The sequence below is a fragment of the Rhamphochromis longiceps genome, linkage group LG5, assembly GCF_057381845.1.
Source record: "Rhamphochromis longiceps isolate RC_006_pf linkage group LG5, R_longiceps_female_GT1.1, whole genome shotgun sequence".
NCBI lineage: Eukaryota > Metazoa > Chordata > Actinopteri > Cichliformes > Cichlidae > Rhamphochromis > Rhamphochromis longiceps.
Window position 1 is genome coordinate 5502032 of NC_140561.1, and position 60948 is coordinate 5562979.

At 41.3% G+C, this 60948-nt stretch overlaps 5 protein-coding genes across 5 annotated transcripts; 3 read left to right on the forward strand and 2 right to left on the reverse strand.

The window, feature by feature from the left end:
• Positions 1-15133: 15133 nt before the first annotated feature.
• Positions 15134-44601, forward strand: aldh1l1 (aldehyde dehydrogenase 1 family, member L1). Its single transcript, XM_085405518.1, has 23 exons — positions 15134-15295; positions 16618-16763; positions 18628-18862; positions 18949-19114; positions 20518-20619; positions 21625-21714; positions 21887-22024; positions 31777-31902; positions 31994-32085; positions 32758-32905; positions 32991-33110; positions 33534-33661; positions 33900-34050; positions 34163-34233; positions 34611-34716; positions 34793-34880; positions 34966-35059; positions 36506-36605; positions 36696-36794; positions 37309-37474; positions 37565-37670; positions 37794-37993; positions 43744-44601. The coding sequence occupies exons 2-23, from the start codon at positions 16637-16639 to the stop codon at positions 43797-43799; spliced, it is 2709 nt and encodes a 902-aa protein (XP_085261644.1). The 5' UTR covers positions 15134-15295; positions 16618-16636; the 3' UTR covers positions 43800-44601.
• Positions 24216-30236, reverse strand: LOC146669086 (uncharacterized). Its single transcript, XM_085405521.1, has 2 exons — positions 30023-30236; positions 24216-25001 (listed from the first exon to the last, which is right to left on the reverse strand). The coding sequence occupies exons 1-2, from the start codon at positions 30219-30221 to the stop codon at positions 24238-24240; spliced, it is 963 nt and encodes a 320-aa protein (XP_085261647.1). The 5' UTR covers positions 30222-30236; the 3' UTR covers positions 24216-24237.
• A 3-nt stretch (positions 44602-44604) lies between the features above and the next one.
• On the reverse strand, positions 44605-50052 carry LOC146669087 (uncharacterized). Its single transcript, XM_085405520.1, has 2 exons — positions 49709-50052; positions 44605-48408 (listed from the first exon to the last, which is right to left on the reverse strand). Exons 1-2 carry the CDS (start codon positions 49911-49913, stop codon positions 47474-47476), a joined length of 1140 nt encoding a protein of 379 aa, XP_085261646.1. The 5' UTR covers positions 49914-50052; the 3' UTR covers positions 44605-47473.
• A 1317-nt stretch (positions 50053-51369) lies between these two features.
• On the forward strand, positions 51370-54093 carry fam217bb (family with sequence similarity 217 member Bb). Its single transcript, XM_085407839.1, has 4 exons — positions 51370-51621; positions 51879-51963; positions 52316-52383; positions 52458-54093. Exons 1-4 carry the CDS (start codon positions 51509-51511, stop codon positions 53776-53778), a joined length of 1587 nt encoding a protein of 528 aa, XP_085263965.1. The 5' UTR covers positions 51370-51508; the 3' UTR covers positions 53779-54093.
• A 2034-nt stretch (positions 54094-56127) lies between these two features.
• Positions 56128-59211, forward strand: pdrg1 (p53 and DNA-damage regulated 1). Its single transcript, XM_085407840.1, has 5 exons — positions 56128-56260; positions 56712-56787; positions 56944-57018; positions 57111-57191; positions 58587-59211. The coding sequence occupies exons 1-5, from the start codon at positions 56177-56179 to the stop codon at positions 58667-58669; spliced, it is 399 nt and encodes a 132-aa protein (XP_085263966.1). The 5' UTR covers positions 56128-56176; the 3' UTR covers positions 58670-59211.
• Positions 59212-60948: the final 1737 nt, after the last annotated feature.

Here is a 60948-nt window from a genome sequence, read left to right on the forward strand (position 1 = left end):
TTCTCCCAGTGACAGTCGTCTTCCTTGTGTGCAGGTTGTTGTTCCCCTTCGCTGTGTCCTGGAGCACGGTAACAGAGAGAGTTCTCCTCTTAAAGCTGAATGAGTGTGTGTGGATCCTGTGGGTTAACCTGCTGTTTGGACCCGCTGACTCCCTGGATCTTCCTCCAGGATTAACCCCTGTCCATATGAGTGTTTTCTGTGTGAATAAACGTTTCTAACATCTATTGAAAAGTCATGTTATTAACATGAAGTTTTACTGTAACGTCCTGAGGCAGTTTAAGGAGGCTGGTGTGAACCAGCATCCCAACCTACACTGAAACATATGCTGAAAACATGTTTCAAAGTTCATCACCTTCCATCTTATGAGGTTTACTCAACCTCACAACCTCTTCCTCGAAATCAAATTGAAGTTGGATCTGAATTTTAACATCCTGGAGAAAATCCAGCAAGCATCACAAATGCAATAGTGCTAGTGTTCAGAATAGGAACATGTAAATATAGTGGTCCAAAGATGCACAATCTACAACAGGATAACTAATTACATGCACTCACTAGCCACTTTGTACATCTGTTCAACTGCTTGTTTATTGAAATATCTTGTCAGCCAATCATGTGGCAGCAACCTAATGCATTTAGGTCTGTAGAAATCATGAAGACATCCTGCTGAAGTTCAAACTGAGCATCACAATCGGGCAGAAGGATGACTGAACTGAATTTGAACATGGCATGATTATTGGTGCAAGACAGACTGAGTATTTCAGAAACTGATTAACTGCTGGAATTGTGCATCCTGCATGTGACCTGGCAAATCTGCAACAACTCTATGATGCCGTTATTTCGATATGGCCCAGAATCTCTGGGGAATGTGCGCCATGAAGGACTAAGGCAGTACTGCGGGCTTAGTTTTACACCAAAAAATCAAGTTTTTTGGCCAGCTAGTGAGGGAAAAAGCCAAGAACACTTTGTCCAGACCGCTACACTACACTCCAGCACAGCCACACAGAAAAGGTCAGCGGCTTGTCAGAGGTCATGTGTGAGCTGCTGGTGCCACACTGTGTAAACTGGCTTCTGCTTCTGTTGGTGTTTTGTTTTGGAACAGAGAGCCTGGCATATACACAATTAGTTACTGAAATCAAAACTCTTCACTTGTCCTTTTTTCCTTGCAGAGGCGTCTGTGTTGCAAACCAAAAAACTAAAAAACAAACAAAAAAAAGAACAGTTGTCACATGTCGTTCTAAAATAATAAGTTTATTAATAAAAATGTATCAAAAATGAATAGATACTCTACTAAAGTTAGAATTTGCTCACATTAAACACTCTTGCCCTCTCTTTTTTCCTACATTCCTGTGGTGGTTGGGGAAAAACTACAAAACTTTTGAGAAGGAGAGATATAAACACACTTTCATTTTGACTGTGCAAAAAAGAAGGACTGTGACTATATAATAGACTTTTTAAAAAGTTATCCCCTGCTGATAGCATACACCTCATTCTAATACAGAGCTAGAAACAAACTGGAAGACCTTCAGTCTCCCTTACATACTGGGTCCGAAACTCTGCCTGCGACACACAGTGTAATGTGACAGGAAGTAGAGAAAAATATCTCAAAAGCAGAGTGAGGTTTTTTGGGAGACGATGCTGCTGAAGTGAAAATTAAAACGTGCAAAGGACTGCAGTGGGACACCGTTAAGGAAGCCACGATTCATATAATCCTGCAGATCCATGTTTGCTATTAGCCGCTGTCAAAAGAGATTGCAAAGAAAAGCGTCTGGACTTCTTTAAGTTGCTTGAGGATGCCAATGTTCACATTTTGGACAGAGAGGACAGATGGTTTGAAAGAGGAGTGAAAGAAGCATCTATGTCCACTGTGCGCGACCATCTTTGAACAGAGGCGGGGGTTTACGACACCAACTCTCTGCCATCTATAATCCAGTTTTGAGATCCCTCCCCAGACGCCTTAATGCCCACTCACATCCTGGGCCATCTGACCTCAGGAATTCGCATGATAAGGTGGGGCCAGGTTTCACAATGAACTCACCCAAAACTCTGGCTGATTGGGACCCACACCCGCTTTCACACCTTGGCTCAGGCGATTAGAGGATCATCAGGGGGTCCTTTTGTCCCTCTGTGGGGGGAAACTCCCACTAGGTTTATATCTGGGACTCCCCACCATTTGACCTTAGAACTGAAGAAGCTTCTCGGATGAGAGGTGAAGCGTCTTCAAGCAACTTAAAGAAGTCCAGACGCTTTTCTTTGCAAGCTCCTTTGACTACGATGACCTGGATGACTGAGAACCTTCACAGACCTATCAGCCGTTGTCACTTCCACAGCTGTTCCGTCACATTATTGTCGTTCCAAAAACATTTCGTTTTGTTTTGTGAGGATTCTTTGTGAACTTTTGTGTGACTAAGCTTTATTTTTTTTAATCCCTGGATGTGTTTGGAGGAGTGATGGGGCAACTCACTCCAATTTATCCAGGAAATCCCCAACAGCAAAGACTCTTGGTTTTTGCTTTTTTTTTGTAAAGAAGTCTTCCTTGGTTCAGGATCATATTTGTAAACTGTGTCTAGGATATGCAGAAGTTTTTAACTGTTATATTTGGAGTTTTCTATAAATCTGATTTAGTACCAGAGATGGGCAGTAACGCGTTACTGTAATCCGATTACTTTTTCAAGTAACGAGTAAAGTAAGGGATTACTATTGCAAAAACGGTAATTATATTACCTTTACTTTCCCGTAGGAACGCTGCGTTACTGCGTTACTAAAACCGTGATTTTTTTTGCGAGAATGTCTCATGACAGTGACGTAAGCGAGTGCTACATCGTGACAACAGCTGTGTGCAGATCAACAATGGATCATATATCAAGTGCGGAAGAGAGTATGAGCGTGCAGCGAGAGTATGAACCCTAACCCTAACCTTAAAGCGTGGAAGTACTGACCTTACTTTGAGTTTGATTCCATAAAAAGTGACAAAAACATTCGCGTCCATCGTGCGTGGGAAGAAAACTTCTTCTTACAGCGAAAAAACCCCCTAAACTTCCGAGCAAGCACCGAGTGTATGGAATTTGAGTTAATAAATCGAAATTTCGAGAAAATAACTCGGAATTTTGAGTTATGGATCCTCTTTTTTTTTTTTTTGTGGCGGAAACGGGCTTCCATACCGAGTGCGCTACGATGTAATGGGAAATTCACAGAGAAACTGCCGTATCCTTCCACTGACTGCTGCGGCACACCTGCACCAGGGTAAACCTCCGCCTACCCAACTCCTGCTTTACAGGTGAAAATAGAGCAACAGGACTGCTAGTCTTTGACTTTATTTATGTTCTGCTGTGTTTTACTTGCATCTATTTGAAAGAGTGAGTGTAAACACAAAAAATATTTTATTTTATGAGCTGGAATGTGCAGAAAATAGGTTTAAATGTTAAACTAATTTCTTCCAGTCAGAGAATGTTGCAGATAATTAAATTTTTGCTTGATGCATGAAGTTAAAAGATTAAAACTGATAAAACAAGTTTTAAAAAAGAGACTTTTCCATTTGATTACATTTTGTATGATGATTATGCAGAAAAAGTAGAATTGGGCTGAAAGATCTATCGCTTTATCACCTATTCAAGTTGTAAATCGTGTTTTTAAAAAGTAACTAAGTAACTAAGTAATTAATTACTTTTGAAAATAAGTAATCAGTAAAGTAACAGGATTACTTTTTGGGGGAAGTAATCAGTAATTAGTTACTGATTACTTTTTTCAAGTAACTTGACCAACACTGTTTAGTACTATCACCATGACTGTCTTTCCCCCCCAAAAAACTCAATAGTCCAATGGAATTTTTGCACAGTTTGACTAACCTTATTCCTGCCTGCCATAGTAGTGTAGGGGAGACCGGGGATAGTTGTAACATTTTTGACATTTCTGTCTGTAAATTGGAGCTCTTTTAAGGTAGTGGATTCAAAATGTAATGCAAAGTATTTACATGTCTCTGCTATTAAATAGTACAGCTATTTTCTCTGCAGCACAATTACCCATTGCATGGTATGGTCTCAAACACAAAGAGTGAAATGTTACAATTAACCCCATAGTCTGGGTTAGTTGTAACATATCCTGGGGTGAAATGTAACACAATGAAATAAGGGTACTAACAAAATATTAACATGTAATCTTTGTTTATTCAACACATGAATGCACTTACATCCATTTATGTAGCTGTGTGTGTGTGTGACAGAATGCAGAAATCTAGCTTTTGAACATATTCCAACCCCCCAAAAAAGACAAATTATGGAATTTTCTGCAACTGAATATTTCATTAATTTTGGTTGGTCTTCCTTGAGTTTGGCCTCATTGGCTCAGTGGGCATTATAACCTACAACTCTTGCACCAATTTTGAACATAACAATGAAGCTGAAAAAATGTAGTTGTTCACCAGCATCGCAATTCCATTACTTTTTATCATACCTTGGTGTGGTTTGCAAAGTGCTTCAGAAAGATGAGGAAATCTGTTTCTTGCACTCATCCTGATTTATTTCCACTACCAGTACTTCCTACTGGTCCATCTCTGACACAGAGGTCTGCATAATGTATGTGTGGGAACACAAACAGTGGAGGAATTGTGTTGCCAATGGCATTAACCACATATACAAAAGCGACCAGTGAACCTCTCTCTGCTGATGTCGTTGCCCCAACTTGTTTAATATAAGTTAAAGTAATAGTGTGGTAAGTTGTAACATCTGCATTATTGTTACAACTAACCCAGACTGTTGCTGTTACAACTGACCCAGACTCCTATAGCCATGAACTAGCTAACATTACAGCCAACGGCTAAAACATTAGCACTAAAGACCTACACAGAATATATCCCCACAGACATACAAATAACATAATTTAAGTTTGATGACTTTAACTGCAAAGCAGATAATGCTATTAAACATTGAAATAAAGTAGAAAAACTTACTTTTTGGCATACAAATTACTTTTTTTGGTGTTAAATTGTCTGTTTTTGACAAAATGTGCTGATTTTTCACATGTGATAGCAGAACTGAGTTGGGCATGCACAGGATGAGTCACATCATTTGAAACTTAGCCCTGATTGGAGAAATTTGAAGTGTTACAACTGACCCACGTTACAACTATCCCCGGTCTCCCCTACTTATATAACTGTGTTCAGGACATATAGAAACAACTCAATACATTTTGTTCAATTAACTGACTCAGTTGTTTGAGCAAATCTTTCCTGAACCAAAATATAATGATGAGAGTGAGAGCTGCTCTTTCATGTGAGAGTGAGCTTTATTGGTGCACAAATGAGGAAGGAGGCTGCAATGATGGGATAGGAAGTATTTTTATCGTTGTCCCTAAGCAGCACAAAGGCCAAACATTTCATGAGCAAGGATCATGCAAGTCGGGAATGCTTGGCTGCTGTTTCTTCAGCAAGCCTCTGGAGAGCCAGACTGAGGCAGACGGCCCCTCCAGCAGAGAGGGGGTTACAGAGAAGATACAGTAAGGAGACATGATTCAGACTGAAAATGTTTTTATAAGACAACCTATCCTGTTCTTGGGGGAAAAAAGTATCTTCTACAGAAAAGTGAACCTTATAGGAATTCATCAACACAAAGTCTGGCTTTGTGTGCAAAAACAATCTGATCACCAGACCTGGTGAGGGGAAAGTCATAAAACGTGCATACAACCTTATATTAATCAGGAAAATTCAACATTTCCATGTGAAGCAACCGCTTGCAACAAAAGAGAAAAAAAAAAACAGGAAGAAACTTTAAATCAGTTAAATCAGACTCAGGGAAGGTGGCCACATGTGGTTCTCATTTAGCAGGAGGGGAGAATGGAAAGAAAAGAAACAACCTTACATTGTAGATGAAGCAATAGATGCTCCCTGTGCATTATCTGTAGCCTTTAAACTTAGAACATGAAAGCAATGGGACACTCAGTGGCAATGGTAGGTGCAAGATGTTGTAGATGTTTATAGTTGCAAAATTTTCCAGACTGAATGGCCTCAAAAAATTAAAGCCACCTCTACTGATGCTGCACTCTGTCTGTCTGCCTGCTCATCCTGAAACTATTCTGAATGTAGGAGATGTTCCTTCAATACATTTTATCTACAAGGTATTTCTTGGCTTGGTCCTCAGGCGATAAGTAAATTGTGTCTAGTCCTTCCCCACAACACACATACAAACAAAATAACAATCAAAACAAAAGATGCAAGATGAATCTGATTTATACTGCTCTCTGATGTAAGTAGTGCTGCTCCAGAGATGTCAGATAACCTTGCATTCTCTGAACGTCTCTGGACAGTCTCTCCCTAACTTATGCAAGACGTGTTTTTCCCCAGGTAAGGTTGCCCAGTGCACCTGTGCAATGTGTGGGTGCACTGTTAGGAAGGGAAACACCTGCACAGTAATAGAGAAGAGACTTTGGATTGGTCACTTAAATTCAGGCTGCCAAAAAGGTGAGTGATGCATGCACATACATTATTTACTGGGAACTTCCAGTGTAAAAGTTCACACTTGGAAGAACAGTGCAGTTGATATTAGCTCATGAATCTTCAAAATCTCCCATCAGTAAAAATCCCAGTTTTCCTGATTTAAACACAGATTTAAACACAGATTTAAACTTTTGTGCATATGGTGGAGTAATGTGTAATACCTGGTTCCTATTCCCCCAATGCTTTCCAAGCCTACTTTAGAAATTGAGAAACAACTAAAACTATCTTGCATTTGGATGTTGCCCAGGTGAACAAGGTTGTTGGGAAGCAGGACGGGGACTGAGAACGTGGAATTGATAGAATACATAACACCTGTGAGAACTATGAATAAGCAGAAGACCAACATCCATGCTAACCAGGAACCTAGCAGCTCAATGCTAAAACATCAATAGAAAAATAAAAACCTTGATAACCAAAGGTTACAGCTGGAAGGATGTCAGCCAACAGAGGTACAGAAGGGCTCCATAAGAGACAGGTCCTAAATAAGATGCCTGAATAAGAGCCACAATAATATGTCCACAAGTGAGGCTCTAGGCTGAAGAGATACACCAGAGAAGCAAAGGCTAAGAAAATAAATGGCCTGTTGTCTAAAGATCCTTCCAAGCTGTACTCCCAGCTCCAAGTAAGAGGACAAATGTGCCCAGAGCTTAAACTGGATAATACTGGCAGAACATCTGGGTAAAAAGAACACGACACCAGTGCCAAATGTCAGTGCCAACACTGTGAACACCTGGCAGCAGTTATTTATGCAGGCAGTCATTGAGTGAAGAACTGCTCGGTGCGTCATAGATTGTTGTAGCACAGTTATGGATGGCTCACATTCACCTGATCCAGCCCTAACTATAAGCTTTATCAAAAGTTTATCAAAAGTAGAGAGAGTGTCTGCCCTGAATCCAAACTGGGAGCTGGTTCCACAAAAAGCTGAAGACCGTGCCTCCCATTCTACTTTTGAAAACTACAGGAACTACAAGTAAGGCTGCACACGCATGCATGCACACACCATCCAGAGGGGTGAGAGGGAGATTTATTTTTTTATACAATTTTTTTTAACTCCACCTATCACCCACTCATGTGAACCCTGTCTACATTTTCTTCGACTTACCAGATTAATGGCATTATGCAAGTCACTGGTCTGAAACCCTGGCAGCATCCTGGGGTTTTTATTAGCTGGGCTGTATTTTATTTTTATACCTTGTGATGGTGCCAGTACTACAATACCAGCAGTCTGATGGATGAGGCTTTAGGCAGAGAGCCACAGGACACACACACATTTAAGTTTACTTTAGTGTGTCTTCCCATTATCACCAGTTTTAGCACTTTAGCAGTTAAATTTGTGATTCTCAAAGCTATCAGTGCTTCATTCTGCTGCTGAGGAAGATGAAGGCAGTAGTTAAACTAGTTGAACTAGTTAAAACTGAAGAGTAAATTAAAGAGAACCTTTAAAATATATGTTGGTTTATTTCCGCTCAAAGCTGTATCTCCTATTATTCTTCATTAAGCTTGTGTGTGTTTGTGGGCTGGAAAGCAGGTGTTTCATCTTGTTCCAGGAAAGCTAATGGAGGACACAGAGTGTATTTATAGCCAGTGACTCTCAAGAAGTGTGGAGCCAGAGTGTGGTCTGAAAATACACTGTGCATACACAACAGTGACCCCACTAGAGAGCTCGCTGCCAATCAGGACACATGCATACATACACACAGGCTATAATTATAATCCCCATGATTGATATGTGCGGCTCCTATCCACAATGGAGAGTACGGAGCATCTTTCTCACTCTGTATACACAGTAAACACTGAATATATGTACTCAGCTATAAAGAGACAGAAGAGAAACACAACCAATAACACGGATCAGATGATTGCTCTGTTTGAGTTTAAAAAAAGGGACATATTTCACCAATATCCTCTGAATATTTACACACCTCTAATGTAGTTACTGAGAAACACATCTGGGGTCATATTAAAATAAGTAATAACATAACTAGTTCAATTCAATTCAGTTCAGTTAAATTGAGAGCTTCGCTTTTACACTCAGCTCTCTCTTCACCATGATGAACCAGTGCAGCGTCCGCGTCACTACAGCCGCAGCACCAATTCGTCTGTCGATCTCCCGCCCCCTTTTCCCGTCACTCGTGAACAAGACCCTGAGATACTTAAACTCCTCCACTTGGGGCAGGAACTCGAATCTGACCTGGAGTGTGCACTACACCTCCAGGACTGATTCCTGGCTACCAAGACTGACAGGAAGGAGCCTGAGTTAGTGGGTGAGGTTGAGAGGTACTGCTAGATATAGTGTGGCTCACCTCAGTGCATGGCTTGAGTTCTTGAACCAGTCTTCTGAAAAGGGATTGGACTCTGTCTCACTCTGAAGAGTGTATTCTAGGAAGGACACAGTTGGCATGCAAAACTCACTTTTCTCATTTCATACAGAACCCACTCAACCTGATGTTTTTGAGAACAGACAAACACAAAAATGTGAAGAAAATCTCAATGCATCACTTACTAATGGTTGGAAAACTGCTAGAGCATAAGCTATGCCAAAGGACATAACAGTCCCCTCAAAGTGCCCCAAAGGAACACTGAAAGCAGTTTTCCACTCAAGTCACACAATCTTCTATTATGCATACACAATGGTAAGCATTTTGTAAATCAAGCTTACTGAAGATGGAAACTCCATGTGAAGCCTCAAAAGCAGGTAATGGTGGGTTATTTGCTCTTTACAGCGATCTAATTTAATCCTCAGTAATCGATACATCGTTACAACATCTTGTCCTTTTCAACAAAAAAGAAGAAGCCTGCATCAAGACGGTTGGATTATCCCAGCAGTACGTAAATCCTTGTAGGTTTCCATGGCTTCTCTCTCTGGGCAGCAGAGATTGTAAAGGTGGCTTAATGGCATTATTCAGGTGGCACCAGTAATAAATCAGGTTGAGGGTATATTGCTGGATAAGTGGTTGGATTGGTTGGAGGTACAGCGGATTTTAAACAGTTAGACAGGCAAAACAAACTCCTCTGGCTCTCCCACCATAAATATAGTCTGAGGAGCAGAAAAGACAAAAAACTCCAGGTACTTACTGATTTCTTAGTGATTACTTAGAAATGACTAAGTGATTTCCAGAAAGCCAAAGATAAATTGCCTCAATCCGAAGTATACTCCTGGTGTATAGTTGACCATTTCGTGCAGTTATTGATACGCCAAGGAGAGTGTGTTAATTGAGATTTGAAATTGGAGAGCCGACTGGTCACGCAGGAGATTTTGATCTACTCCTCAGTCGATCAAAGCTTGCATGACAAACTGTCATTGCCGAAGCGTACTGTTGCAGGAAGCTGCGTGTGAGGAACATCATTACTTGACCCATCTACCAGTATCCCCACATTTACTGGCGGGCTCCTTCTTCAGGGTGCACGGGACAAAATGCTCCAAAATGAAATGAAACCTCCAGGCTTGTAATGCCTACCACTTGATTACCAAATGCATAGCAGGAGTAGGAAGGACTGCACCAATGGAGAAACTCCACCCAGGGCTGGAGAAAATAAGAGAAGTCGGCGCAACAAGAATTAATTAGAATTAATTTTATATTCAGCTCAAGCACTTTCTGTCTCACCTGACAAGATGTGTTGCTTTCTATAGAATATCTGATGAAGTATCAGCTCAGAGACTGATTAATCTTTTATTGTGTTTTTATTTTCATTATTGATGTAGCACTGCCACACTTTTGTTTTTGTTCTCAGGATATTCTGTGACCAAGAAAGTATAACAGCCCAAAATTTCTTTGGTGCTCCAAACACTCTGTAGTACACAATCATATGCTCAGTCAAATATCTCAGAACCCTTTGACCCTTTACTATAGTTAGTTTTCTCTAACCTGTTCTGTGATAGAGTGCTGCCCCCTTGTGTTTGAAAAAGAACACAAGAGGTCTGTTGATTTGGAGTTTTTATGTTTAAAATATCCATAGAGCAAACTTTAAGGCCAAAGCAATCAAAACCAAATCAGTTAAATACATTAATAAATTAATGAAATGGTTTAGGTACGTTTCTAGAATTTCTGTGGCATTTTCTCCCTTTTCCCAACACAAAAGAAATTTATGTATAGAACTCATCTTTGTGCAAAAAAAACCATTAATGTTGGGGATCATCAGAAGGAAAGGTGATGGAGATCCATGCTTTAAGAGAAAATGTAACACTGGTGTTGCAAATACTACAAGAAAGCAATGCTGGTAAAAACGGTTAACCTCACGGCTTCATAAATGGTCTGGTCTGGTTCTTGATTACTTTACTTGAGAACTCAAAGCACTGTATACAACATGCGTCATTCACCCACTGACAAAGTACTTTTATCTACGTTAAGTGTTTACTACCTGCTGTCACTAGTGTGCACTCTATAAGCACAAAAGTACCAGAACACTTACACGAGCCGCTTCATGCCATCAGTCTCACACTGTCCCATAACCTCAAAATGGAGACCACAGTAGTTTGAATCTACTTTGTGTTATGGGAATAAATAGGAAAAATAGACCAATCAGATTCCTATTGTGTGGCCACTTAGCTCTAATTCCTTTTTTTAATATAGCTTGAGAATAAGGAAAATCTTTTTTTTTCTGCATAACCAAATTCAGCTGACAAACGGCATTTTTTGGCTATTGTAACATTACTAGATTACTTCCTTTTTTTGGAAACATGTGGCCCAACAGGCCACGTTATGTTTTCATTTTAGGAACTCTTTAAAATTACAGTCAGCTGGCGAGAAAGCTGAGTGACAGCTTGCTTGAGAAATCTATCGAGAGAATGATAGCTTTCAATAAGAAATCGAGGAATAAAGTTAGTTTGGTAGCACAATGTATGTATATGAGAAACTATATCAAGGAGATCTGTCGTGGAAATCAGATAAAATTCAGAAAAAAGAAGTGGATGAGACACTTGAGAGGAAACAGCTTGAACTGTGACCTGACACCGAGGCATTTTTCACATTCAGCAGATGACTTGACAGGAAAAACAAACTGAGCAGGATGAAGCGGTGGTGCTAAGCAGGATACTTGGATGGTGCTTATTACTGCTGATCAGTCCAGAAAAGTAGGATGTTATTTAATCTTTTATGAGAAAGTTTAATAACTTCTCCATTCAGCTTTCCCGCACGCTCATTTGTGGCCGTGCATATGATCATTGATTCAATGAAAAGGATTGACAGGTGGAGCATATCTGCATTTCACAGGCGCTACATTATTGAGTGCTAAAGTACAGACTATTAAACCTATTGAGTGAATTACTGATGTTTCCCAAATCTGGGTGCTGAGATGCACATTTAGGAGAAGAGAGCTGAAAGCCTGGGAGCTAAATTCTCAATAAAGATTTAGGACTGTTCAGTTCTCCTCTTGAAAGGCTATAAAGCCATATAGAGAATGATACTCGGGCAGTGAATCAGACATGCAGAGAGAGCTTAAAGATAGGCCACAGAAGCAGAGTTTTAATGAAGTCACAGTTCAAGGTGTTGGCCACATCCCCAGCCCACAGACACGGACAGCAGAGATAGAACATGAGGGGATGACGACACTACCCACATTTGCCATTTCACAAGCCTTCATTACAATAAGAATGTGTTTTCGACGGCTTGCCTGGTTAACTGATGGTGCGGTCATTCGCCCATCAAAGCTCAGCTTCTGCAGTAATCTCTTCAACACAACAGACAGATCTTTTGTACATAAAGTCACAGCTAGAAAGCTTCACTAAATTTACTACATTTTTGAAGAGAGGACATTACAAGTAGCTTTAAGCTATTATGGCTGCCTAAGCAGGGAGAAGAGAGCCTCCTTCATGAAGCTGAAAACTTGACATCCAACACGCCTCACTACCCGATCGATCCCTCTTCACATTACACACCTCTGCTACGTTTTACTGAATTCATGCACCCAGACGTTTTAGTTTGGGATGGTAAACCTGCTAAACCTGACCTCACAGTAACTTTAACCAACTTTATCTGGAAATGTAATTATTAACTTCATGGGCAATTGCTTCTCTGTGTCCACAGAGCGTGACTGTGTAAACAGATTCATGTCCCCACAACATGAGTACACACACACACACACACACACACACACACACACACACACACACACACAAAGCACACAGAAAAATAGTGAAAAAGCCATCCAACCACTGAGTCTGTAGAGCTGGTGTGATGGTCAGGTTACTGTATACAAAGTAGATCATTAACTTCAGTGACTCCTGAGGACCAGAACCAACAAGTTCACGTTAGACTGAAGCAGACACACACACAGAGCTAGCAGTCAGAGTTTTAAAAAAGTCATGTGGCGGGCAGTCAATAATTAAATGGTATTTTATACTCGGCCATGGATCAGTGCAGATTATGCCCGGAGTTGTTTAGATGAATAATAAATGTAGAGTATTTTTGCAGAGCAAAGGAAAGGTCCAGCTCTCACTGCAGTCTCGTTCCCAGAATTTGACTTTGTTTGAAATGTATTAGTCAACATCCGAGCAGTTATCAAGGCCTAACTGTCTTTGATCCGGTTACTGACCTTTGACCCTTCACATTCAGAAAAACTCATCAGAATGAATATAGGAAACTGTTATGAAGCTTTTCAGATAAGATGCAAAAACACAACATATCCCTCGTTGAAAAAATATCTCCAAACAACATCAATAAAAATGTACTGAACTGAGCTCAAATTAGCAGAAATGAGCTGAAGCAGACAGCAGGTGTCTTCAGCTGCCTGCGCTGGCACCAGCACTCTACACAGAGGCTCAATCTGTTTGTTTGTTGTCCCACAATCTAAACATTCTGGTTAATCCTGTAAAGTTGAGCATTTTCAGTCTGATGTTGCTGCTTTACATAAGATACAGAAGGAAGTGCAATGAGTGCGTCAGCAATGCTTGAAAGTAATGTGAGTAATGCTCTAAATGATGTAGGGGTGGGTGCAGAAGGTATGTACAGAATATTGTTTTAATGACTCACACATTTTGACCTTGCTGCCCTTTGACCTTTCAACAAAGAGCTTATCAGCTCCCACATTTGTTAGTGTGCTCTTCTTTCTCTGAATCCCTGATGGACAGGAATTAGAAACCAGTTTCAAACAACAATCAGCATCAGCGTGAAGATTTCAAAACCAAGTGAAGGACTGACGAATAGAGGAGTTTTTACTAATATATACTTTGTTACAAATTATTTTAGATCCTCCAATTTGATAAACATGTGAAGAAGATTTCAAGACTGATCCAAGTTAATTAGATTACACCCACTTCAGCAGCTCAGTTATTCGTTGATTCCACAATATTTCCTCATTTTTTATTTTGTACAACAGTTTGGTCACGAGCATCACCGTATATAACTAAGAATCTGACATCTTTATAAAATCAAGCCAAAGCCAGTTCTGCAGAGTTCTTATCATATTTTAAAGAAAATAATTTACTTAGTTTTAATTTATTTCTGTTTTCTTAATTTATTTTTCAAATGTATAAATATTCTTGCCCCAGATTATCTTTCTAGACATATTCAAGGGCAGGACAGTAATCTCATTACAAAGAGTGTAGTGAATGGCAGCTGTGAAATCTAAATAAATTAAATCTAAAGTCTGTCAACCAGCACAATGGCTTATCATCCATGGAACGCACTTCCAACTGAAACCCAGCTGATAACATATATTAAATGTACATATAAACATCGAAGGCTGGTTAAAAATAACTCAGAGCTGCAGTCATTTTAATTCATTATGCTGTACTTTTCTAATTATTCATACTTTTGGAAATAATTATTTATTACACTTATTTCTATTACGGAGCCTTTGTTGTATAACTGAGAGGGTCTGAGATCCCTCCATCTTTCTTACACTACATTTATACTGTGTGTATATATTATATTTATTGTATATTATGTATATAATGTAAATAAATGCTATGAATTTAGTTTTTTTATTGTGAATGTAAAACCACAACATTGGACAAGGGTCAGAAATTAGAAATAGCCAAAAGCTCTATGTGCAGCACTTCTTCACACTGGAACTATGTTAAACTGTCGCTTTTATATAATAAATGGAATGATCAGCATCATCATGAAAGTTTCAAAATCAACTAAACAAATGAAGAAAGAAATATATGGGCTTCTTCTAATGCTTGTACTCCAAGGCCTCAAATGACAAAATGCAGCATTAGAAGAGTGCAGCTCAGTGCTTTTCTTCTTCCTCCCCTTTAATAAGTACAGCATTTCATAATAATGTAATATACTTTAGTACTTGTATGATATACTTCCTGGACAACTGAAAACGACTATTACTCCCGTACAACAACGCAGCAGATCAGTTAAAGTTAGTTATGTTTTGTGACATTTTGTACCCTCTATATACAGTCAGGTTGGTGGTTATGCTGCATGTATTCATAGTTGCTGGGCTGATTGGCTGATGTGTTGATTTAAATACACAGAAATGTTTTGGGAGACTAGAGGTTTCTAAACAACCAAAGCAAGCTAAACGAGTTTAAGGCATTTCTCCTGTGGACACTTGGAGCTTTACAAAAGTGAAGTTACCTCAGTGCTCAGCTGCAGGCCGAACACTTGCGTTATAATTGAAGCGTGTGCTGGTCTGTCATAGTTGACGTTTCTCAGTTTGTGAATAGGGCCCGTCACAGAAAGCGGCAGCTGATTGGCTGCCCCGCAACCTCATTATCAGCCCCTGTCCAATCACTCTGCTGTGTGTGCATGTTATGTAAATGAGTCGCTGGAGTGTGAAGGGAGGAAATTAAAAGCGACGCTTTGCCTTCGGTCGCTCTTTCAAGCAAGCAGAGAAGCGCTGGGTCTGCAGGCAGCGGTAAGTGAAGCAGGATTTACTCTTAGTTTTTCAGACTCTTCAGACTCAGAGTGCACTCAGCTGATTGGCCTCTCGCCACTCACACGCATGTTAAAAACTGTGTAATAATAAAGTAGTACAGACGCTGCTGAGAGCTGCAGTTTGATTGCACGTACTGTAACAGTCTGCACAGCACTCTGTTTATTCTGATGAACGCATGTGTGCTCTTCACTTCAGCTGTCTGAAGTTGTCTCGCAAGTGTTCAACTCTTCTGCGCATTTGATTGGTCAACACCCGAGGCAATCCTCCATGCCCCGCCCTTTCAGCTCAAAGTCAATAAACTGTCAGAGTAGTGATTACTGAGTTGTACAATACTGTGCAGCGTAATGATCGAGTTGCACTGACACAAGTCTATATATGAACACAAACACGGACAAACTAGGCTGCTAATAGTTACTGATAGGAATCCAATTATAAAGTTACTACAACTTTGGATTCATTGACATTTCTTGTGTGTGCAATACTCTTTAGATGTCACAGAAAATAAGTAACGATACTAATGTGTAACATGCACTCAGCTGACAGTACAACAAGTGCAGACAGTACAACAACAGCTAAGACTAAAGCAGTGAAGTCATTTTTATTTATAGAGCATATTAAAAGCCATCAGGGTGTTCTTCATAGTACTTTTAGTCACTTAATATAGCAAACTAAACAACACAGTTACGATATCTAGAAATTGCATAAGACTATGTGAGAAATGCAAAAACATTATGAAAATCACAAATTGCTGCGCTGGACTTTATGTGGGATAGACTGTTTTAGAGCCTTTGGTTTATAACTGAGAGGGACTGAGAAAGTGTAAGTAAGCCAAAACAGGAGTGGTGTGTTTTAATGTGTGTGTAAAGTCCAGCAGCTGCAGGATGAAGCAGTGGTGGTTAGAAACAATGCTTCTGGTTTCTGTAGAGGCTTTAGTTTATCATGCTGTTGAACCATTCTACATCATATTGAAAAGTGTTTCCATTATTTTGGCCATCCTATTTATTTCACCAAGAGGAGGTTAAATAAAACAATGCACCTCGCTGTATGCAAACAGGTTCACAGAGGGACAAACTGAAGGCTAGAAATCGACTATGAACAAATCAGCACCTTCCTAATAAGTAAAACAAAAGAAAAAAACATGACTGAAATTCTAACATTAAATGGTCCACTCAAAACTGCTGTTGTATGATGGCAGAAATGTTTGTTTAATAGGACTCTGTTCAGTCCATCTCTAATGCAATGAATAATGTGAAAATCCCATTCGATTTCATTTTTCTGCGTGCACATGTCTGCAACTCAAGAACACATAAAGGCGCCAGGATGAGGATTGCAGTGATTGGTCAGAGTCTGTTTGGCCAGGAAGTGTACAAGGAGCTAAGGAAGGATGGGCACACCATTGTAGGAGTCTTCACAATCCCTGACAAGGATGGCAAGGCAGATCCACTGGGTAAGAACTCACAACGTCAACATCATTTTAATGGGAATATTAATGGGAATACTGCCTTTCTCCTGTCACCGAAGCAATGCTGAAAGTGACTTTCCAAGCAAGCATTTTTTTGCACATCTGCTAGGAATAAACTGATGATGGTGTCAAATGAAACTGTGACACTGGTTTTATCTCTGCAGCTCGGTCATCAAACTTGCATTGTTGATTGCAGTGTGTTGTGTTTTCTTTATCAGTGAAAGTATCAAATGAATGCATTTTCATATCAGAGCAGTAAAATATCTGTAACTGATTTACATCACTGCAGAAGAATAAGGAACAACTGGAAATGAATTAGACTTTGCTTGACTGCATATACACACCAGTAAGGTTTGCTTACAAATGACTATACATGCTGTACACTATAATAAAAACAGAAACATAACCACTAGCCCACATTTGGAAGTGCTCAGAATCGTGTCGTGATCAGATATTGTCCAGGTGTTAATGCAGTCTGTGCAGAAATAAAGGACTGTCATAGACATCTGCTAATTAATGCTAAGTAAAATATTTAAAAAGAAATGCTAGAAATCCACTTACCAAAACTGAAGCACAAAATTCTTGGAAAGTTTTTACCACACAGAAGGCCACATTGTTTGTCAGATTATTCCATTAGAAAAACAAAACAAGAACAACACAAACATAGTTTAGTATCTTGAGAAATTATCAGGTGAGGTCACTATTTCAGGTGAGGTTGTGCAGTCATCCACAGGCAACACTTAACAAAACAGCCACTCCCTAACTGGCTGTCTGATTAGCTCCCCAAAAAGGAATGGACTCATTCGGAAACTTCCTGGGGAAAATCTGATCTTGTTGGGACATTGACCATCCCACTTTGGATGGAGCAGCTCTCATTTCAACAAATCTGGCCAAATTTATGAACCCCCCCCCCCCCCCAAAAAAAAATGTGACTATCCAGAGTTGGGGCCAGGGTGCAGAGTTTTACATGCCTCTCTGCAATTTCTCCTATACTGTCATTCCCACAAAACCCCATCCCTATAGAAATTGTTATGACATGCGACATAGCAATTTTTTATTTTTTATATTTTTCACCTCTTCCTTTGTGTGGGTTATAATTCCAGATCCTTAATAACGACACAGACAGAATACACATTATATACAATGTAATACAGAAAGTTACCACCGCATGCTGGGCCCATAATCCAGAGGTCGATGGATTGAAGCCATATTCTGCTATTTGAACTCTATGTTGATAGCCTATCAGATTTCCACTATTTGAACATTGTCACAGAAACACACAAGTTTTAGTCCAGCCAGCGGGCTGTTTACATTTTGGGATGGCCGTAGCTGAGGAGGGAACCTGGTTTCTCAAAACTGCACGCCAAAGTATCCTTGGGTAAGATACTGAATTGCAAATTGCTCTCCAGTGTTTTCACTGCAGTGTGAATGTTAGATAGAATGCACTTAGGCCCAGAGTACTTGAATGAATGGGTAAATGAGGCATATTGTCTAAAGTGTTCAAGTAGCAAAGCGCTGTATGAGTCCAGTGCATTTGTATAATATACACCTGTAAATTTCAGACTCTTCTCTGTGCTCCTTTACTCTGGCATTTTCCTGTATGCTTGCTTTTGGAAGCCGACCCATGTAAACATGTAAAGCCTTAGCAAATGGGAAAATTCTGACTTGTAAAATTTGACATCACAGGGGGTAGTTCTACATGTCAGAGTTTATATACATATTTATAATATATTTATTATGTCTGTATTTATAGAAATACAGACATAACTGCAGTACATGAAAAAGAAAACAGAACTGTTGCAGGATGTGCAGCTTTTCTCATTTATTGTGTTATTTTATCATTTATCAGCCACAGAAGCGGAGAAGGATGGCGTGCCTGTCTTTAAGTTCCCCCGCTGGCGACTCAAGGGCCAGGCTATTCAGGAGGTGGTGACTCAATACAAGGCTACAGGTGCGGAGCTCAACGTCCTGCCCTTCTGCTCCCAGTTCATTCCTATGGAGGTTATCGACCACCCAAGACATGGCTCCATCATCTACCACCCATCCCTACTGCCTCGCCACAGGGGAGCCTCTGCTATCAACTGGTAAGTGATGTTCATGAGATCAAGTTGAAGAGAAGAAAGACACAGTGACAGCTGTTTTATTTCACTTCCTGTATCGGTCTTCACAGGACACTGATCCACGGTGACAAAAAGGGCGGGTTTACAGTGTTCTGGGCTGATGACGGACTGGATACTGGTCCCATCCTGCTGCAGAGAGAGTGTGATGTTGAACCCAATGACACTGTCAACACCATCTACAAGAGATTTCTCTTCCCAGAGGGAGTAAAAGGCACAGTAAGTAAAGAAAGAAAGTGTGGTACAAAGACACTTTTATTGTAAATAAATTTCATACATTGGAAGGTGTGCAATATAATGTGTGGTAGCTGTGTTTAATGTGACTGCAACACTTCACCAAGGCCTTCTACCACAAAGATGATAGGATGCATTCTCCCAAACAACTTTGTTTTGATCCTCATCCTCACACTTACATCTTAACATGCTTTTATTTTACCTCTTAATAGCTACCTGGTCATGTTAGCATTAGAGATTTTGTAATACTTAATTCTGCCACAGAGGCACTGCTATCCTGTGTTTTAAATATAAGTAAAAGCATTAATGCAACACTGTCCATGCAAAATAATGACTCGTGCATCGTCATAAGACATATTTCGTGTATGTACTTCCTGATCTGAAAGGTGATGCCGATGCAAAAATTCATTGTCCCTCATTCTTGTGGGCCAGTACTTTGGAAACTCCGTGGTTGTAAAAACCATAAATCTGGGTCTGTCGCTCCAGAACAGGGATGTGAAACTCATTTTACATCAATGCAGGAAAAGTGCAAATCGTCATATTTTCCAAAGCCGTTCAGGAGGCCAGATTGGAGTGTTTGCAGGACTGACTCTGATACCCGGGCCTTGTGTTTGACACCCCTGCTCTACAGCATAAAAGGAATTTAGACAACTTTTATTGAATTCAGTTTTTTAGATAGCACCAAATTACAACAACAGTCACCTTAAGGTCTTTTTATTACATTATAAAGTAAAAACACTACAATAATAGAGAGAAAACCAAGGAGACTACCCACTATTGGCAAACAATCTGCAACAGTGGGAAGAAAAACTCCCTCCTGTTTTAACAGGACGAACCCTCCAGCAGAACCAGGAGGAGCGTCATCTGCCCTGACCTTTTGGGGTTGATGGCGCTTGTTTTCATAATCAGACTTCACTGAACAATAGGTGACATCATGGTGGCTATGTTCATCTTTTATACAGTGTGTATCTTGACCACGGTCACCATCCTGTCAGTTCCTTGGTTATGAAATGAACTGGTGATCATAAAGCTGTTTTTTATTTAAATGTGAAATCATTATTATGCTGTAGCTGCAGGACATACTTTGAATCAGTCTAGTCATATTGCTTTCTCTTGCAATGGTGTGAAGTTAATACAGTTTGCTATGCTAAAGGTAAGCTAAAGATCGCCTTGAAGTGCTGGAAAAAACAACCTGTAACAGAAATGAAGTTTGTTTTATTATATTTAGAGAGTTATCTGTGTTTTATGTGACTGATCATTCTGCCTGTGTCCTGTGATTTGCCTGCTGCGAGTTTCCCAACATCGTAAATACTGTGATGACAAAGTTCGGAAAGATAGCTCATGCAATTTAAGATAGCGCAGCTTGAACTGCATTTTTCTGGTTCCAGGTGGAAGCTGTGAGGCTGATTGCAGAGGGGAAGGCCCCGAAGATCACACAGCCAGCGGAGGGAGCCACGTATGAGTGCATCCAAAAGAAGGACAATGCCAAGGTAAAACACAAGTGTAGCTACGCCACATTACATCCACAGACACAAACATGCAGAGTGTCGGTCACTGCTGTTCGTTCGTTCGTCGATTTACAAATATCATTAGTTATATATTATTTAGTCTGACTAAATTCAAGTCTGACTTGAATTGACATCCTTCATCTCAGCGCTGCCGTCTTTATCTGTCTTCTGATTATATCTTTTGTGAATATATACACATATAAATCTGTGTGCTGCTATTCTTTCAACTGACCATGATGTAAAGAGGCTTATCCAAAACCATAGTTGTAAATAAGAAAGCGTTCTTTTGCGTCGTTAAATAAAGGTTAGATTACCATCCTGTGGTACAAATTGGTATTACATGCAAACACTTTGGATATAAAGTCACTGTGATTATTACTTCTCATTCTCTTGATAGTTTTAACTCAGTTGTTGTTACTTAGAAAAATTCTCCTACATACTTTTAGAAATATCAGATCAGATTACCCAGACTCAGACCGACTCCCAAGGCAGTGGCAATGGATGCATCTCACAAGGTCACATGTACAATGAACCAGCAGTTCACTGTACATGTGGAGGGAAACATTTCAATTCAAACCTTTGCCTTTGAAAATGTGAGCTTTTTCTTGCTGCTGCAATACAAGGAACAAAGTACAGTTTCTGGATGTTACCTACATTGTAGTGATTTACACTTTCACCTAACACACAGTCCCACTTTGAGACAGGAAGGACATGCAAATCCCTTAAGAGGATGCATCATGAAGGACATGTGGTGTAAGGATCCAGTAGATAGAATATGTAAAAGGTAAACGGACTGGTACTTACATTGGTACACACACTCACATGGATGCATCAGTGCAACCCTAGGGTACTTTGACAGGCAGACTGGAGTGGCTGAGGAATCGACCCACCAACACGCTCAGTAGCAGACATCCCACTCCTCCTGAGCCGCTGTGGTGAAGCATTTAGATTTGAACTGGCAGTGATGACTGCTTGAAATTCTAACAGATTGACTGGAACCAGTCTGCTGAGGCTCTCCACAACTGGATCAGAGGAAACGACAAAGTGCCGGGAGCCTGGGCCGAGGTCGATGGACAGGTAACAGCTTCTTAATGCTTTCTGTCTGTATCCTGTACAGCTGACTGAATGTTTGACACAATACTTCTGAATTTTAACCGGATCAGAGCGACGGCTCACGCAGACATGCAGAATCAAAACATGATGAGCAACTGCGTTTGGACTGAGTCCCGTTTTACATCTCTCTCTGTAGAAAGTGACTTTCTATGGCTCCTCTTTGGTGGATAATGGGACCGCAGTTAATGGTCAACCCCTGGAAATCCCTGGAGCCAGCCAACCCGGTATCGTCACTAAATCTGGCCTGGTGCTGTTTGGCAATGACGGCAAGACTGTAAGTGAGATTATTAATCTCAGGAAACTGTTCTAGATTTCCAGAATTCACATTACAGATAAGTGCTGTACATATCTGAAATGATTGGCTCAGACATACAATGGCCCCATCACTGTGTCGATATAGCTACATCTTGTTACTGAATTAATTGAAGACCACCCTGACTGTGGTGGTGAAAACATCACTTGCAGATATTCGGGTGCTTTTCACTGGCAGGGACAGCAATTGTCAGAACAAAGCAAATACCTTCCTACTAGGCTTGACTTGTGTAGTAATACCAGAAGTATCACATTCAGTCCTTCAGCTATGAGGTGATTTGGTCTTGGAATGCAGCCCACAGCTCGTTATTCTGCATCCTTTCTTTCCACGGATGCTCAGACAAAAACTCTACACTCGTGTCACGACTGCAGAGAGAAGATTTTGAGACATTTACGCTAGAAAAACCTGACAGAGCAAAGGAACAAAGAGATCACTGTGAAACTGGATATATGACTTTTTTTAGCTTTATATTTTTATGTTCACATAACAGGATCATCGTGAAATAACTTTGGCAAAATATATACAGTATATAAATCTATTTTACAGTGCAACATCAGTAACACATGACGTACAGCATCATTTGATATTATGGTGCAACTTAGATTTAAAAACTATTTTTCGATCAGGTTGAACTTTGTCATCTGTTTAATACTCGTGTTTGCCAAATATGTTAGTGTTTATTAGAGGCTCTAAACAGAACAGGAATGTAGAGTTTAGTAAGTAGTCCACAGTACCAGAAAAGCAGTAGACAAACAGTCCTCCAGCATCCAGCTGTATCTACAGTATTGTGCATATGAAAAACAAATATTCAGCTGGCCAACGTGTGTTTTGTACGTAGTCTCTACAGGTGCTGGTTACTGAACTGTCCAAACCTGTATTTTCCAGTGTTTAAAGTCCTGCTCAGCACTGAAAGTAGTTAAGAATGCTTGGTTGAATTAAATGGGAATATTTTAAAAAGTACATTTTTAATCAGTATCTTTTTAGTGTCCGAGTCAGGAAGAAGTTAGCTTACCTCAGCAAAAACCCGGGATCGGTAATAAACTGTTCCCTCTATCATAACTTCATAGGCACTTGGGGAAATGTACTTGTATGTAAGTTAGATGGAAAAAAGTATTTTTGTCTTTTTCGTTTATGTTGTTTTTGTCATTATTTGTTCCCATCTTGTTTTGTTATAAATCAGTAATCTTTTAGCTGCTGGTTTGTCTTGTTACAACAACAAAGTGCTGCTTAAAAAACACTTTGTAATCGGAGTGTGACATTAAGCCACTGAAATCTCTGGGATATTGATGTTGTCAGCTAAGTAGCAGAAAGGGCTGTTAATCAGTTTCAGCTGAAATTACCAAGAGGTTCACAAGAGGAGCAACAATGAGACAATCCCCAAAACAGGTTTTACAGGTGGAGACCACTGACCCCGCCCCCCAATGGAACCAGTCTGTGAGCACTGTCAGAGCCACAAAATGGACTCCAGCATGTGAAAGTCTCAGACCAAATAATTGTCAACAGACTTCATGAGGGCCTCTAGTGAGCCCTGTGCTCACTGCCCGACGCTGTGGAGTGTGACTGGAACTTTCCATGGAATACCAGAACTGGCAGGTATACCACTGGGACTATTTGCTTTTCCCATATGAGAGCAGGTTCACCCTGAGCACATGTGACAGACGTGAAAGGGTCTGGAGAAGCCGTGGTGAACATTATGCTGCTTGTGACATTGTTCAGAATGATTGCATTGGTGGTGGTCTGCAGAAGCATATCCATGGATGGACACAGAGACCTCTACGGCTAACCAACATCACCCCGGCTGCCATTAAGTATCGGAATAAAGTCTTTGGATCCACTGTCACGCCCTACACTGGTGCATAATTTGTAGTCAAACTAATGGTCTCTTGACTCCAGTCCAATAATTACTGCAGACACATGAGAGTTCATTTTCCATCCAACCTGCATATAAGTATACAACCCACAATTTCAAATTTAAAGCCAATTTCAGTATATTTTCTATCTTATTGCAATCTCTGGACAACATTTGGAGTTGGCATGAGTGTTTGGATTCAGTCCCATTTATGGCAGTCTGGCTGCTTTGCTGATTTTGTTGTGTACATGTTGAAAATTTCAAAAGACAAGCTCAGTTCTGTACTCAGATTTTCGACTACATGCGCCATCAGCTCTAACACCTCTCAGGTGGGACTCTGACTTGTGGACAGGTTAATGCCGTGAACCTTTCTCATATGCCTCTTCATCAGCAGCCGCTCTGTAAACAGCTCATCGCAGTCCCCGCATTTGTACGGCCTCTCCTCTTTATGTTTGGCTAGAACGTGCTTCCTCAGAGTAGAACCCCTGTTGAAGGATTTGTCACAGATGTGGCAGCTGAAAGGTTTCTCCCCTGTGTGAGTCCTTATGTGTTCTGTCATGTGTCCTTTCAGCTTAAAACACTTGCCGCAGTAATGGCAGCTGTAGGGTCTCTCTCCTGTGTGCACTCTCATATGATTCTGCAGGTTGCTCTGGCAGGGGATGTGCTTGCCGCAGATGTGGCAGTCAAAGTTGCTCTTGCTCTCCTGTGGCTTGCTTTCATGTGTCTTGAGGTGCCACGTTAGCACAGTCTTTTTGGTGAAAATGTAGTTGCATATGTGGCAGCGGTACAGGGTGGTGCTAGTCTTCTCTTCCAGAAGGTTTGGTTCATCTGCAGATGTTTGCCTCGACTCTCTGCTCTCCTCTGCTGCTCTGCAGTCCTCTAACTGCTGCACTGTTTTGATGAGTTCTTTTGTCAAGGCATCTCCGTCATCGCTGTCTTCCATCGTTGGTTGCTCCTCGCCTCCATTGAGCCACAGTTCCTCCCTCTGCTCCTCTTTAACCTCGGAGGGTCCCGGCTCATCCTGCCACACACTCGAGCTCCACTCTTGCTGTTTAGGTGGAATGTCCTCAGTTGGCTGTTGTTTGGCATCTGCAAACAAAGGAGAGAGAAAAGCATTACACTTCAAGTATTGTGCTGAGATCTAAGCGTTACAATTGGCTTCAAGTAAAGGACAGCATTTGCTATTAGAAGAGTGCACATACTAACATGTGTGGAGTATGTTATGACTTCAGTTTAGACAGTAAAAGTCTTTGGTAAGTTTTTTTTGTTTTGGTTTGTTTTGGTTTTTTTAAGTAAAGTGAAATAGCCACCAGCTTAGACTGCAAACTGCCCTGTGTGATAAGTCACAACCATGACCTTATGCTGATAACTATATACAGGTCAATGAACAGTGGTTAAGGAACTTCTACAAAGCTGTAAGCTAACAGTAAACAAAACAGGCTGACAAAATGTCATGTGTTCTGACACAGTGAATGACACAGAGCCAAACCAGAGCCAAAGTTACTCTGGAAACACTGGGTTGCATCGTGTCTATCAGGTAAAAATGGGCCAGTCTGCACCAAAACACCAGTTCTGTAAGCTTGTTCCATAAACCCCACTAACTTCATGAAGAATGCTAATTTTCCAAATCTACAATGTGATAAATTGACTGATTCTTATTTAGTGCTTTTCTGCTCTCCCGGAGTCTCTTCACATTATTACTCTGATGGATCCATCGGAGAGCAAGGTTAATATCTTGTCCAAGGATATGTGGCATGCAGAGTAGGAATCACCTTCCAAGCAGTAGATGACCTGCTCTAGCTCCTGAGCTACAGCTCCAGTGTGGGGAAACATGGCTGAACTGTTCAACTAATTCAGGAGTGGCCAACTCCAGTAGATTGTAAGGTAGACCCTACAATGACATTTATAGTAAAATAATATTTTCTTATACAAAATATATAACTATAGTTTGCCCTGTGCTTTGATGCAAAGTTTTTATGCTGCTGAAAACAAGATGGGTATAGTGTACACATTAATTAATATTAATGATAATTTGATGTCCACTTTAACAATGTTCAGGTCAGTGGCTCAGAGTTTTACTGGCCCATGTATATTTGTATTGGGTTGTTTGAAAAACAAAAAACAAATAAAAACCCCTTTTTTTAGAATTTCTATTAGTATTATTAATGCAGTTCAAGAAAATATTTTAGATTATTTCACTTTCAATCTGAAAAATGTTGCAAAAACTTTGGAATAAATATGCACCCCACGCCCCCTTTAGACACACCCCTGTTCGGTTCCATGTAAACTAAGACAGCAGCCGTGAGCCGTCAACTATGGTGTTATTTTTGTGCCACTATTCACTATTCAAAAAAAACTTTTGAGCGCACGTAAAAAAAATCCAGGTGCAAGTGTTGCAAATTGAGGAGAAATTTATTTTGAGCGAAGAAAAGCTAAATTTGAGTGAACAAAATTCATTGCTGCGTGCAAAAAATGTATTTCAGTGTTTGCTATTATCCATACACACACACAATACTAGTGATGTGCGGATCAATACTGAAATATCGATTCCTCCGATACCAGTCATTTATGTTCTAGAATCGATTCTCACATTAAAATATTGATATTTTAGCAATTTAGTGTAAATTTGTAGTTTATCATTAACAGGAACACAGTGGAAAGAACCTATTTCATTCGGATTGTCTACATGGGAAGGAACTACTTCCTCTTCTGCCTTTCATAGTTATGTGCGAAATAGGGCTTTATAAATGTGTCGCGGCCCCTTGGCTGAGCGTAATTGGAGTTATGCGCGGACGTATTTTACCTCCACAAACAGCCGAGACGTGGTTTGCACACATGTGGCAAGAAAGTGAGGTGTTGTGGCAACATCACTAACCTTGTCAAACACCTCAGAGTAAATCATATCACAGAATGTGACGAGTGTATGTTGAGGCGAACTGAAGAGGAGAGAGGGACAGGTGCTGCCAGGGCGAGACAGACGTCTCTCACGGAGTCCTTTAGTGCTGCAGGCAGGCAAGGTGTTCAAATAGGCACAACTTCCGGTTTGTATTTCTATATGATGAATTCTGCATTATTAAGTGATAAGAACAAGTAATCTGATGTCCTGTAATCATTATGACGCTATAATTTGAGATACAATAAATAAAATAAGTTTTTGTACAAAGTATCGGTATTGGATAAGTATCATCGATACCACCCTGAATTTCACCTGGTATCGGATTGGAAAGGAAATCAGTGGTATCGCACATCACTACACAATAGCAGCCCCTCTCGCTCAGTTTTTGCATTTGCGCTTGCTCGCAATGTGTTGTTTGCAGTCTCAACAGTTCTGCCCGTGCGCGCTCAACTCTTTCTGTACGCCGTTATATTTGTGCCACAAAACCAGCCAATCACAGACTTGGATGCAAAAAAATCTGATTGGCTGTTTTGTTCTCCAATCAGCTCGAAATGATGAAATGCAATATCCCCGAATCCATTTAGTAGTGATGTGCGATACCACTGATTTCCTTTCCGATCTGATACCAAGTAAAATTCAGGGTGGTATCGACGATACTGATCCGATACCGATACTTTATACAAAACCGTATTTTATTTATTGTATCTTTTATTGTATCTCAAATTATAGCATCATAATGATTACAGGACATCAGATTACTTGTTCTTATCACTTAATAATGCAGAGTTCATCATATAGAAATAAAAAACCTGAAGTTGTGCGCTATTTGAACACCTTGCCTGCCTGCAGCACTAAAGGACTCCGTGAGAGACGTCTGTCTCGCCCTAGCAGCACCTGTCCATGTCCTCCTCTTCAGTTTGCCTCAACATACGCTCGTCATATTCTCTGATATGATTTACTCTGAGGTGTTTGACAAATTTGTGGTGTTGCCACGACACCTCACTTTCTTGCCACATGTATTGCAAACCACGTCTCGGCTGTTTGTGGATGTAAAATACGTCCACACATGACTCCAATTACGCACATTACTTCAATTATCCTATTTATACAGCTGTATTTCACGCGGAAGAGGAATAGTTCCTTCCAATGTAGACAATCCGAATGATATAGTTTGTTCCTGTTAATGATAAACTACAAATTTACCCTAAATTACTAAAATATCGATATTTTAATGTGAGAATCGATTCTAGAACATAAATGACTGGTATCGGAGGAATCGATATTTCAGGATCGATCCGCACATCCCTACCTGAAAAAATTATTTTTACGTGCGCTCAAATTTTTTTTACGTGCGCTCATAATAGTGGCACAAAAATAACGCCATATTCAACAAGCTGTATAATTAAACATGTAGCACACCGAGTTCACAGTTCATCTGCATATTTTAATACAACTTCTGAAGACTTACTGCAGATTTCTCTCTGTGTAAAACAAACGGTGAAGGATGGAGCAGCTACAAAATGTGTTTCTCTTCACGTCTGAGTTTGTTAACCAGGAGCTCTGATGAAGGACTCGCTCGCTTTTCCCAGTAAAGGTTTTAATGGTGATCACAGGAACAGCGCCGCTGTTTTCTATCAGTCAACCCGAGCTCACCGTCTCGGTAACCGCTCCGCCTCTTTGCTCTTCGCGGTGTGTAAACAGGCTCGGGCTCCACGTTTAACGGTGCCAGGGTCATCATCACTGCTGCTGTTGTGCTCTCAGTGTTTTTGTTTCAAACTGGACCCCTGCGTGGGCTTAATGTTGTCAGACTTATAATCCACACGCTTCCCCTAAATACGTTTGTATCGCAGGTCTGTTTTTAGCCGCTAATGTGGGTGAAACGCTCGCGTTCGTGTTTCCATGGTGACAATGGCGCGCTACAGAGCCGTTCCTTAAGTGAAGCATCGAATCAAATAATTTGTATCAAGATTTTTTTAACAAAATACTCGATAAATCGTTGCAGCCCTTGTTCACTAGCATTATTGTAACATTTACAAAATAAATATTTACATTTTCAGTTTTGTTTCATTTTTACAAATGTATCAACATTATAATCCCGACACTTTCTTACTGGATCCATCCAAAAACAAGAGAGTAATAGAGTACTAGGAGTGATTCTTAGGGCAAACATAAGCTTTCACCAGCTTGTATGAGTTGAGAGTTTATACAAAACAATGCCATGATGTCACATCCTGCAAAGTGTGTTAAAATGTTACAATCATCATTTCACATTCGTTAAATAGGAAGGTAACACAGGTGTTTACATCGAACTGATCGGTGGTCAGATCGCTTTTGATGTATGTAACAGAAACATACAAGTACGAGTCCTGTCTGAGTGCTGCTTTCCCCCCCAATTTATTACAATTACCTTTGATCAGAATAATTTGGATTGTTATCTGAAGATAATATTCACACATAAATATCTGAACTTGGTGATATTTTTAATATTTAATCAAATTTGAAGGCACACTGTCGGGCAGTGCAGACTAGTTGTGGTAAAGGGAACCTGCAGATGCAACATCTGGACAACATGAAGAAAACTCACCAGTTAACATGAAAACCAGTTACACTAGAACTCCTGTACAGAGCACAACTGACACTCCTGTACAAGACTGACGTTTTCATAAATAATACAAAACAGCTTATGACGTGTGTGTGTGTGTGTGTGTGTGTATATATATATATTACATACTGTACGTAGCTTCAAAACAGCTTGTCCGTATCTATAATTATATACAGATGTGTTCACTACACCAAACAATGTTAAGAACAAGTGTTAAACTCGCGGGCTGATTGGCTCAAAGGGTGCAGGGTCATGTACGCTCAACTATAAAAGGAGGATTTAAGTTGCGTCCTAACGCGCACACGCTGAGATCAGAGTAACCACAATGAACGACGGTCCTCTTTGATATGATAAGTGCGACCTGCCGCAGTTTGACTGTCATTTGAACTCATGTTTCGATAAACAGCATCCTTACTGTACTGTTTTATTTGAGGACATTGGAAATAAGCTCACCGGAAATTTAACGCTCCTTTACTATATGGCTAACACTGCTTGCTAATGTTGCTAGCTAAATGCTGTGAATATAAATGTAACTTTCTGTCCGACGTCGCTGAATCACTTATTGGGTTATTAATAAGATGCTAACTGGCCGAAGTAACCTGGGGTACATACCTGCCCTGTGCAGCCGTATCTCTGGTTTGTAGACGAGGTCCAGCAGCCGCTGCAGCCTCTGGTTCTCCAGCTTGGCTCGGTACACCTCCTCCTGGTACTCTACCAGGGTCTTCTCAACGAATCCGTAGATGTCCACCGCAGCTGCGGTTAGTCTTTCCGTCAGGAACACGTTAAATGTCTGAAGGGTAGCTGTGGCCATTGTAAGGCTTCTCCGTTATTTTCAGCTCACCCTGCTTGCTACCTATGGATGTGTGACCGTCTATGCAGTGTGTAACAGGCGTCACAGCGCCCTCTAGAGCACTGGACTTTGTAGGACACTGTACCGTCAACATGCATGGAAATGCTCTCTAGGCACATTTAGGCTCGGATTAAACTAGTCAGTGGTAAAACTGACTGCACGCACTAGAGTTCAGCTAGTCTAGAGCTGAACTCTCATTCATTCTCGTTCATTTGTCTTCATTAATTCAGTCATTCACTGATAGAAAAGTTGACCATTTTTATTTGCTGACTAAAATAAAATCGGTGTTGGGATCTCTGATTTTTCTGCTTAAGTAGTTTCCAGCTAACATTCACGCTCCAGTGGATGCTTTGAAGAGCAACTTGGGGTTTCGTTACTTGGCCTTTGTGAGGACTTTCAAAACATGGAATTGACAAAAAAGTAAATTAGGCAGAAAATAAGTTGTTTAGTCAGAGTTCTTGTTTAATTTTGTTATTTTTCTTTCAATAAAAATGTTGCTAACTTACAAAAAACTGCATTCCATAGATCACTGATGAAGTATTGGACTTTGCTGTAGCTCAGGTGGCAGAGCAGGTCAGCCACCAATCATGGCCACGCAAATATCCTTGGGCAAGATACTAACCCCATGTTTGCCTACTGGTGGTGGTCAGAGGGCCCGGTGGCGCCAGTGTCCGGCAGCCTCGCCTCTGTCAGCGCGCCCCAGGGCAGCTGTGGCTACAATGTACCTGCCATCACCAGTGTGTGAATGACTGAATGTAGTGTAAAGCGCTTTGGGGTCCTTAGGGACTGAGTAAAGCGCTATACAAATGCAGGCCATTTACCATTTACTTAGTCTGAATTGCAGAACACACTGCAGTCACTTGCCTTGAAATTCCCTGTTATAATGCTGACTATTTTTTAGGATCATTATTTTTCTATATGACTCTGACTCAGATACTAGAGTGGGTTGTCTACCAATTGTAATAGTGTAGCACTTTTCTGTTCTACCTGAGCACTCAAAGTTCTTCATACAACTTGCCTCATTCATTTATTCGCAAAAACATGTCCTTGAGCAATATATTAAACCCTGAGTTGTCCCTGATGCATTCACTGGAGTGTGTTAAAAGTTAGACAACGAGCTTGGGCATATGAAAAAGTGCAATAGGAGTGTGTGTCTGTGTGTGAGTGATAATTTATTTTATACATAAACTTTACCTGTGCTTGTATGATGATTTTAAGAGCTATAACAATACGCAAAGTTGGCAAGCTAGCCAAATATTCCTCTTCTTCACTAAAATGCTTGCAGAGGTTTGAGGCACTTCAGCATGGTGATGGTGGTGCTTCATGGAAACTTCCCATCCAATCTAATGGATCCTGATATACAAGAAGAATTGAATAAAATGTTTAAATCATAATTCTGATTAAAATTGTGGTCCATTCAACGTATTCTGTTGACCTCAATGGAGACATTGAAGTGTGTTAGCAAAGTACAGCATTGATTAAAACAGGTGGTGTCGCATTTTGTGTTTCTCTGCAGCTGCTGGTGAAGAATCTGCAGTTTGAGGATGGAAAGATGATTGCTGCAGCGCAGTACTTTCGCTCTGGGAGCAGTGCTGCTGTGGAGCTCACTGAGGAGGAGAAAACCTTCGCTGTACAGATGAGGGTAGGCCCTCCTCTCCCACTGATTCAAGAAAACGTTAAGCTGACAGTTTAGATTTTGTCTTTGTGCTGACTTTTAACATCATGTCTTCCAGGCAGTGTGGCAGAGTATCCTGAGTAATGTGAGCCAGATTGAAGACTCCACAGATTTTTTCAAATCTGGTGCTGCTTCCATGGATGTGGTCAGGTGATACAGGGAAAAATACAAAACCATGTCAATTTTCTTTTTATTGTTCATCACTTATGTAACATACAGTTCCAGTCTGTGTTTATTTCGCTATGGTGTAGAACAAATCTTAATACATTAAAGTTATTAAACAATGACAGAATTATGTAACAAACAAGCAGCAGCTTCAAGTGTCAGTTTTGTTTGGGCTCAGTGAAACCAGGCACTGAGCGGGTTGCCTGTGCATAATCATTAATGTCCAAAATACTTTTTAACCAATTTCCATCAACATGTAACTCATTCTTTCTGCACTTGTGCTCTACCTCTCCACCAAATTTCATTGGATTTTGCTCGATGTCTATTATGTGGTACCCGTTATCTACAACTGAGGCTTTAGGTATTGTCAAGCCAGCAAATGCAAAGAAAGCCTGGCTAAACGCATAAATCCATCTCAGATAGCTACAATCCAATAATATTATGTATATGTGTGCAGGTTTATATGTGTAGGTTTATTTAAGTAAGTTTTTAGTTTAGGTCATTTTCTCCTTAAAGAGTATTTTACAACCTGATATCAGTGCTTTAATCCAAGCATTCCTTCTTTTACCACTATTTCACCTAATCTTCTCTTCTTTTTCTTGTCCCCCATATCTTTTCTATCCCCCATTTTCCATCTTGCCTCTTCTCTGTCTTCAGGCTGGTGGAGGAGGTGAAACTTCGAGCCAGCAGTTGCCAGCTGCAGAACGAGGATGTCTACATGAATACAACCTTTCAGGATTTCATCCAAATGTGTGTGAGGAAGCTCAGAGGGGAGGACGATGAAGAGGAGTTGGTAGTCGACTATGTAAGTGTTTGAAATTCCCTTTGTTAGTTATGGATACGTGGAGAGGAAACAGCCGTGTGTTAATGTGTATCATTTACCTGCTCAGGTGGAGAAGAACATAAACAACATGACAATAAAGATGCCTCATCAGTTATTCATCAACGGAGAGTTTGTTGATGCAGAGGGAGGAAAGACCTACAAAACCATCAACCCCACTGACGGCACGGTGAGAGAAAAAGAAATGACAAAAAATGCAAAATTCATGTCCTATATAATATTTTATTATATCGAGTAATGTCTTCTCTGTAATGTAATAACTTTGTGTCCTGCGTCATACACTGGCAGGGATCTATAATGAAAAGCAACCATTTCTTTTCTCAACTGATGATGGAAGCTGAAGCTGTTGATTCTTTTTCGGGTTACAAATATTAAAATCCCCTGTCTTTAGTGACCAACAAATGATGATGGCCAAAAATAGTGCTACAGTCTGTTTAAAGCTTATTTTAACAAAGTTTAGGGGGAAAAACTACAAAAAAGGTAAGTTCTCTTTCCACTGCTGAAGGTGATCTCATCAGGATTGGAGGCCATGTCTTCATAACTGAGGTTTGCCATCTTTAATTTCCTTGTCTGTCCTGTGTGTGTCCTGCAGGCCATCTGCGATGTGTCTCTGGCCCAGATCAGTGATGTGGACAGGGCAGTGGCTGCAGCTAAAGAGGCCTTTGAAGAGGGAGAGTGGGGCAAGATGAACCCAAGGGACAGAGGAAGACTCATCTACAGGTCAGATATATGACCCTGGAGTGTCAAAAAACTTCATCCATATTTTTTTTCTTAGCTTTATGGCCCATTTCTCTTTACGGTAAAGTGAGCATCTCCATAGCATGAACCGCTTTAATATCTTTGTTCTAAGGGAGTAAATGCCTTCAGTAGGTTTGTTTGTCTTTGATAGTATTAGTGAAGAAAAGTTGTTGTCTAAGTTGTGTTTCATAATATGTCTTCGCTGTTAACCCACCTCCAGGCTGGCTGACCTGATGGAGGAGCACCAGGAGGAGCTGGCCACTATTGAAGCCATTGACTCTGGAGCTGTGTACACTCTGGCCCTCAAGACCCACGTGGGCATGTCCATCCAGACTTTCCGCTATTTTGCTGGCTGGTGTGACAAGATCCAAGTAAGACAGCTGGCTTAAAAGCCTGCACCTGTCACGTTGTCAGTTGACAGTCTGATACATCTGTTACAGATGTGTAAATACATGCAAACAACATGATGTTGTTCTTTTACAGGGCAGCACCATCCCCATCAACCAGGCCAGGCCCAATCGTAACCTGACTTTTACCAAGAAGGAACCAATGGGGTGAGAATAGAGATTTGAAAAGTGTCATACTCTACACAGCATTGCAGTGGAACCTGCAAAAATAATTACATTTAGGAAAATATTCTGTGGACCTTTTGAAGGGTTTGTATCCTGTTGCATCTGATGTAAAACTAACAAAGCATTTCAGTCAAATGCTTTTTCACAGCACTGTACATTCACATTAAAGCTAACATGCCTTTGGTTCGAAAGCCGAACAAACTACTGCTTTTTATGAACCACATTAGTAGTTTAAGGGATATTTGTAAAGAACAAACTATATATGTGCTTGACAGAAAATCTTCAAGCAGGTGGATTTCAATCAAGATGTTATAAAATGGGTGTGATAAGTATTTCAAATGCTCTCTATCTGTCCTCAGAGTTTGTGCCATTGTGATTCCTTGGAACTACCCTCTAATGATGCTGGCCTGGAAGACAGCAGCCTGCCTGGCAGCTGGAAACACAGTGGTCCTCAAACCTGCACAGGTCAGACTCCCATGTCACACATGCTACCCACAAAAGCTAAAACCACAGGGTCATTCATGTTGTTGTTTGTTTTCAGGTCACCCCACTGACAGCACTGAAGTTTGCTGAACTGGCAGCAAGAGCGGGACTGCCTAAAGGAGTGATTAACATTCTGCCTGGATCAGGTTGGATCATAAACATTCATGACATGAAGCTGAGGTCACCTAATGAAGCTCCGTGAGTTGCTATGCATCTTGTTCTTTATTCTAGGTGCCCTGGTGGGTCAGCGTCTCTCCGACCATCCCGACGTCCGGAAACTTGGCTTCACAGGTTCCACAGAGATTGGTAAACACATCATGAAGAGGTGAGAGGTAACGTAAACCTTACACAAGGTGTTTAACAAAGTCTTATACACTGAACAAAAATATAAACGCAACACTTTTGTTTTTGCTCCCATTCCCCATGGGATGGACGTAGAGACCTAAAATTCATTCCAGATACACAATATAACCATCCCTCCCAAACAGTGGTCACAAATCAGTCCAAATGTGTGGTAGTGGGCACATCTGCTATATTGAGATAATCCATCCCACCTCACAGGTGTGCCACATCAGGATGCTGATCTGACATCATGAGTAGTGCACAGGTGTACCTCAGACTGCCCACAACAAAAGGCCACCCTGGAATGTGCAGTTTTGTCTCACAGCAAAATGCCACAGATGCCACAAGCAATGAGGGAGTGTGCAATTGGCATGCTGACAGCAGGAATGTCAACCAGATCTGTCGCCCGTGCATTGAATGTTCATTTCTCAACCATAAGCCGTCTCCACAGGCGTTTCAGAGAATATGGCAGCACATCCAACCGGCCTCACAACCGCAGACCTCGTGTAACCACACCAGCCCAGGACTTCCACATCCAGCAGGTTCACCTCCAAGATCGTCTGAGACCAGCCACCCAGACAGCTGCTGGAACAATTGGTTTGCACAACCAAACAATTTCTGCACAAACTGTCAGAAACCGTCTCAGGGACGCTCAACTGCATGCCCGTCGTCCTCATCGGGGTCTTGACCTGACTCCAGCTCGTCGCCGTAACAGACTTGTGTGGGCAAATGCTCACATTCGATGGCGTCTGGCACGTTGGAGAGGTGTGCGCTTCACGGATGAATCATGGTTCACATTGTTCAGGGCAGATGGCAGCTGAGAATGTCCCAGTTCTTGCATGGCCAGCATACTCACCGGACATGTCACCCATTGAGCATGTTCGGGATGTGCTTGACCGGCGTATACGACAGCGTGTACCAGTTCCCACGAATATCCAACAACCTCGCACAGCCATTGAAGTGGAGTGGACCAACATTCCACAGGCCACAATTGACAATCTGATAGACTCCATGCGACGATGTGTTGCACTGCATGAGGCAAATGGTGGTCACACCAGATACTGACCGGTTCTGGGTCCTCAGACCCCCAATAGCGCAAAAAACTGCACATTCCAGGGTGGCCTTTTGTTGTGGGCAGTCTGAGGTACACCTGTGCACTACTCATGATGTCAGATCAGCATCCTGATGTGGCACACCTGTGGGGTGGGATGGATTATCTCAATATAGCAGATGTGCCCACTACCACACATTTGGACTGATTTGTGACCACTGTTTGGGAGGGATGGTTATATTGTGTATCTGGAATGAATTTTAGGTCTCTACGTCCATCCCATGGGGAATGGGAGCAGTAACAAAGGTGTTGCGTTTATATTTTTGTTCAGTGTAGTTTCGCTCACAGTTGCGTGTCTGTTTTCTTGTATATTTGAAGCTGTGCAGTCAGCAATGTAAAGAAAGTCTCTCTGGAGCTTGGAGGAAAATCACCACTTATCATCTTCAGTGACTGCGAGATGGACAAGGCCGTGCGCATGGTGTGTTTATCTTATGGCAGGTTTTTGTGTTTTTTTCCAAAACAGAGTAAAAAGTTGTGCATCCACTATGTTGTTGTCTGTATGTTACAGGGCATGAGCTCAGTGTTCTTTAACAAGGGAGAGAACTGCATCGCTGCTGGCAGACTGTTTGTGGAAGACTCCATTCATGACCTGTTTGTACAAAAAGTGGTAGGTGTAACCCGCAGTAAACTTTACTTTGACCTTTTTTTCCTTTTTTACAGTGAAAATGTCATGTTGTGTTTTCATTCCACCTTAAAAATCAGTCTCTCACCTTCAGACGTAATAGGCTGATGGCTCACTGACTAATGCCATTTTAGTCAGCGGGCCAAAAGACATTTTGCTATAGTGCTGAGGTGTTTCTCACCAAACTATATGTCTTTCACTTAACTTTATCAGCTAGTTACTGTTTTCAGTAACTTTTTCACATGTGTTGAAAGAGCAAGGCCAGTGACGCACTGTCGGTGGTAGTAATGAAACTGAAACACATGCTCTAAGTCTTAGAAATGAGCACACTGAGCAGGTTGAGCAGTTACACGCCTTTGTGTGGATCTGCGTGTGTTTCAGCATGTTCTTCTAGTATGCAAATTGAGCCGCAGCGGTAAGGTTTCTCTCCCGTATGCTGTCTCATGTGAGTAATTAGTTCTTACTTCTTTAAAGACCACTTGGATCTCTCTTATCTTAGGTTGAGGAAGTCAAAAAGATGAAGATTGGTGATCCACTGGACCGCTCAACAGACCATGGACCTCAGAACCACAAGGCCCACCTGGACAAACTGGTGGAATATTGTCAGACTGGCGTCAAGGAGGGAGCCACCCTGGTCTGTGGTGGCAGACAGGTACAACGACCAGGTAAGGCAGCAGAAGTTTCTAAACAGAACTGGTTAGGATGGACTAACTCTGATATAACAGATGCCGTTGGATGTTTTGTTTTCCCTCCAGGTTTCTTCTTTGAACCCACAGTGTTTACTGATGTGCAGGACCACATGTACATTGCTAAAGAGGAGTCTTTTGGCCCTGTTATGATCATCTCCAAGTTTAAGAGCGGGTTAGTTAAAATTGAATGATTGCTCAAATGCCATCTTGCTTCATATACCCAACATAAGACTGACCTTTTGTGTCTTCACTGTTGTGTTGGTCCGGTGTGCCTCCTCCATCTTCCTGAATTCAGTGAAGTGGATGACGTCCTGAGGAGGGCCAATGCTACAGAGTATGGCCTGGCATCAGGTGTTTTCACACGGGACATCAGCAAAGCACTGTATGTCAGTGAAAGGCTCAATGCCGGCACAGTTTTCGTCAACACCTACAACAAGACCGACGTCGCTGCGCCCTTCGGAGGCTTCAAGCAGTCCGGATTTGGTAAAGACCTGGGTAAGGCAAACTACTGCTTTTATTGTGTAGATGTATTATTTCATGTCAAGAAACACAAATTTTTTAAAAAAAGAAAAAATATATACTATTCAACCTATGTCAAAACATTTTCACATACAACACCAGCAGTGGGGACAAAGTCATGTTTGGAGGGTAAATGGGCTGGTTCTTATATAGCACTTTTTACCATGTAAGTGCTTTCTATCTAACATTCACACACATTCATACGCCAGTGGACAAATCAGAGAGCAACTTGGGGTTAGTATCTTGCCCAATGACATTTGGTGTGCAGACTGAAGCGGCAAGAAATCAAACCATGACCTAACTCCTGAACTACAGCCACCCCGTATTTAAACCATTAAATAAACAAATACTAATTTACTGAAACAGTGAGTGTAGATTTTATTTGCCAGAATTTATCACACCTGTATCTGAAGCAGTCTAGTACCGTATTTTTCAGACTATAAGGCACACTTAAAATCCTTTCATTTTCTCAAAAATCGACAGTGCGCCTTATAATCCGGTGCGCCTTCTTTATGAATTCTGGTTGTGCTTACTGACCTCGGACCAATTTTATGTGGTACACGGTGCTCAAAAATCTGTCAAAAAATGTTTTAGTACGACGTTGGTAAGCTATGAAGCCGCACCATTGATGCATTATCAGAGCATTACGGCTACCGTAGTCAGGAGCCTGGCGGAGTCATCTGGGTCCAAACTCCGTCCGCTTCAGGTCCCAAAGTCAAACGAACACTGCGGCATCACTGAGATTTAAAAACTAAAAATTTTCACCTTTGATAAAATTATCAGTGAAGGAAACGGTTTCCAGGGCCTAATCCGTGGATCGACTTCCTTCGAGGCGTGGACGTCTATCAGCAGAGAATGTACCTTCACCTATCAGCAGAGAATGTCCCTTAGTCTGTAACACAGTCAAATATATTCTCAAGTAATATTCAAGCATGCCATTCAGCGTGTTAGTACGAGCTCGGGAGCAGCTTGGGAGAACAAGAAAACAGAGACTGCTTTAGATTGTCTTCCCAAAGTGACTCAACTTTATTCACAAGTACAACAGTTTATATAGAGGGTAAAATTCATGAGACAGCAGATTTATCAGTTTAAACCAGTACAGACCAAGATAAGGCAGCGTCTTCCTGCCCTTGGGTGAAGAAGCATCCTTTGTGTAGTTTATCAGTTCAGCTACAATTGTGATTATCTCAGCGACATATTTTCAAGGCACAAAACAAAGAGTTCTTACATTAGTGAAATCTGAAACAAACCATTTGGCCTTCAACAGGCGTCTCCTAAAAGATTAAGAAACTAATGTAGCTGAGGGAGTGATCTCTGTGGTATTTCAACCTTGTACCAGCCTGTGATTCTCACACATCAATTCTTGGGTCAAAGAGAAAAATAACTAAAACAAAGGGGCCTTATTGAATGACAGAGTTTTCCTGTATAATGTCACTATAAAACAATATCCAGTAAATGCTACCATGGTACTAAAATACCTAACAATCAGTTTTGCTGCTTTACCAGGTGTAACAATTAAGTTTAACATCCAGGCATCCATGAAAACAGAATTTATTAAATTTAACAGAGTTAGAAGTTAGCAGGAAGTTAGCTCGCTAGTTTCCACCTAAACATGATATAGCATGTTCTGACTGAGAGATTTCTGAAAATATTAAAACGTACAGCTCTGCTATCACTTCCAACATAAATGAAGACAGAAAACTAAACAGCAGTGACTTTTGAAGGGTTACTGAAGTTGGTCTAGCTGGTATATAATGATGCGCTACGTCAGCGGTCCCCAACCTTTTTTGCGCTACGGACCGGTTTATGCCCGACAATATTTTCATGGACCGGCCTTTAAGGTGTTGCGGATAAATACAACAAAATAAAACTAGTACCGGTACCGGAAAAAAGAAAATTTATTCATAACACACGTGTAAAGACCCAGGAAAACCGAGTTAACGATAAAAACGATGACAAAATAATGCTGAAAACCGATAAAAACCCTGAAAACTATACATTTCACACCTGAGCCTCAACTCTCGCGGCCCGGTACCGGTCCAAGGCCCGGGGGTTGGGGACCGCTGCGCTACGTGATCACTAGCGGCACAACTATGTTAGCATATGTTAGCATAACATAAACACAGTGAAGCTGGAGGATGAACACTAACTTTTTTCCACTCGATAAAAGTTAACGTGAGGGTTCCCGATGGTTATAGACAAATGCAGTCGCATGGCAGGATGTTGTAAACGGACCAAACTTCAGTCAGGAGAACAACTGAGATAATCCATCCACAATATGAGGTTAGTCATTAATATACTGCAATAACATGAGAATAGAGCAGCTGCCAGAGAAATCAACATTAATGAATCAATGGTACGGAAGTAGAGGAAGCAAGAGGAATGAGCTGAGTTATCTGACTGTTTTGTTTCGCTTAATGCGCCTTATGTATGAAAATTCAATTCAATTTTATTTATATGGCGCCAAATCACAACAACATTCGCCTCAAGGCGCTTTATATTGTAAGATAGACCCTACAATAATACAGGGTGGGCCATTTATATGGATACACCGTAATAAAATGGGAATGGTTGATGATATTAAAGTCCTGTTTGTGGCACAGTAGTATATGTGAGGAGGCAAACTTGGATACAACTTTTGTTTTTTCAATAGGAAGAGGACCATGTGACACATCAAACTTATTGGTAATGTCACAAGAAAAACAATGGTGTGCTTGGTTTCAACGTAACTTTATTCTTTAATGAGTTATTTACAAGTTTCTGACCACTTATAAAATGTGTTCAATGTGCTGCCCATTGTGTTGGATTGTCAATGCAACCCTCTTCTCCCACTCTTCACACACTGATAGCAACACCGCAGGAGAAATGCCAGCACAGGCATCCAGTATCTGTAGTTTCAGGTGCTGCACATCTCGTATCTTCACACCATAGACCAGGGGTGTCAAACTCAAATACACAGTGGGCCAAAATTCAAAACTAGAACAAGGTCGCGGGCTAACAATAATATTTATTGAAAAATATCTTCCTCCAGATTTAAGAATGAATCTCTTCTTATGGACTCAAACAAGTTTTGCTGAAAAACTGAATGTGGAACAAGCAAAGCTTAATACTAAACAATGTATATATTAGCTGTATAATACCAGTTGGCCAGCTCTAATAGTAATTTGGTATGGCTTCGCGGGCCAAATGTAATTAGGCTGCGGGCCAAATTTGGCCCGCGGGCCAGAGTTTGACACCTATGCCATAGACAATTGCCTTCAGATGACCCCAAAGATAAAAGTCTAAGGGGGTCAGATCGGGAGACCTTGGGGGCCATTCAACTGGCCCACGAGGACCAATCCACTTTCCAGGAAACTGTTCATCTAGGAATGCTCGGACCTGGCACCCATAATGTGGTGGTGCACCATCTTGCTGGAAAAACTCAGGGAACGTGCCAGCTTCAGTGCATAAAGAGAGAAACACATCATCATGTAGCAATTTCAAATATCCAGTGGCCTTGAGGTTTCCATTGATGAAGAATGGACCCACTATCGTTGTGCCCCATATACCACACCAAACCATCACTTTTGTTGTTCCAACAGTCTTGGAGGGATCCATCCAGTGTGGGTTAGTGTCAGACCAACAGCGGTGGTTTTGTTTGTTAACTTCACCATTCACATAAAAGTTTGCCTCATCACTGAACAAAATCTTCTGCGTGAACTGAGGGTCCTGTGCCAATTTTTGTTTTGCCCATTCTGCAAATTCTGTGCGCCGATCTGGGTCATCCTCGCTAAGATGCTGCAGTAGCTGGAGTTTGTAAGGGTGCCATTTAGCTAATATCTGCCGAAGGGATGTTCGACTAATGCCACTCTCCAGTGACATGCGGCGAGTGCTATGCTGTGGGCTCTTGCTGAATGAAGCTAGGACAGCCACTAATGTTTCATTAGTGAGTTTTCTTGCGTCCACGTTTTGGCAAATCCAACACTTTCATGAAACTTAGCAAGCAGTTTGCTAACTGTAGCATGGGAGATGGGTGGTCTCATAGGGTGTCTTGCATTGAAATCTGCTGCAATGACCCGGTTACTGCGTTCACCAGATATCAACACAATTTCGATCCGTTCCTCACGTGTTAACCTCTTCGACATGTCAATGGCTGTGAACAAAGAGAAACTTGTAAATAACTCATGAAAGAATAAAGTTACGTTGAAACCAAGCACACCATTGTTTTTCTTGTGACATTACCAATAAGTTTGATGTGTCACATGGCCCTCTTCCTAATGAAAAAACAAAAGTTGTATCCAAGATGGCCGACTTCTAAATGGCCACCATGGTCACCACCCATCTTGAGGAGTTTGCCCCCTCACATATACTAATGTGCCACAAAGAGGACTTTAATATCACCAACCATTCCCATGTTATTACGGTGTATCCATATAAATGGCCCACCCTGTACATTCAGAGAAAAACCCAACAATCATATGACCCCCTATGAGCAAGCACTTTGGTGACAGTGGGAAGGAAAAACTCCCTTTTAACAGGAAGAAACCTCCGGCAGAACCAGGCTCAGGGAGGGGCGGGGCCATCTGCTGCAGTTGGGGTGAGAGAAGGAAGACAAGAGACATGCTGTGGAAGAGAGACAGAGGTTAATAACAAGTACGATTCAGTGCAGAGAGGTCTATTAACACATAGTGAGTGAGAAAGGTGACTGAAAAGGAAAAACTCAATGCATCATGGGAATCCCCCGGCAGCCTACGTCTATTGCAGAATAACTAAGGGAGGATTCAGGATCACCTGGTCCAGCCCTAACTATATGCTTTAGCAAAAAGGAAAGTTTGAAGCTGAATCTTGAAAGTAGAGATAGTGTCTGTCTCCTGAATCCAAACTGGAAGCTGGTTCCACAGAAGAGGGGCCTGAAAACTGAAGGCTCTGCCTCCCATTCTACTTTTAAATACTCTAGGAACAACAAGTAGGCCTGCAGAGCGAGAGCGAAGTGCTCTAATAGGGTGATATGGTACTACAAGGTCATTAAGATAAGATGGGGCCTGATTATTTAAGACCTTGTATGTGAGGAGCAGGATTTTGAATTCAGTTCTGGATTTAACAGGAAGCCAGTGATGGGAAGCCAAAACAGGAGAAATCTGCTCTCTCTTTCTAGTCCCTGTCAGGACTCTTGCTGCAGCATTTTGGATTAACTGAAGGCTTTTCAGGGAGTTTTTTGGACATCCTGATAATAATGAATTACAGTCGTCCAGCCTAGAAGTAATAAATGCATGAACTAGTTTTGGTAATGGTATGGTAATAGAAAGAGGCTGTTATTTCTGATTCCATTCAAACTGCCATTTTTTTCATCTTCTCCCATTTGTTCCATAAAAGTTACAACATTATGCTGTATTGCCATCATAGACCATATATAAAAGCTGGACATTGTGATGTCATCCATTGGGTTTGAGCTTCACATACTAAAGACACCATATTAGCACAGTAGGGTGGAGTGCAATGTTATCAGCGTATACCACCATGCTTAGTTAGCTAGCCGCATCCACAAACTCTGTGTCTGTAACACACAGACACAAATCAGTACTCAGTAAGACAGTAGATAGTACTACTAATGTTTTAGTAGTACTAACTAATCATTCACATCCATAGTCTTCACTGGTATCTGCTTTGAGCCAGTGCACTCAACCCTGTGGTGACCAATAGGTGACTGGTGCTTGTGCTTACTATCAGTATCTTTGTCTCTCCACCAGGACAAGACGCTCTCAACGAATACCTGAAGACAAAGACAGTGACCATTGAGTATTAGGTGATATCACAGGAGAAACAAGACCGTAAGAGGGCAGACTCAGGTAGACATGTGGACATTGCTAGAGAAACACACTGCGATACCAGGATGTTGGCATTAAAAGTGTACGTGCCTTAATATGCTAACTGATAAGTATGTCTAACATGTTGAATAATCAGTAACAGAGCCTTGAGCCACGCTGTAATGAGGATTGTTCTGATCTACACAAATGGTGAATGCTAGCTGGTAGCTCAGTGAGTGGACTGTGATTTAACTAAAAAGGTTTTTATTTTAATACATCTTTAATTTCTAATATGGCTTACATTAGGTCAGAAAAGTCTTGCAATGTAACATTTCCAATAACAATTATTGGTTACGAATTAAAACTGCTGCACAACCAACATCTGCAGATTGATGTAATTCTTCTGTGTTCAGTCTTTTTTTTTTTTTTTAAATATAACAAATGTAACGTCTGGATTTTGAGGAACCTTAGGCACATTACATTTATTTTGATTAATGCACTGTACATGATTGTCTACAGAAAACATGTCATTTTATTCAGCAACATCTTACATGCATTTTAATGCCTGAAAAGCACATAAACACTTTCCTTCAACAAAATACATCATTAGATGTTTATTTAAAGGATCTCATTCACTCAAACAGCATCCCTGCATCATCTTAAACCATTTAATTACATTTAAATATGGTGTTTTGATGGCGTTATGGAAAGAGGCGGTTGGGATTAGGGCTATCGTTTGTTAGAAAAAGATAATTTTTGTAGTTTTTCCTCCTTATACCACCATGGTGGATTTTAAATCAATCAATATCGGATTTTGATTTAATAACAGACATTTAACAATGATGGATTACCTGTGTTTTTCATAGTCCCCCATTTTTAGAGGCAAAACTAACTTAGGTGAGGTTAGGTCACTTCCCCCGATACTCTGTCACAAATGAGGAAAACATATAAGTTGATTCAAGGTGTTGAATTTGGATTTCATAGATTTTCATTATAATTTTAGTTCAAAGATGTAGTTTAAGAAACTTCACATCTAACAAACTTAAGAACACTCTTGATGAGGTAGGTGTGTCACTGTCGAGGTGATCAATGAAAACACAGAGCGTTTACCACAAAGTGCTAAAAGAACCAGCTCTCTATTGTGTGATGATGGGACTGCTGATAGAAGTAGTAGCTGACAGGATGCACTTTGAAGTGTACAGGGCTACAATCTGTGCTCAGATTCAGCCAAATGCTGCAAAACTGATTGTGTCACAGTGCAAATTGATAATGACCCAAAGTGTATCACTAAAGCCACGCTAGAATTTCTTATTAGTAATGTCTGACTACTTGTCAATTCTCTAATTACTTCTGGGCCTCAAAAAATCGGGGACTATGAATAAGAAAAGAAAGAAAGAAAATAAAAGGCTGTAATTCTTAAACAGTTAATGCAATACTTTTGTTAAACCCCTTGTTTTAAAGCTAAACGTCTGCACTTCAATCACATATTCTGACTTAAACAGCTGTGTATATCAGCAAAACTACAAAAACGGTCTATGCCCCCCAAAAACTATGGACCCAACTCTGACCACTAACTGTGGTGAAAGGGGAGCATGCAATTAAGTATGATAATGTTTTTATTACATGAAACGTTATATGTGGGAAAACCTGTAGAATATGGAAATCTACGCTACAGCAAATTAAGGTGCATTTGTGTCCTTATTTTATAGCAGTATAAGTCAAATGTAACTGCAAGTTTAACTGATTACAGTACTTTGAGAGGGATCTTCAAACTGACAGAAGTAACTCACAACAGACAGATGACAGCTTTGCTCAGGTTCTTATACAGGCTCAGGTTTAAGAAGATTCTTAGATCTTTACTTCATGTTATTAATGCTTATTTTCTGTACAGCACTTTGTTCCTGTGCTGGGTATTTTAAAGTGCTTTATAAATAAAATTGGATTGGACTGATATCATTTTTTCAAACAAATGCTGTTTACAATGCAAACATTTTAGCGATTGCCCATGTTCCATTCAGTCAATCATTGGACACACTTATACCTCATATACTGAGAGAAAAAGCATTGAGGTAGGAGCTACCACAGAGTTCAAAGAACTGCACTCATCCTCAGCTACACGAAAACATTTGAATTCTTCCAACAGCAACATTGAAGACTTTCCTACAGTCCATAAGAACCTACAGGCGAGAAGCAGGGCTCACACAGACGGTAAACGATCGCTTCCGTGACTTTGGGGGCTTCTCCTTAACGCGCTCCCGGAATAGAGCTCTGGAAGACCCAACCAAAGCCCTATTCTGGGAAGCATGTTTAGCAAAATCTGAGTTTAGAAATAAAGTGAGTTGGTTAAATTTGATGTCAATAACTCTGGGCTTCTCATTCCAGAAGAGCTGACCAGTTAGTTCAATACAACTGTGAGTATGTTCAGGATGGGATTGAGCACATTTATGAGTACAGAAAGAAAACCATCATCAGAGGAGCTCTGACACCAAGATTCTCCAAGAAAGCACAGCCTCACTTCGAATCCAGTGGACTGAGGAATATCACCGTGTCAGTGTGGATCACGATGGCTATGTTAAGAAGCAGGAGGGGAGAAGAAAATAAAATATATGTATCTCACAAAATTGAGTACACCCTCACATTTCTGTAAATATTTCATGGGACAACATTGAATATATGACACTTTGATACAATGTAAAGTGGTCAGTGTACAGCTTGTACAACAGTGTGAATTTGCTGTCACCTCTAAATAACTCAACATACAGCCATTAACGTCTAAACCGCTGGCAACAAAAGTGAGTACCAGCATTGCTGCAGAGGGCGTCAAAGGTCAGCCTGACAGTGGCTCAGACACACGCCACACACTGCATCACATGGCTGTCGTCCCAGAAGGACGCCTCGTCTAAAGATAATGCACAAGAAAGCCCGCAAACAGTTTGCTGAAGACAAGCAGACTAAGGACATGGATTACCTGTGGTCTGATGAGACCAGTGGTTGCAACACAAAATATTGACACTTTGGGCACAGTTTGGACATTTTCACTTAGGGGTGTACTCACTTTTGTTGCCAGCAGTTTAGACGTTAATGGATGTATGTTGAGTTATTTTGAGGTGACAGCAAATTCACACTGTTGTACAAGCTGTACACTGACTACTTTACATTGTATCAGAGTGTCATAACTTCAGTGTTGTCCCATGAAAAGATATATCTACATCTATGGATAGATATATCCATGTGTATAAAAACAGAAAAACCCTTGGATTTATAGTGAGGAAATAACCCTCGTGACTGACTCAGAACTGAAGTCGACTCTGGAACAGAAACTCAGGGTTAAATAACTCAGAGCTGTTAGCTCAACTGAGATGTCTGACCATACAGACAGGTATGAATACATCCAGGCAGCAGCAGACTCGCTTATTTTTAATATTTATGAAATGTGGGGTTTGGGTTTTTTTTAGTACTGTTGGAAGTCGTAGTAGTAAAGGAGGTTAAAATGGGATTAACTGCCTAGCCCTTGCAATCTACAACAAGCATTTTGAAAATGCACTTTGCTCTATTAATACACACACTCACCATCTCTTTTTTCACACTTAACCAAAAGGAAAAAAATTTATAATAGCAAACAAGTTAAACTCAGAAGTACTAGACCAAAGCTCATCCCTGTGGACTGAGTTTTTCACGTCTTTGTGTGGATCTGCGTGTGTCTCAGCATGTCCTTCTTGTATGCAAATGGTCTTGAGCAGATGCCACAGCGGTAAGGTTTCTCTCCCGTATGCTTTCTCATGTGAGTAATTAGATTACTTCTCTGTCTGAATCCTTTCTCGCACACTCCACATGTGTACGGCCTCTCCACTGTGTGGATCCTCATGTGCACTCTCAAACACTCGCCTCGTGCGAATCTCCTGCCGCACTCCTTGCAGCAGTGAGGCTTCTGACCCGTGTGGATCAGCATGTGCCTTTTTAAATGGGTCTTTGTGGTGAATGTTTTGCCACAGACGTGACACAGATTGTCCTCCTTGTGTGTTTCTATGTGCTGCAGCGCACAGTCTCCGTGTGTTTTCAGGTGAATCATCAATGAATTCCTGTGGCAGAAAGATTCTCCACAGAGCTTACAACAGAAAGGACTTGTCCTTTTCTTATTGCTTAAGCTGGAACTCTTCTGCTTCTGCTTTGCCTTTGTTTTTGGCTGCACTGTCTTTGAATTGGATGCTCTGCTCTCCATCCTTTCATTATCACAGGCATCATTTTCAGCCCCACTATCTGAGGAGATGGGCTGGCAGAAATCCGATCCTCCACATCCATCTGCTTCCTGCTTAATTTTTCTAGACTCTGTTGAGGCATGGGGGAAAAGCACTACTCCCTGTGTGCTTGCCACACTTTGGCTCTGAAAGCATGAGGAGGGGGACCCTGCGCTCTGCTCAGATTTGAAACAAGCCACAGCTTCACAGTGTAACAGATCCTGCAGCTGGCCTTTGTCTCCTCTCGGCCAGTGTTCCTGATTTACCAGAAAGTCTGCTCTCAGTGTGTCCTGCTTCACCAACAGCTGACTGGCCTGAGCATATGTTGTCTGTGTGGAGACCTCTGCTTCGGATACACTCACCTGTTGGGAGCCTGCAGACATGACAGGGAAAGATATGACACTGGCAAACATTTACAAAAGGCTTACTGTTTAAAGTGATAGACATGGAAGCTTGTGGTAAATGTTTTAATTCATGGCTAAATATATCATTTTACTTACAAAACTTGCAATGTTGACAAGTGCTTAGGATGCACAGCATATGTCCATATCATAGTCCAACGTGTCCCATACACTTGCGAGCATGTCTGGAGTGACTGCTGTTGTTATGCTACCTACCAGTAACCCATGAAGCTGGTAGGCAGCAGAACAATCACGTGTTAGAAAGAATCCACTCTTTACAACAGTGCGTGTTTTAACTGTAAATGGCTGCAGACTTAAAGCCTTTCTAGCTCTTCAGACTACCAAGAATCTCCACACACATCTGTAATATGTCAAGTCTTTTTGTTCATCTGAAGTCACATTTATCCAATTTTAAGACCTGCTAAGTATTATTTTTATTATTTCCCTGGTACGTAAACGTTTTTCCAAACATATCTTATAACAGCTTTCTTTACAAGCCTTCTTTCTCTATTGCTGCTGTCCTTCAATCACAAATCAGACCCTTTAACCCATCTCCACCGACTCCACCCTGCCTGCACTCTCTTCTTCACCTCCCTTGTGAACTCTGTTTTGTATAGTTGACCCACATATTTAAACTTATCCATCTTCACTACAGCTATTGCTTGCACCTTCACTTTTCCACCCATCTCATTCTCTTTTACACACGGTGTTGCTTCTGTTGACTCTTACTCCTTTCCTCTCCAAAGCACACCTCCACCTGTGAACATCAACGTCCAGAGAGACTCCTCGCTGAGCTCATATGTCAAACTGTCCATCACCACTGAAAACAAGAAGGCCAATCTATGATGTAATGTCCCCTCAAAAAGAAATCTAACCAAACCTTATAGGAACTAAGTTATTTATTTTAACTTCTGTAAAGCCCCTAATACAGAGTCATAAATGCTTAAATAAATATATAGATAATTGCCTAAATTAAAATATGTTTACATTACAGCCTTTATGAAATTTGATATACAAATGAGGTTTATTTAATAGAGAACACCATGAACGCCTAAATATGTATTTGTGTCACTCTCTACTCTTCTGAACCTAAAACGGTGCATTTAACCGCTGCATGGGAAAAACGCTGTTTCTTATTTGGTTCGTCCGCCTTAAGAGAATCAGCTCTGTGACTGCAGTCTATGCTGACTGTAGTCCCAGGCTACACGCACATTAAAACGGGTCTGATGGCTGACAGCAGCCTGCTTATCTGCATGGTGATAATAGACCAACCTGCCGGGAACACCTCCTCCTCCTCCGCTTTCAGAGCCTCGGCTAGCGTTAGCAGCTCGTTGGGCTTCACATCTTCTGACTGGGACACAAAAGCTTTGTCAGTGTGAAACTCTAATATGGTTCTCTCCACGGCGCCGAAGATTTCCTCCGCTGCTGCTGTCAGACGCTCATTCACGAAGAGTCTGAGCTGCTGTAACTTGGACATTTTGGAGGACAAGAAGACGCGCTGGTCCCTGCGAAGAAGCGAAGTCTTCTTCTCCTCTCGTAGACGGCGGCAGCCGCAGTAGCCGCTGTGGGGAGCTGCTGCCCTCTTCTGTGTAGTTGTTAAAAGCTTTATTTTGGAACAGGTGTTGTGCCAAAGTAGTTACCCCCGTCAAAAATTGTTTGACGGGGGTAACTACTTTGGCACAACACCGGCAATACTTGCAAAACAATGAGTAAATATACAGTAAATATTAAACAATTCCACGAGGAAAATAGTCGATACCAACTAAGTATCTGAGCTAAATATATATATATTTTTTAGTATTTACTAAAGTACATGTAACATGATGGACTAATGTCACCTCCATGTTTGTTGTGGGAAGTTGCACTGGTGGTTTTGTGTGTCACATTTGCTGTGATGGGGTTGGATTAATTGAAGGCAGGTGTATTTGAGTTCACTGATACTCTAGTCTACTTATAGTCCACACTACAAACACTGCTGTGACGTTTGTCTCTCTGTGCAGGTGTGTCATCAAGATGACTTGATTTAAATGTGTTATGATGGATAGTTTGCTGCTCTGTGAATTGTATAATGAAGATGTGGTGACATCTTGTCTCTGTGCAGGCCTGGGCCTGCTGCAGTCTAAAGGCAGCGTTGGGTTGCTGAGGCTGGAGTGATTACTGGCCTTCTACTTACAGGGTGGTGAGACTTGGGGGACAACTGCTGATAAAGTGTTTGACACGTAAAGTCCAACTGACTTGACGCATCGCTGTCTATGGCCTTATATTATTTTTATTTTTTTTAAATCTCTTTTGCAAGTGGGAAACTGAACTGTGTTATCCTTCCAATTTTTGATCATTGCACTAATAAATTATCTTTTAGAATTTTATTGGTTGTCATCTTTTTCCCACGGCCGAGACGGTTGGTCAGACCTAGAACCTCTGTGTGCGTTACATACATTTAATTTATTCTCTTGGATAAACTGTCTAATATAAACTCAGTAACCGGATAGCAGGTATCTGGTATGAACTGAGTATATTTTACATTTAGTTTAGCATATTTTATTTTTTTGTATCTTCATACACTAAGTTTTCAAGGAAGTCACAGAAGAAACAGTCAAATGCTCTGATCCAGGTTCCTGCACATCCCCCAATACATTTATTGATGTGTATTATTTATTGTTTAGCTCTCTGGTGTGTGCATTGGGTCCTCTCTCTTGTGAATCATTGAACTGATTGTCCTCAGTATAAACCAAAGGTGTCAAATTCATTCCAGGTAATGTAGAGCACATTTCATGTCGAGTGGGTCGGACTGGTAAAGCTGTCGATCAGCTCACTACATTTAGTTTATTTTAAATACACGGAGGCATTTAAGCTGCCGGTACATGTATGAACCACTCAGCACATTAACCGTGCGTGCTCCGTCTGTGAGCCCCACTGCCCTCCGCTGGGCGGCAGGTGAATCGCACACAGGGATCCATACCTAAACACAGTTGTGTTTGGTTCATTTCAGCCCATTACTCATTATGATCACAGCACCGTGTTTCGCGTGAACAGCTCACTCGCCCATTTCATTGGTGCCCGCTGGAAGCTGGGATGGGCACCATTCTGCAGGAGCAAGTGGCACAGCGGTGTGCCGAGAGGGTTTCCAGCAGGGAGAGGAAATGGAAGAAGGATCTGTGGAGCATCGCCGGGCCTAATGTGGGCAGGTACCGCCAGATATGCTTATTATTGGGGTTACACGGTGGTAACGGATGAAGACATGGCTGCTGTTTGTTGCCGTGTCCTCGGCGGCGCCACAGACGCTGGATGTCGGTGGTGTGTGACTGCACTTAGATGTGTAAATGCTCACTGTGTACGTGTGTGAACAAAGAAGAGCGCCATGTCTGCCCTGTGCTGCTGTTTCTACATTTCATGTGTTTCATCGGTCACATTTAACTCGGAAGATTTGTTTGTTTCTCTCAAGTAACATAATGGGAAGGCGGCAGTCTCAGAGGAAGCCCACACCGCCGCAGCACGCGTTCCCAAGTCAGGAAACTAACAGCGAGAAAGTGAGTGAACGGGCTCGGATCACTGTATCACACACAAGATCAGTCAAATTAGCTGGTGTTCCAGTTCTGTTTTAAATGATGGTACATTAAATAGTGACTGCTTTCATACAAGATACAGAGCTGCTGTTAAAGTAACACCTACACGTTTGCAGTGAGCGTTGTTTACATCTCGCTATTTTTTCCTTTATTCCACATAATGACACATTTCTGTGGCACAATAGTGCACTATTTATATCAGGCAAAATGTCAACAAGTCTCAATTTATTACCATGGTAATAACATTACCATGGTAATAACATTACCACGACCATGTTTAAGTGATAAGTTGAACATAATGTGTCTGTAATTGCAGAGGCTGCAACAAAGAAGAAAGCACAAGTCTAACAACTCCTCAGCTAAACGCAATACTTCTCAACACAGGTGAGGTTTGTGCAAAGTTTGTGTTGTTCGCTGCTGTCTCAGTGCTGAGATAATAGCTTTGCTTTGCCTTGCAGCGCTCACAGATCCTCAGAGTCAAAGGCTCTTCCGGTGTCCCCCACAGAGGGCAGGATGGAGCCAAAGGTGCTGCCGGTCACTAAGCGCTCCAGCCACAGACAGCACAAGCATGCGGGGAGCAGAAACGGCAAACACACAGCAGCTGTCTCCTACCACTGCACGTGTGGTTGCAGCACTGAGCAGCTGGAAAGACACTCGCCAGAACTGGAGGTCAGACGCCTGAGTCGCCATGGAGAAGATGACAGCGACACCGATTTGTCTGAGTCAGAGAGACTTCCTGTGTCAGCCTGCAGTCGTGCTCCTCCTCGGCTCGAGCTCAGGCCAGAGGTCATCGAGGCCGAGGACTGCTCCTCTCGCAGCCACAGATCCAATTTGCAGGGCCATGGAGGTTTTGACTTCCCAGACTTCCTCCCTCCACCTTTTAATTCGTGGAGCCTGAGTCAGCTGGCTGTTTTCTACAACATGGAAGGCCGAGGTACCCCCCGGCCCAGGCCTGTGGGCCCTTTGGAAAGGTATCTGGAGAAGCTGCTGCAGCTGGAGTGGCGTCAGATCCAGACCGTCCAGGAGGAGAGCGGGAAGTCGGCAGTATCAGAAGTGATATCCAGCTGTCACAGGTCCCCTGCTGCCGCCACATCACGTCTCAGCTCTCCCAAGTGCATCCTCCAGTGTCAGCGTGCCTTCCCCCTCACTTTCCTCTCCTCCCTGGCTAGTCACTCCGCCCTCCTCTCCGGCTGCGCCTGCACTCTCTGCCGGATCCGCTGCTCCCGCTGTAGTGTGCCATGCTGTTGCTCGACTTACAGCCACAACCGCCAGTCCAGGCCGAGTGCTCCGCTAGAGCCCAAAATACTCCCGAAAAGGAGCTACAGCGAGAGCCGGGTGCACTCCTCAGACAGGGGCTCACAAGCCCAAAGGTTCAGCAGCCCTGTGCGGACCAACAGCCACCTGAGGAGAATGCAGGCATCAGGAAACATCCGCAACCCTGTCCAAGGTGCCGCCACCAGCCTTCAACACACTGCCAGCGACTGTAATGAGGTTGCCTGGAAGGGGGATGTGTGGGACTACAGGATGGGCGGGTTTCGGAGGAGGAGCGGCTCAGAGCAGAGGAGAGGTGGAGGAGACAGGAAACAGAACGGATGGGAGAAAAAACGGAGCGGCTCTGAGTGTAGAAAAGGAGGAGCTGAGAGGAGGAGAGCGGCTAACCTCAAAGAACAGGAAATAAAACCTGACGCTGTCACTGCAATAATAGACAATTTACCAGGATCCAAATATTCTCCTATACAGAGGCCAAGCAGGCCCAAACAGGTGGAGTTTGTCACATAACAGCAGGTGTAGTGATGAATGTGTAATCTGAATGTTACATACTGTCATCACCTTAAAGTTTTATTATGAATGTACAGTCAGCAATACTGTTCATTTGTTAATGTGATATTATTTCTCTGTGCTGTGGGGGATGTTTACACAGATATGGAAGAGAGCCGCTGGATGTCCAAGTTTGATAAGTTTGTGCTTTATTTAAAAGAACCCAGATAGCATCGTGTACTGTATGTGATCATATGATATGATTTTCAGCAATTCAGGTTTATTAGTCTTTTGAATGAAGCAGCAAACATCACCAAAATTTATTAAAGAATACCAAACAGTCTTGTGAAGATGGTGTATGATGCTGAGCGGGGAGAAAAGGTGAATACTGGACTCGCAGGCTTACTTGTAGGTGGTGAGCGTGGGGTACAAGAGGTGTGTGATCGAGTGATGGTCCAACCTTATGTTTCCAGGAAACTGAGGGTGAGGGTGGGCAGGAGGGTGAGAGCGGAAAAAGGTTTAGTTTCCGAGAGGAAGGTAGCGATGTAGTGAGAATTGAGCCGCAGGTCACTTAAGCAATGTTGTGGTGGAGAAACTGAAAACAGTTAAATCAAGGTTAGTACAGAACAGACATAAAGTTACAACGCAGTGAGGCTGGGTTACCTCCATGAGGTAGCTGATAAAATCGCAGAGAGTGCATGACTCCGCTGGCCTTAAGTATTACCTCGCTGACTGGATGGCAGGTGAGCAGAACAGGTAAGGAACCAAGGCTCCGCCCACAAAACACCAGCCACTCAGTCAGATCATGACAGGGACTTCTTCTAATCTGGATCAGACTAAAGGATAAACTGATCAGATTGAATAACGCCTATGAAAGAAAGTGACACAAATGTGTGTTCAGATCATTAAACATCAAATGAAAAAACACAAGTCTGGCCATAACGTGGGAACAGAAGCAGATATTTTGAAGATGAGTCACTTTTGGTGCAACACGGAATCGGTAACGCCTATAGACTGTACAGAAAAGATGGAGCTAACTTGCTCTGGATGTGAAAGGCTTACAGTTGTATGGATGTTAAACGTTATTACCTTGCACAAAAGGTAACGTGCACAAATCATTTTTGTTCTTAGCATCAATTTGAATCAATCTAAATCAACATGCTTGGCTTGCTGCTGCAGTCTGCATACTTCTACATTTCCCCATATGAGGAAACATGTACCTCAAGGTGAAGTGGAGAAAACAGTAAGAGCCTGCAACACTAAAAAGGAAGAGAGCAGAGGAAAGTCTGACTGATGAAAGAGATATTTGTGCCTGATGAGGAAGGCACATTTCCAAAGCGTTCCCTGATGATGGTGAGCTGAAATACTTAAAAAACTTAGACTTAAAAACAACTTTTTCCACTGAGACAGTCGCTGTGGATTAAGAAAAAAAAAGGAAGAAAGGTCAGTCTCGCTAGTTTCGTTGGCCTTGAGGTTGAAAAAAGTTATCTCAGGTCTCTCAAACTTTGTTTCATGAGTGGCTACTTAAAACTGAACTGGATAGGACTCATGGCAAACTCTTCACAACTTTCAAGTGAGTAAGAGTTAAGAATGACACTGGCTGACTTATGACCTGGCAATAAATATGGAAGAGAGCCTGGAATGACTGGAAGCAACCAGCTGTCAGCCTCAAAGTGATGCGAGATGAGCGAATCAATTCCAGACGGCTTGAATCAAGCCAAAGACTATGTCTGTCTGTTATGCACAGTCTGAGGTGACCACATATTAAATCTCCTCAAAGTTATTAATACAGATACGAGCTCTTTGTCCCTCTGTTTGAAATGCAGTGAATCCCCTCTCCCTCTCTAGTCTGCGCTTATGGACAGGGAGATTTTTGTGTTTCGTACAGTTCAAGTTATTCTGCAGCAGAGTAACAATGGTAATAGTGGTTTATAGTTCTGCTGTATCCTGTGAGGCAACTTATCTACTTACTGAGAGAAAAAAAATACAAATGCAAAGCCCACAGTCTACAGGGGTGGCTCCAAAACTGACCAACAGACAGAGAAATGTACTCAAAAGTGTTTCTAAATTTAGTGTTTAAATATTGCTGTTTATTGGTCCCCCTGCAGCTTTAGAGAGTATACGCGTGAGATGATTTTACCAAGCAGGTAAAGAAGTACAAAGAGGCGAAATCATCATCAAATCAAATCATTTCTCGCATTGCACAAGTACAGTTACTGAAATCAACTCTTCCACATAACATTTCTACACATGAGATGTGCTGCAGAACGAGCCACGTCTTTCAACTGAAACGTAGAAATGAACGTTCTCGTGAAACGGCTGGAAATGACAGAAACATTTGCGGCCAGTTTCCGAGCGGTCCTTGTAGTGTTCAGCTGTTGTTTCACACCGGACATATTTTGGAAGCGGCACTGCAACCATGGACGAGGTGTCCCAGCGTGTTTTGGAGTATTTGACAGAAGTCGAAGAGGCAGCTGAAGATGTTCTCACCACTAAACAGCAGGTAAGTAAATACTGAGCTGAGGACGTTCACACGGGAGGATCGTTATGTACGTTATAGAGGTATGCTAACGTAGCCAGTGACGTTAGCTGCTAAGCTAGCTAGCTAAGTTGTCAGCTCATGGATGAGAGAAAAACACATTTTTGTAATATATAATACATATATATGTGTGTGTGTGTGTGAGAGAGAGAGGGAGACTTTAATAATATAAAATACTATATAATATAAAAATGTGTGGACATTTTTCACAGATACAGCTTTTTAGTCAAATTATGAAGCTGCTATTTACAATGAAAGATTTTGTATTCTTTGTATTTGTATTATATTTTGAATTCCGTATCAAAGCAAAATAGAAGTACATTCACTGGTGCTCTCATTGTTTTATCCATCTGTGTTTGTTTGTGTGTGTGTGTGTGTGTGTGTTGCTAACTAATGCCGTCTGTTGTTCTTCTAGATTGTGGACCTGGACACAAAGAGAAACAGGAACAGGGAGGCACTCAATGCCCTGAAACATGATGTGGCAGATTCAGGTGAGCATCCTCTCCCAGCAGCTGTGCCACTAAAAGAGTCAAACAAGAGAAGCTGTTAAAAACACAAAACCTCACAGTGATAGGAAAGCCAGGTGTAAAGTTTATTCTATGTGTGTTTATGCAATGAATGACATAAAACACTGCTCACATTTGCAGAGAAAGTCAAGGTTTGCTTGGGAAGCATGTTTATCAAATTCCCCAAATCCAAGACAAGAGAAATGATTCAGAAAGGTAAAACATTTCTAAGTCATTGATTCTTACATGTGCAATTTTATTAAGAACACATCACCCTAAACTCTTTTGATCTTTGTTGTGGTGTGTAGACCAGGAGCAGCTGGACAAAGAGATAAATGATCTTCGCAAAGGGCTGAAAGCAAAAGTGAATCGTCTCAATGAGATGCAAGGTAAGCTATGCTCTTACTATAATACATAATACTTATTAACAGTTAAACTATTTAGCTGCAAAATGTTCATCCAGTTATTTCTTTTTAGTACCACTTAGATTTCCAGCCTTTTGTTGCCCCACCTGATTTTTTTAAGATGTGTTGCTGCCATCAATTTCAAAATGAGCTAATATCTTTCATGAAACAGTAAAATGTCTCAGTCTAAACATTTGACTCTGACACTCTGACCAGATGTTTCTAATTTTAATAATATTCCACACACAAAGGAAAGCAGTATTAGTTTGTTTAATTTTCACCTTGAAGGACATCCTGGTAACCCCTCCCCCAATAAACCCCCCAAACTCACGAGTATTATTAGTTAAATGTGAAGAATATATGAAGAAAATCACTTTCATTCTGGTTGTATAGAAAAATAGAGGCCTCAGAAGCTCTTACTAGTCAGTACCCAGGAGGAAACAATCCAGAAAGTCTATTTGAAAGATAGATTTGATCACAAACTGCGATTGGGAAAGAACCAAACATTGCACACAATAAAGTTCAATCGATAAATTAGATTTATGAGGGTCCCTGGATCACAGCCTCATAAAATGCTAAACGGTTTTGGAAGGTGTGCAGTATGTTTGGGATCCTTCACAACCCCTAACAATCAAACCAGATCTGAACACAGAGACACTGTGCTGCATTTAATCCTTACATACTGGTCATATTTTCATACCTAGTCTGGTCTGGTCCAGAATATCTTCATAATGAGCGTCTACACCAAATTTTGAACTACAGATTGTTTTTGGAAGTATAAATAGCTACTAATGTGTTTTAGGAAAATCCATCAACAGAATGACATTTAGGTTTTTCACTGCTGTCAAACATCTAAATGGCTCAGATTTCGGTTAAAGTCATAGGTTTGAAGCAGCCATAAGTCAGTGTAGTAAATAGCAGGATGTGTGGAAAGTCTGAATATATAATGACATTTTTAAGTGTTTTATGTGGAGTCTGCTGTCTGTAAAAAAATAATTCCATGACATCTGGAATATTCCTGCAGCCTCCATAGCAAAAATGTCTTGTCTGGTCTCCAGTAACTTATTTGTACAGGAAGTGCAGTGTTATCTGATGGAGGTTTCATTGCTTTACATCATTAAACTCGCAGAATTTCTCCCAGTGGTTCTGTTGTTGGAAGCAGGAGAGGAAACTGAGTCCAATCTGCCTTCAGTCAGATACCTTTAGATTAGGAGGAATAAGCATAATGACTCAGTCATTATTCCTGTGGGAAGTCCTTCATATTATTATTGGGAAAAGTCCTCAGTCACAGTGATCTCTATTGTTCTGTTCCTACGACTACATTTATTTTAAGTCAGTCTTATATGATCTCTTAACCTTTTTTGTGTCTTACTGTTGCAGGAAAACCTGAGCTGAGAGGCTACAGTCTTTCTCCTCTGTCCACTGATGAAATCAGAGCTATTAACAGCCTTTTAAAGAGATGACTGGAATTCAACAAATCACTGCATCTGGGGACAAATGCCACATGCTGACATGTTGACTGCAGCACTCAGTTGTTCAGATGGGAGCACAATGTGCCAGAGCTTCAAGCCAAACCATCATCGACATGAGAACTGATCGCATTTTAAATGTGGGAGTAGCTAATGTGGAAACCAATACAACTCCCATTCTGTCTAATGGCTAGCAAGAGCTAACCTCACTGATTGAAAAGAGAATTTCAGTTGTATTGAAGTTTTTATCTGTGACCTCGGTTAACACTTTCCAGATGAATTTATGGTTTCAGTTTTTAGTTTTAACCTTTTTCTTTTCAACTATAACATGATTTTTTTTGTAAATTGAGTGAAGAGAACAGTTTACCCTTTATTGTTTGATCGCTCAGTTCGAGGAGTCGCAACAAGCATTTGAGAACTAGTAGTTGATGTCACCACAGACAACTTTTATATACAGTATTTGGCTGTGATGTATATAATCCATCCTTCGAGCTAATAAAAGCTGGTAACATACACCCAGGCTTTGTGTTATTCCCCTTATTGCATAAATAATTCAGTATCAGCTTAAGAATTCACTTGCTATCATGGACAATGAAAGGATTTCATCTGGGTCTTCCCAAGTCCACTTCACTATAACACTTAATGTCTAAACACAAGCAGAAAGCACCAGATCTGAAATCTTAGCTCAGGTCTCGGGTCCTGAGGAGGCCGTGGATCCATAATGTCTGTCTTGTTAGAATTCATCTCCTTATTCACACTGGACTTATGAAGATCTCTTTCTTATGCATTTTCAGGGTAGTTTAGTTTAAATGATTGTGGTCAAAGTCAACAGCTTAATGGAATAACAAATTCAGAGTAATAGGCTCATGTTGACACATCGAGAAGCATTCAGCAGTTTCTTTTTTGGGGGGTAATAGTTCATAATACAGCCTGGGACAAAAGGGCATTTGAAATTACAGTGTAATTATATCTACCCTAAAATACTAGGCACATTAAAATAAGGGGGTAACAAGTCAGGGTTTTTTTTTTAAAGGAAATACAGAAATTACTATAAATTAGAGTACTGTATCCGGTCTTTAAATGATGACGTGATGAACCCTGCTTCTGGGCCATAACGACTCTGCTTTTGTTAAGGTTGTCACTGTCGGCCTCTCTCGGTTTTTGTTACCGCTAACCATTTTAAAGCTCAGTTTTTAAAACCTTATAATGTAACTACAGCCCAGTCCGTGCAACAGTACATTAATGACTAACCTCGTATTGTGGATGGATTATCTCAGTTGTTCTCCTGACTGAAGTTTGGTCCGTTTACAGCATCCTGCCATGCGATTGCATTTGTCCCTAACCATCGGGAACCCTCACGTTAACTTTTATCAAGTGGGAAAAAGTTAGTGTTCATCCTCCAGCTTCACTGTGTTTATGTTATGCTAACATATGCTAACATAGTTGTGCCGCTAGTGATCACGTAGCACACCATTATATACCAGCTAGCCCAACTTCAGTAACCCTACGAACGTCACTGCTGTTTAGTTTTCTGTCTTCTTTTATGTTGGAAGCAATAACAGAGCTGTACGTTTAATTTTTTAAGAAATCTCTCAGTCAGAACATGGTGGTTTATCATTAGATGGAAACTAGCGAGCTAACTTCCTGTTAACTTCTAACTCTGTTAAATTGAATAAATTCTGTTTTCATGGATGCCTGGATGCTAAACTTAATTGTTACACCTGGTAAAGCAGCAACGCTGATCGTGATGCTGCAGTGATCGTGTGACTTTAGGACCTGAAGCTGAGTTTGGGCCCAGGCACAGCTAATGACGTCAGACTTAAAGACCTGATAGGTGATTTTAAGTAGTGAACAGATTTCACCTATCGCTGGTTATTTTTAGAACATAACACCCGCGATAAACGAGGGAACTCTATACAAATACTGAGAAATTTCAATCCCTTCTCTCTTTTGCTCTGAGGCGCAAGGGAAAAATAACGACAAGTCGATGAACATCATCTACAGATATATTCGGTAAATGCCCAAGACATCTTGAGAAATGTAAATTGCCACTTGATTCGTCCATTTGGTTGACTTTTTTTGGAAAACCCGACCGTAAACAAGACGTGAATATCACACCGGAAACGAAGCACACTATAGGAGTTTCCCTACCGGAAGTAGCATATGCCAAGGTGCACATAGTCTATTGTAACCTACATTGTAGGAGAGAGAAATATCGTGGAAGAGACATAAAGTGAGTAAAAAACACAATAAATGCATTTAGAATATATTTA

Coding starts and splice junctions, on each gene's coding strand:
- aldh1l1 (XM_085405518.1), top strand. CDS start 16,637: ATGAGGATTGCAGTGATTGGTCAGAGTCTGTTTGGCCAGGAAGTGTAC. Junction 19,115..20,517: donor CAGAGGGAGTAAAAGGCACA/GTAAGTAAAGAA, acceptor TTCTGGTTCCAG/GTGGAAGCTGTGAGGCTGAT. Junction 33,662..33,899: donor AGAGGAAGACTCATCTACAG/GTCAGATATATG, acceptor ACCCACCTCCAG/GCTGGCTGACCTGATGGAGG.
- LOC146669086 (XM_085405521.1), bottom strand. CDS start 30,221: ATGGCCACAGCTACCCTTCAGACATTTAACGTGTTCCTGACGGAAAGA. Junction 25,002..30,022: donor GATACGGCTGCACAGGGCAG/GTATGTACCCCA, acceptor CTTTGTTTGCAG/ATGCCAAACAACAGCCAACT.
- LOC146669087 (XM_085405520.1), bottom strand. CDS start 49,913: ATGTCCAAGTTACAGCAGCTCAGACTCTTCGTGAATGAGCGTCTGACA. Junction 48,409..49,708: donor GGAGGAGGTGTTCCCGGCAG/GTTGGTCTATTA, acceptor TCATGTCTGCAG/GCTCCCAACAGGTGAGTGTA.
- fam217bb (XM_085407839.1), top strand. CDS start 51,509: ATGGGCACCATTCTGCAGGAGCAAGTGGCACAGCGGTGTGCCGAGAGG. Junction 51,964..52,315: donor AGGAAACTAACAGCGAGAAA/GTGAGTGAACGG, acceptor CTGTAATTGCAG/AGGCTGCAACAAAGAAGAAA. Junction 52,384..52,457: donor CGCAATACTTCTCAACACAG/GTGAGGTTTGTG, acceptor TTTGCCTTGCAG/CGCTCACAGATCCTCAGAGT.
- pdrg1 (XM_085407840.1), top strand. CDS start 56,177: ATGGACGAGGTGTCCCAGCGTGTTTTGGAGTATTTGACAGAAGTCGAA. Junction 56,788..56,943: donor ACATGATGTGGCAGATTCAG/GTGAGCATCCTC, acceptor TCACATTTGCAG/AGAAAGTCAAGGTTTGCTTG. Junction 57,019..57,110: donor AAGAGAAATGATTCAGAAAG/GTAAAACATTTC, acceptor TGTGGTGTGTAG/ACCAGGAGCAGCTGGACAAA.